This window comes from Dipteris shenzhenensis, chromosome 27 (assembly GCF_047967505.1).
Source record: "Dipteris shenzhenensis isolate YYH24624 ecotype China chromosome 27, Dip_SZ_1.0, whole genome shotgun sequence".
NCBI lineage: Eukaryota > Viridiplantae > Streptophyta > Polypodiopsida > Gleicheniales > Dipteridaceae > Dipteris > Dipteris shenzhenensis.
Genome location: NC_141622.1, coordinates 35497246 through 35569334, shown reverse-complemented (window position 1 = coordinate 35569334; position 72089 = coordinate 35497246). Strand labels below are relative to the sequence as shown.

The window sequence follows — 72089 nt, the reverse complement described above, 5'->3', positions numbered from 1 at the left end:
TTGAGAGGCGTTAGTATTCCATGATTGGGGTATAGATAGGATCGCAACTAGAGGAGGGATACTACTATGAAAATAAATCTGGGAATTGGGGAAATCAAGTCCACTATATCAAGAAATATTGATGACACATCTTCCACCACAGCGACCAGTCACGCATCACTTTTAGCATGGAAAGAAATCAAATCCACAAAAGGTGATAGCCAAAGTGACATTAACAATTGGATGTTGGCTTTGGACATAATTGACAACACATCCAATGTTTGCCAGATGTGGATGCAAAATGACATAGTTAGAACCATCAATTTGGGATGAAGAATCCAAAGTGGTGGATTTACCTATCTTCATGGCACGTATAAAATGGGATAACGATTCTGAAGAGGACATCATTGAAGACTATGATGCAAAATTTGATTGGGATATAGAAAGAGAAGCAGAGAATGCCACATAACGACTTGGGCATCCTTCATGCATTAATGGTAGTAGAGCATCCCAAACTAGACCCTCTGGTAGAAACAAATAACAGACGGTTAAGGAAGAAGAAAAAGGGTGTGCAATGCTAAAAAGCTAAGGTGGGGCACTTTAATGAGTTTGAAAGGGTGCAAGCCCGAGTGGTGGAACTATATTTATCCAAGCCCACCCAAGCTCCAGAACCACCAAAATTACAATGGAATCCAAAGGTCCTTGAAGGTACATGCACGGCAAAGGAACCACTCTTTAAAAACAAGATGCCCATTGAGAATCTAGTGCCAGTCTCCCAAAGAAAAATTTTTACACTTCAAACCCAATGTGTGAATGAAGATTGGATTGGATAGTATACACAAAAAAGAAAAGCAATTGGGCATTGATTCAATGGATCAAGGCTCTTCCACAACAATTAGTAGCATGAATAGTCAAGCAAGCACCTCATAATGCTATGAAAGCCTTAGGGAAGTACATGATTATTTCCAAAATCATACAAGGGGGAATGCAACAATAGCAAGGACTAGACCAATTGACAAAATATGAAGAGGGGAGAGGAGAAGATTGGAGATGAGGAGAGAGGGCATAGCTAGAGAGCACACCACAAATGACTAGCTGTACACTAGATTTAGTTGAAAATGTAGATTATATACAAACCCATTTAGGGTTAGGGTTAGGGCATCTAACCCTTTCCTTTATAGCACTCTATATGTGTTAGTGACATTAGTGCTATGCACATGTAATCACATGATGTTTAGCTGATCTCTCAACACCTTCCCTCAAGATCAACATCATGAAGTAGGCCTTCACTCAAGATGATGATTCTGGGGAATTGAAGAAGGACTGAGCATTACATTCCATCACACCCCTTTAATGGGAATGTCCTTCCTCTGCGTCAAACCAAGAGCTTACCGGTGCTTCTTCGAAAGCTCTTTACCAAGTGGTTTGGTAAAGATGTCTGCAACATTCTCTTTGCTATATCACAATGCTATAGTGTGATATCACCAAGTAACACTCTTTCTCTGATGAAGTGCTCTCTAAAATCAATGTGCTTTGTTTTGGAGTGATATAATGGATTCTTTGCCAATGCTTGAGTCGATTGATTATCACAGTATATTGTTGTTAGCTTTGATTCATCAAAGTAATATGTTTATGACAATAGTCTTCTGAGCCATATAGCCTCACATGCACTTGTAGTGAGTGCTCTATATTCTACTTCAATCAAAGACAAAGGAACAGTTGGTGGTTGTTTGTTTGACAACCATGATATAGCACCTTGACCAAGGAAAAATTCATATCCCTATGTCAATCTCCTGGTCTCATGATCTCTGGCATAGTCACTATCACAGTATCCATGCAACCTTGGATGACTTCCTCTGTATTCTATCCCAACCTGTCTTATACCTTTGATGTATCTCAAGACTCTTTTGGCTACATTCCAGTGAGAGTGCTAGTGAGCTTAGTCCATAACAAATCTATGGCTGTGTGATAGTCAGATACATAAGAGATTCGATGAGTTGCCTGTAGTACCTCTCATCGACGGTAGGCTTTTATGAATCTTTTGTAAGTTTCAAACTATGTTCCATGTGAGTGGCTACAATCTTGAAATCTAACATATGAAACTTCTTTAGGAGACTGTCAACATATTTTAGCTGACTCATGAAGGTGTTGTCTGAATCTCTGCAGAACTCAATACCAAGACAATAGTGCATAAGTCCAAGATATTTCATGTCAAACTCTACAGCAGATAAGTCTTGTTTTACCTTTTTGATGAAGCTATCCTTGCTTCCAGTCACAATCAGATCATCTACATACAAAAGTGCAAGGCATTTCCCATGGAGTTGTAGTACATATCATGCTAATCAGGGATAAATCCAAGCCTAAGGTGTGGACCGTACAGGAAAAATCCAAAGTATGGCACCCATATCTATGAGGAACTTGAGAATTTATTGGATGGCGGTTTCATTTATGAGATATAGCACACCAACTGAGTGTCACCAATTGTGATTGTCCCAAACAAAAACAAAAAGATCACAATATGTGTGAATCTCAAAAGCATCAATGCAACAACAATCAGAGATCACTAACCCCCACCATTGACAAAGATAGTTTTGGAATGGGTAGCTGGGTCAAAAGTATCTAGGTTCTTAGATGGATTTATTGGGTACAACCAAGTACAAAGTGCTCCTCAAGATCAGGCAAAGACATTCTTTGCCACAAAATGGAAAATGTTTGCATACAGAGTCATGCCATTTATATTATGCAATATCCTAGCCACTTTTCAAAGGGTCATGTACACTACCTTCAAGGAATTTCTCAACAAATTTCTACAATCTTTTCTCCATGACTTGTGCATACACTCAGGCAAGAAGGATCACTTGAAATTCCTTGAAGATGTACTAAAAAAATCTAGGGAGTATGAAATCTCCTTGAACCCTCTCAAATGCCAATTCTTAGTCACACATTGAAAAGTCTTGGGACACATAGTTTCTCAACATGGGATTGCTACCGACATGGAAAAAATCAAGAGTGTTATGAACATTCCCCCCCAAAAAACGCTAAGGGTGTCCAGGTATTCATGGGCCATACTAAATACTATAGAAGATTCATACTTTGGTATGCCATGAAGAACACGAGCAAGCATTCAAAACTCTCAAGTGGAGATTGATCACAGCTCCTATACTAATGGCTCAGACTTGGGACATTGAGCTATGTATGCATACAGATGGTTCCAAATATGCAATAGGGAGTGTGTTATGTCAACCTAGCAAATATAGCAAAGACTATGCAATCTACTTTGCAGTACGTAGTTGAATGACGTTGAGGTTAATTATACTACCACCATTGAAAAAGAAGCCCTATCAATGGTCTACAGTGTGAAGAGATTTTGACATTTTTTATTGGTGGCCAATGACTTTGTATTTTACATTGATCATCAAGACCTATTGTACCACCGATCAAATCACCAGATGGCTTCTACTACTCCAAGAATTCAATTTCAAGATAGTGGTAAAGGAAGGGAGATCAACACTACATTGCAAATAATATGTCATAATCAATGATAGGATAAGAGACAAAAGGAATAGAAGATGGCTTGCTAGATGCTGATTTGTTCCAAGTTGATTCTATTCCTAAATGATGTGCAGACATCATTAGGTATTAATAACACCACCCCCTAAACTAAGACCAATGGAGTGAAGGAAATTAATTCTAAAATCTACCTATCTACTAATTGTAGGTTAGCTATACAAGATGGGAAATGATCATATCTCTAGAAGGTTTGTTATGCCTCACAAAATCATGTTGATCATAAGAGAAGTGCATGAAGGCATAGCAAGAGGACGTAACATGAGGACACTTTGTAGGGGAATCAATAGCAAGAAAAATCCTCTTGGTAAGATATTGGTGGCCAACCCTTTGGGCAGATGTAGATTCTTATGACTATGTAAAACAATGTGATGTATGCCAATGAACAATTAAGCCCCAACATAAAGACTTCAACCCCTAACAATAGTTGTAGCACAACAACCATTTGAAAAATGAGGGATTGATTTCATGGGACCCATACATCCAGCTACAAAGGGAAAATAGGCATACTACCTCATTGTGGTCATGGACTACTTCACAAAGTGGGCTGAAGCTAAAGCAGTAAGAAAAGTAGATGCCAAAAGCACATCACTGTTCTTGTATGAAAATGTGATCAGACGGTTTGGATGCTCCCATTGAAATTGTGTCAGATAGAAGCACACATTTTGTCAATGAGGTGATCAAGGAACTTTTGTTTGGCTTTATGGTTGTCCAAGGGAGGTGACCTAGTTCTACTATATAATGCTAAGGTCCACAAGGTCAAGCTAAAATATCTAGCTAAAATATCTAGGTCAAGGGACATGTAGAGTCAAAAATATGAATCCAATGGGAGTTGTGCTGTTAAAAACAATGGACAGAGTCCAATTCACCACATCAATCAATGAGAACCAACTCACAAGCCCTCCTCAACAATAACAAAGATTTGGGAGCACCAAATCTTCCTAGATTGTATCATGAGCACTCACTTTCATATGTACATTTTTGCACATATAGGTAGATTCAATAGATTTCAACCTAGGGCTAGAGGTGATGGGGCTGACTCTTAGCTGTCCTATGAGATCATTAGCAATTTAAGCATATAGGAGAAATTTCAGCCTCACTAGTCATGCATAGAGCAGTCACACATTTCAAATGCCACAAATAGATTGTGCAAATAAAAAGCCCCAAGAGAAACTTTCTTTTGTCCACACTCATGGCACCTCATCATAGAAAGAGTAAAATGCATCAACCACTCACAAAAGGCACATGGCACTCTTGACGCATGGCACAAGACACTGTCAAATTGGGACCTAATTCATGTATGCAAATGTCATCTAGGAGAAGCCCAATAGGAGGGGAAAAAGAGCTACATGTCCATTGACAAAGTGACACCACACCAAATGGCCCAAACCTCTACATCAACAACCCTCCCCAAATCACCAGCTTGAAGAAGGAAAAGATCCAGAATCACCAACCCACACCCAAAACAACCATGGATGTTAGACTTAGACAGTGGCAGTGTGATGAGGAGATTAATGTAACATGCGAAAGAGAGACGTTGCAATCCTTGGAGACCCTGGAGTTAAGAGAATTGGAGGTAGAGTCATCGATTATCTAGGATGCAGACCCAGATGAGTCTGATGCCCTAGTCAACAAGGAGCTAACAAAAGAGAGAACAATATAGCTTGTATGGTCAAGAGTCTCAACATTCAACATGTAGCCGGTGCATGCAACTTCTTGCGATCCAAGGGCCTAGGAAATGTTTTTGAGAAACTATAATCCTTCTTACCAACACCTGCTATGACAAAATATATCATTCCATTCATACCATCACATCAAAGTAGAGAGTTGGAGAAGGATAAGTATGGCACAATGAGGCATAGTCAAAAGCATAAACAAGTCTACCTTAGGAGATCAACAATATAGGAAGATTTCTTATCTCCAAAGTCACAAGAAGAATGTTCAATGAAAAATCGGATGCAAGATTCTAAGAAATTCAAGATCGGTTCCCATTTGGCACAAAGTCAACGTGAGGGAATACACCATGATATGATTCTAGACCCAATATGCCAAGAAGTAGCCAAGTTTGTGGCTGAAATTTTCATTCATACGGGAGCGAGAAAACATTTCATGTTAGTAAAATATCTTACACTCCTTGGTAGGGAAAAAATATTAGGATTGGGATCAACACGTATCCTTATTGCTAACAAAGTATGTAGCCACCACCCATAATGGCAAGAGCTACATTGCCACATCTACTGGCCATTATCATTGGGTTTGAAATACAACAAAGGAAGCCTCTACACCCCTCTCAACACAAGAAATGAAGGACTTTGATGCATTGATATGATCTCCTAAATGGGAGCTAGAGTCCCCACCCACTCTCAATGCGGATGACATGGACAGCCAACAATTAGAGCAAATTATTGAGGTTGACAATGTGGAACTCTGCCCAAAAAAACTTGCAACTCAATTCAAAATTGCTTCCACAATAGCTAACTCAAGTTGAGTCAAGGAAAGAAATCCATGAGGGACACATCATCATCGCCTTGATTCAAGAGTTTAATTTCCAATTTGGCAATGATTACCCTTTTGGTTTTACAGCTATGTGCATTTTTCTTTATACTTACCAAGTGTTGAGGTGTAGGCAAGATTTAGACTGTTGAATTGTTGAGCTGCTTTTGGTTGTTCTAGCATTTGATCATTAAGAACATGGAGTTGGATTATCTCTTGGGGTATCAAATTCTATATTGGCATCCATAATTTTCTCCTTTGATGTTTTACATTCCTAGTTCGAACTTAATGTTTGCAATCCCTGAGACTTTTCTGCAACTCAATTTTGTGGGACATCAATATTACTCTGGAGGTTGCACAAGCATAGGAAGAATTACTTGGTAATGTGGGAGCTAGGAGAGTGGTTGGCTTAATGGGGCTAATCACACTTAGAAGCTCTCTTTTCATTGGGCACCTCCATGAGAATGTCAACAATGAGCATGGTTCAAATATGAAGGTGGTCCCTCTTTATACAACATCATTTATAATTAATACTATTTCATTACACATTGTGAGATCAAAAGAGCGAAACCTTAACATGATTACTATTTTTGGAAGAACAAGGCTATATCTTGTGTGGACAAGACTCATTTGTAGCTTTTTTGAGAAATGTGGAGAGCTTGATTGCATATGGTATTCAAATGTGGTGATCTACTCATTTCCTCATTGCTTAAAAGGATTCCAAAAAGATCCCATTTTTTAATATTTGTAAATGTACATGGCATTAGGTTAATCTTTCAATAATATTTAGTATCGTAGTCTCATTTTCATAATAGTGAATTGTTGAGAACTCATGTAATGCATGAAGCTATAGGTTAACTTGATGTTGAAAATCATGTTAAAGTATAAACTGTTAGTTGAATCTTTGACTCAATGTTGAACATCAAGTTGAAGCTTAACCTTGGTCTCCAACATCTAGTTATGGGATTAAAGATAAGCCATATAGCAAGTCAACACTTGAACTTGATGTTTGACATCGAGGTAAAGCTTCAACTTGATGTGTTTGACATTGAGTTAAAGCTTTAAGTTGGTGTTGGACATCGATTTAAAACTTTAACTTAAATTTAACATCATGTTAGCCTCAACACGATGTCCAACATCGAGTTCAAGACTCAACGGCTTCAACTCGATGTCAAACATCGAGTTGACATTGGGTTGAAGCTTGAACTTGGTGTCGAATATCGAGTTCAACCCTCAACTCGATGTTCGACATCAGTTGAGGCTTGAAAGCAATGTTTAACATTGAGTTGAACGCCAAGGGGAATTTTATGCCTATTCTTTAAATTGACTAAAAACTAGAGGATGAAGAATGGGGGGCCTAGGGATGTCCTTAAGTTAGGTTTTGGTATGACAATTCTTTAATTTTCACTTTTGCATCAAGCTTATCCTCCAACTTGATGTTTTGCATAGAGTTGGGGCTTAAAAGTATGAAATATTTGTAGGTGTTTTAATGCTATTTCATGCCATCGATTGTTTGTGGCCTATTCTTTCATCTCTTTCCTGCCATTGAATCCTTACTATGTTTGCCTACTTTGACGTTTAAGCAAGTCTTCACTAAAGCTCCTACAAATTACACCATTTTAATCACCTTGATAATCTTTCGCAAATATTGGTGTTCCTATCAATTGTCTTTGGATGTCTTCGACATAGGAGATTTCCATCTTCTTTTTGCATGCTTATATTTCCATGCATGGTCATACAACACGTTGCCTTGTTTGCATGACCCTTTTACAGCATCAATCACAATTAAGAAATAAAAAATCTGATGCATACAATGGGATGCATAAGCGTGCTTGAAGTAAGTGGGTATTTGAGATTCATGTGCCTAGCACGAATTCACAGTTATGGTTGGGCTCTTACTTTACACCAAAAGCAGCTACTCATGTTTATGATACTGCTATGGTATACCTATGAGGATTGTCTAATCGACTCAATTTTCCCCATTTACCTCTACAAATTGCATTCCAAGAATGTTCGATGTCTGTACACTAGGTGAAGATAAATCTTACAAAAAAAAATTCAGCAAACTACAATAAGAAGAACTTCTACATCCATGCTTCTTTTCGTAGGTGCAATTGATTGAAGGCTCATAGACCTCTATGTATAGGTCACATCAAATGTAGATTCTTCTTTAATTTGCTCTAGATGTTTGTTAGAATTTGATGCTGCTATGAAATTTTGCAAGATGACCTTGATGTAGCCTTTGCTATGAATTTGCAAGATGACTTTGACATAGATAAGCTATGCTACTTTCTCCACATTAACTATTGTGACTGTTGTTGTTTTTTTGCTATCGCTGGTCATCAATGTTCCACTTTAAGACTGTATCAATGATGCACTAATTGTAGTGGATGGGAGGTCAAGATTGGAGCCATTGCTATCGAGGGGCTAATGGATATTGCTCACCTTTTCTTTGATGATAATGGGAGAGCTTATAGGGAAGCCATTGTTGAGTGCAGTGGAGAAGGTGTGCCATAGCCTTGGTGAACAACGATTACATGAGGTCGGCCATAGACTATTGAAATGAGCTCAACCATCATAGGCTACAATGTTGTTGATCACCATATGTCAAGGCTTTCCTTCCACACCATCGATTTTTGATGGGGGGAGCTAATGCACTCGGGCCCTGCAACTCTTCTTGAACATGAGGTGGTCTTGTTTCTCTCTCACGACAAGGGGAAAAAAGAGCTTCAACATGCTCTTAAGACTTTCTCTAGTGGCTACGAAGAAATTTGAATAGATCTTGCAACTAGAGCTGTGAAATAGCTAAACTTCACTTAGTTTGAATAGATCTTGCAATCAGAGAATGACCTTTCAATCCCATTTGGTTACCTTTGCTCGCAATTAGTCTAATATAAGAATTTGAATATATGCTCTAATATTTTCATTAACAAGCAGTTCGTTTGATTTCATCCATAATGTTCATTTTGTTGAGTAGTGAATTATGAGTTTAGATGATGCAAAGGTACCCGGGTGGCCTAGCAATCTTGTGAGAGAGTATGAATTGAATAATTATCGAATGATGAGTAATGTCTCCTCCAAAGTTCTATACTAGTCCTCACTAAGCATTTCAATATATGGTATCCATTGAACTCAAAAGGATATTTTTATTTTTGGAGGTCGATCAACTATCTTTTTTTAGCCATCTAACCTTCTTCATTTCTCTTTTCCCTAATGTCTTTCATTTGGTTTCAAGGAAGAGTAGAAATAGAGAGATCATAAAAGACTTTCTGCTCATTTGATTTTCTCCCACCTCAAATTCATTGCATATTGCAAGCCTCTCTTTTGAAGTATGGAGAACATTGTTGGTGTCATTGCCAATCCAAAAGTAGCAATGTTAGTTGGCACAAAGGAAGCTTCCACTAAGAAGTCTTCCCCTTGGGACTGCAACCATTCCTCTAGCACAAGATTATTTCTTGGGTCTTGTTTAAGCTATGAAGAAACCATAAAATGAGGGTGACGAGCCTCCGATCCTGTTAATCTACTCAAGGCTTCTAAGAAATTATTGGAATCCCTAGAAACCATAAAACAAGGGTGACGAGCCTTCGATCTTGTCGATCTGATCAAGGTTTCTAAGAAATTATTTGGAATACCTATTAATAAGGTACGCTTGAACTGATCCATAGTTTTCTAATTCATCTTGCATCTCATCTTACAAAAATGAACTAGAAATAAGGACATGTACTTAGAGATGTAGTATGAATAGTTCTTATTTGAAACTTTTGAGTAAACTTCTCCTCTAATTCGATGTCTTGCATCAAGTTGGAGGTTAAGATTATTGAAAAGTTTTAATTTTGTGTAAGCTTAACCTTCAACTTTATGTGCTGCATCGAGTTGAAGGCTCTGTCTGATGCGTTTTGTTAGGCTTGTAGAATTTCATTTGAGTTCGATGACCTCATGCTTTTCAAAGCCTTCATCAAGAGCTCAAATCATGAGTTATTATTGCTTTACATCACTTTCCAACACCCTTCTATGTCATGCATTAAAGCATTTTGAACATAGGATCAATGCCACAAGGCATTTTTCTCAAGAATAAGTGAAAAATACTATTTTTATTGAATTCTCTTAATTGCTAAAATCCAAAAGTAGTGAACTTCTTTAGAATGCATTTCCTACATCTAAGATTGAGATGTTTTAGTGGCTAATTTTAGAGTCTTTTTTATTATTTTTTGTGATCTTTTCTTTACCAAATTGAAAAGCTGTGAAAACAAGCATTTTTTAGAAAAGATAATGTTAATTTTTTGGATTTTTTGAAAAATAACAAAATTTTTCAAAATCTTCAAGGGAATCTTTAAGGAGAAACATTTGCAATTACCCAAACAATGTGCAATAGTGTTTGTCTACTTGCAATGCATGGTCTTAACTTGTCTACCATAGCTCAACTTGCCATCTCTCAACTGCCTTCTTGACTCATCTAGTAGTAGGCTATCAAAATCTTGCACAATCGAGTTTGCTTATAAGCATCTTGGGAAAAAATTTTGATGATTCCCCCAACTACTTCTCAAATAATCCATAACCATAGAGGTACAAATATAAGGCTTCTATGATTGATGGAGAACTATTTGAAGGAGATACAAAGCTTGAATAACTATTGAGGAACCATTTGATCTAAAATTAGTTTCACTCCATCAACATGAATGATAGGCTAGATTCTCCAATTTGTTGTGATACTAGCGTTACCATAAAGTAAATGAAAGTCATCCATAAGTTTTCCACCCAGTCTTCAGTCCTAGTCCTCCGCTCTCATCCTTCTCTTTCTCATTTCTTCCCTCATATCCTCTTGAGGGTTGTGGAGCTCTCTCTAGAACCCACCCTTATAACTAACACTTGCTATTTGGCTGGAGCCATGTGTCCCACAATGGAATATCCATAAAATCCGTCTCATGAGTGTCCTTTGCATCACTTTAGTAATGCCTAAGCCTAGGAATGACCCTACGTCCAAGCCCTCTAATCCTCAATAATGCAAAGCATTACTGAGCTCTCTTGGTCTCCACCTTATCATAATTGATCCTTAAGATTCCAAATTATAGTTGATGTACCACAAGGCCCTAGGACTTTTCATGAGAACACAATTTGATTAGAGAGCCTTGGAGCATGACTCGAGATGATTAAGCATCCACTTGAGATAGCATTGCTACTAATACTTGCAATGGTTTACATCCCATGCTCCTTCGCATGCACACTTGGGAACAAATGAAACAAGGCTTTAAGTGCTTCATGTGGCTAAAACTCTATAGGACTTTACATCTCTCTACCACCTCACCCATGCATGAACTTGACTCACCATGGGAGATAGAAGAGTAGTGATTGAAGTGATTCTCCCCTCAATCTCGATTAATAGGGAAACCACTTAGAGAATTTATTAAAAGGAAGCATCAACACTCATCTATGCATAGGTTGAGATTCTTTGCTTTATCTTTTATAGAGCCATGGCTCAAAATATGGTTTGATAAACAAGGTAAATGGCACACTTGGTGCCTCTTGGTCCTTCATTAGGAAACTCTTGAGAAAAGTGTGATAGATGAGACCCCCACTTTAGTATGGCATCGATTTCCCCCTTAAAGATTGGTAGGTTGGTTGATCAAGTTCTTAAACCATGGCACTTGATCATTCATCGCGATGAAGAATGACCTCTCGATGGAGGGAGGATTCATTTAATGTGGTCATGGATATTCTAAGGAGTTGTAGCCATTGAGCAAAAGCCACCTTTTCATTTCTTTATGTGGACTATAAGATTTAATCCTTTGGATGATCACTATGTGTTAGCATCTCTTAGAGTTTGGTTATACTTAAAAACAATTAATTGAGCATATCTTTTACCCCTCGACTCAAATTACATTGATCTAAAAAGGGAGTTTTCTTAGCTCAGAAAGCTCTATGCAGCCATGCTAACATAGAAAAGAAATAACAAAGAGATGACACTTTTACATGTGTGAAACCACTATAGGGTGATCTCTTTACATAGAAACATAAATTTAGAGGCTTGATTTAACCTTCAAATGGCATTCAAACCCAAGATGCATCATGACAGTGCTTTGAAAGACATGGCCATGAAGTCATTTGGTGGCATTCTTTTATTTTATTCATTGGATAGCATTCCACAATTTATTTAGTTAGAAGATATTTGCCAATTCACACTTCTAATTTCCATAGTTATTGTGATCTAATTTGTTGTTTAGGTCCAAGAAAACAATGCCATCACTTGACATATAATTCAGATAAATGATGATCAAAATATCTTTAAAAATAATGAAAATAGTACCAAATTCTTTGGAGTCACTTGTAAATATTTGTGTTGATATGTTGAAGAGGCTAGTAAAGACAACGCTCAATTTTGATACAATTTGATCAAGTTATGCTTATTTTTCTTCAAAATATACTTGGAATGGAAATTATGTCCAAACATAGGACTGATGGGGTGGAAACTTTGCAAAAGTTGGTCTTTCATTGTGTGGAAGTTTGTCTTTGCCTTCAATTGGGAAAGATATATGGCCTTCTAAAGTTTGAATGCAAATACAGCAAAAGTGACCCATTTTGTCTTTAAGGACATGTGTGAACTTGAAACTATTTTAAGTGACCAGTTTGGTCTTTGAGGACATGTGTGAAATATTTTAAGGAATGTTATTGAGCATATTCTCTCGGTGATGTGGCATTTAATCTTAAGTAGGTTTAGCCTAGGCAAGTGCATCTCAGCCATTGTTGAAGAAGACCTTCTTGACAACTCTATCGATTGGTTGCACACTCACGCACTTGGTGGCTTCCTACTTGGTGCTTGACCAATTGCTTCTATCCTTGAAGCTTGGGTAAGGAATAACTGGGTCAAAAAAGGACTTATCGTTACTAATGTGAGACTTTCACTTAAAGGTTCTTTCATTTTCCTTTTTAAGAAGGCTAACATGGCATCTAGAGTCCTACAGGGCTCTAGACTGCAATCAACCCCTCTATCTGGAGATGTAGACACATTAATTCAAGCCAAATGATCAATGGTCTACAAAACTTTTGGTTTGGGTTGAACTCCCCAACCTTTCTCTTTCACATTATAACCAAGCCGCCTCTTATGTGCTGATCTAGAAGAGCTTGCCAACATGGAAAGGAATAGTTTATCAACCCTAGGAGGAATCCACAAGTGTGCGTCCAACTTGACTTACCTGAAGAGCTCCCATGTACTCCAGTTATACTTAATTAAAGGGGAGAAATTTTTAGAGAGTAATAGCTTGTGTATAAAAACCTTCCAAATTCTTGCTTTCTATGTGGAATCTGTAGCCACACTATCAAGAATTTTCCTCAAAAGAGATAATCCTCCTACTACCACTAAAGGACAATGGATTCCTAAAGCTCTTGAACCTAATAGGGCTATTGATTCTCCCAAAAACTAGGATATTAATCGAATTAAGCGCATAAAATAGAGGCATGCAATATGGACCGATTCTTATTCCGAAAGAGGCGGGATCGGACGACTGAGATGAGATCTCAGCCCCCTTAAGTCGGAAAAAGGACGTGAGAAATGGGGCTCTAATGAAGCCTACTTGGAGTTTAAGTGAGGATGCAATCATGTGTGCGAGATGTCCACGTGGGCTGGAATGTGATTGGGTGTAAAACACCAAAAGGGCCGGCCCTTAAAATGCAGCAGAGCACAACAATACATTTTGGGCAGTAGTTACTCTTTGCCTCTGTATACCATGCGAGGTGGGATGACCGAAGAAGATGTGAAATCAGAGGCCCTTCGTTTGCTCAATGCAGTCAATATCCTCCCTCGCCTTGTTGTCTTCGACCTCGACTATACTCTCTGGCCCTTCTATTGGTTCGTCGCCTGGCTTTTGCCTCTTCTGCCCATCACAAAATTTCCCAACGTTCCTCGGTGCCTGATAATGTTCTGCCCTCTCTATTTTCAGTGAATGCCGTTCGAAAAGTGACAGCCCTCGCCTGTATCCTGAGGCCAAAGGTATTCTGAATGCTCTGAAAGAAAGGGAAGTCAAGATGGCTGTTGCTTCCAGAACACCCACCCCGGACATTGCCAGAGTTTATCTCAACAAGCTGGATCTCAGTTCTCTTTTTGTGGATATGGTAAGTGCTTTGTTTTTTTTTTTTTGAATTGGAAAGACCAAGTTTGAGCAGCATATTTACTCATTGTGAAGGACATGGCCCCCAGGACTGGGGGGTTGGTGGTTGACCGTTTCGAGGGCGAGTGAATTAATTGAGAGATGTGCATGGGTCTTCCTAATAAGCCGCTCCTCTTGGCTTATAGAGCTCTTTGCATATGTGGCAGATGATCTGCAAGTTAAGAGCCTTGTAAGGCTTAGCCCCATTGTTGTGAGTGTACAAAGGGCAATGCTTGAAGATGAAGGAAGCACATTAGAATGATTTGTTTTTCCAATTCTTCTTCTTCATCCATCATCATCATCATCATCATCGCTTCTCTCCCTCTCTCTCTCTCAACTCTTCCGCCAAACCTTCATTGATTTTCTTAATCTAGCCATTACTTTTCTCATTCTGACCATTGCCGTGCATCTCTCTCTCTCTCTAAAATCTTTCACCAAGCTTTCATTCCTTTTTTCAATCTATGCCGCTGTTGAGGTAGTGCCCACAGGCATTCATGCTTCCTTGTTTCAATTTCTCTTATCTTTTTGCTTGCCCCTCTTCTCTTGTTTCTCTTTTTTTTTGGTTTTCTTGTCTTCTTTTGTTTTGCTGGAGTAGCTTTCCTACATGGTAGGAGGTTTCCAATGGAAGGAGGTTGGTCTCTTTCCTTCACAGTGAGTCTGCGTTAATGTTTCTGCAAACCCTCTTGCTTTGATCAGGAGTTGGAGTTGTGACCCTCTAGTTCAGAAACCAGAGAGTGCTGTAAGCTTATCTAGTCCTAGAGTACAATCACATTTTGATGTTGTTACTTTAAGCTGCATCTCACCGCCCCAGATCATGGTGCCACTCTTTTAGGCAAGCAGCTCCACCCAGCAGATCTGGCCCTAGGAAGCAACAGGACCGATGGGGGCCTGCAGCAACTTATATCTGGTCCAGATCTGGTCAATTATATCACAGAACAGGTCGGGTCTGTTCGGCCAGCAGCAGCGGCAAGGTTGGCCAGAACAAGGTTAGCCTGCTCCTCAGTTGGCTAGCTCCAGGAGGGACTTTTGCAGGCTATAAAAGGCTCCCATTCTTCATTCTCCATCGTCTCCAACCTTCAGCATCAGCCTCGTCATTCCAGCAGTATCTTTTGCAGGCTATAAAAGTCTCCCATTCTTCATTCTCCATCGTCTCCAACCTTCAGCTTCAGCCTCGTCATTCCAGCAGTATCCACAGTCCATGCTCCAGCCCTCCTGAAGGATCCAAGCCTCTCTAGTCGCCATAGCTAGTCATAGCCGCCTACAGTCAGCCGTAGCCCCTTAGCCAGGCCTGATCCACCACACACTTTTTTTGGGGGGTAATACTGTGTATTCCTGTGGGAAACCTCTAAAAGAGGTAAAAAGGTACAAAAGCACACTTATCTAAAAGGTAGTATGTCAAGAAAAAAGACGGGACAAGGTGGAAATTACATGCTAGCAGGTGGTGACATAAGGACAATATCCTCCTAAGTGATCCCCTGTTTTGCCAAAAAACCATTGAGTGAATCAGTGGTGCCATCAATAAGATGCAATTTCTTTTGACCCTTGTGTCACATGCACCAGGGTCAAGCCCACGGTGGCAGTGACAATTGGCTGCCTTGTCAGCCAATTGCAGCTCCCTACACAGCATATATATGGCAGGTTTTGGGGCCTCCAAAGGGCAGCAACAAGCATCAAAAGTGGGCTGGGTGAGGCGCCTTTTATAGGCTTAACCCACTCCAGGTCGGCCCCTAGGGCTGAGCAAACAGCCTGATCAGCCCAGCCAACCAGCCGACTGGCTGGTCGGCCAGTTAGGGCTGGTTGGGTTGGCCAGAACAGGCCCTTCCAGCCCCTATATTAGGAGGGCTGCTATGCTTGATGGAGTTTACGGTTTTCAACCTTATGAGTGACTACCATGAGATTGAAATTGCAGTATGTTGTGTTTTTAGAGGATGAGTTCGGGCATGTTCCTGGACTCATCTAGATATATGCTTTTGCCATATTAATGGACATGCAAATTTCACCTTGTGAAGTTTTCGTCCATGTTGCGGCCTGTTGGTATTGCGATAATTCTTTCTATCTCAAGTGGTGCGTTGCCCTATCAGCTAGATTTAGATGCTCGTCTGAGAGAGACTAAAATGAAATCGTTTATTCGTCACAAAAAGTTGTAGCTTGAAAGAAGAAATTTTGGACCACCTTTGGATTAGCTTCTCCTTTAGTGCTAGCCTTCGTCATGGCTGAGTCTGCCCTTCACTTCCGGAGTGCTGACAGAAACTCAGCACGAAGACTTTGTATAAATGGATGCTCAAGTATGTGTGGGTTCGTAGATTTGTATGTGTGAGAGCAATATGTTTATACTATGCTCTACACCCACTATTGGGCGCTGATGACGTCACTTGGGATGCCATAGTAGCTAGTCCTGTGATGGAGTTTATGGTTTTCAACCTTATCAGTGACTATCTTGAGAACGAAACTGCACTTTGTTGTGGTTTTTAGAGGATGAGTTTGGGCATGTTCGTGGACTCATCTAGATATAGTAGGCGTGGCCCCTCATTTCTGCACTCAGCTCCTAGCCTCCAAGAGCGCCTTTCAGCCAACATATGGGCGAGGTTGAGTATCCTGTTTCAGCAGCGTAGCTCCATCAGCAATTTTGTATGCCGATTGGGCAATCATTTACAACAGTAGTTAGGTCATTTATGCCATCAATATAAATAAAGAAGTGTACTATAGTTAGGTAGATCTCTGGTGTCTTTTATGCTTGAGTTCTTCCTTGTATGTTCATCTAATTTTTCCATAGCTAGTCCCCGCATGCTACATTGGTATCAGATTAGTATGGTTCCTTCTGATCTGAAATAGGTTGGAGGGAGTCCTGGTAGCAAAGCTCAGTAATGTGAACTCAGTTAGCAGAGGAGGAAGCATGCTTGGGATATTATCTAATTTCGTATTTTGTCCCTACCCTGGACTATTGGTAGCACCATACTCCATTAGCCTCTTCCTCCCTTCATCGCGCATCGGGCCAACTTCCGTCTTCACCCGTTTGCGTTTACAACTTGTGGGGCAAGGTAAGGGGGGATTCCCCCCCCTCTTGCAGTCGTTGTTGCAGTAGTTGATGGGTCTACCAGTCTTCCATCATGGACCCGTCCAGTATAGTAGCTCTCAGGCAAGTGTTCATGGAGCAGGCTGATCTCCGTGAGCATTATCGGCTCTTTTTAGAGCTCGTCCATGCATGGAAAGAAGACAAAGGAGGATGCAGTGACATTGGACTGTTTTTGGCTTTTGATGGAACAAGAATGCCTTGAGGCGGCCTTGCATTGATCCAGACATCATGCCAACTTGGCCGCATATGAGGTCCAGCGTAGGTGAGACGATGAGCAGATGCTTTTACAGCATCAACAATTTCTAACGACTTACTCACAGTTCCTCTCCTCACCATTAGCTACCGGTGTGAGTTCATCATCAGCTCAGGGATCTTCCACCCTAGAGCACAGTATGTTGGACTATCCTTCTGCAGTACCCACAGACAGTTCTTCATCAGCAAATAGTCCTTTATTTGCTTAGGAGTCTTCCATCTCCGAGCACAGTTCAATGGGACTGTTTTGCAGTAGCTCAGGAGTGGCCTCCCTTGGGTCTACCAGCCTAGGGGGGTAGTGCAGCCATGTCCACAGCCAGCTCTCAGGGAGCTTCCATCCCTATGGCTAGCTTAGCTCAGTCAGCATGCCCAGATGATGAGCCTCGTAACCAAATAAACTCTCAAGGCGATCCCATGTCTCCTTGGCAGTGGACTTGAAATCCACATGAGGCCAAGCAAAGACCAATGAGAGCAATGGCTCTTGCGTTTTGCTGCTTCCATATTTTGCCTTGTTGACATCACAAGCTCGCAGCACGAGGTAAATAACCAGCAAATATGTCGGCTGCTCTAGGGCTCCAAATAGTAGCAGCAAGCTCCATGTGTGCAAGGCGGCTAATGTAGATGCTCCTGTAAGCGTTGTAGCAGCTGGCTGATGTCTGCAGGTGCCCCAAAATGCAAACACAGGTCTCAAAATGTGCAAGGCGGCTATCCAAGGCACTCTGAAATGCTGCAGCAGGTCACTAATGTGAAAGTCGGCTAGTATAGGTGTGATGGAGGCCTTGAAACAGCTCAGAGGTGGCTGGAAATGCAGCTCTAAGGTGATTTAGGGCTTCAAAATGCTGGAGTAGATGAGTAAAACACCCGAAATGGAGCTCTGATGTAGGCGGATATGCAGCAACAGCACCAAAACTCTGATTTTGATGATGGAAAGCTCCATAATGACCCCAGGGAACCACACGTACAGGCGCGTCTTGAGAGATGTGCCGACCAGCAAAACAAGAGGCTGTTAAGCGCAGCTAGAGCTCCGAGATAGCTCGAATGGAAGCGGAGGCAATGGACGCACAAAACAAATGCAAACGGCTGACAAAGGAGAGGCGACTAGAGGCGAAATGAGCTGACTAGGAGGAGACAGCATAGGAGAGGTTTGAGCAAAATTAGGCTTAGTGTAGATGACGATGGCAGGACAGAATAGACTGGTCATTTTGGGATCTCGATCACTAACAATGGACTTAGGCATACCATGATGTTTAAAAATCTGTATTATGAAAAGCTTAGCCATATGATCTGCCTTTATGGTTTTGCGAACCGGAATGAAATGAGCTTGATTGCTGAATCTATTAATGATAGTCCAAATCCCATCATTCCCTGACTTTGATCTTGGCAAATCAAAAATAAAGTCCATTGTAATACTTTCCCATGGTGCCTGAGGCACGGGAAGAGGCATAAGTAGGCCAGGTGCCTTCCGTCTATCATACTTCACTTTCTGACACGTAAGGCATTCAGTAACAAACTGATGTATATCTTTCCGCATCCCTGGCCAAAAGAAATACCTCTCTAGTGCTAGAGTTGTTGCTGTAATTCCTCTGTGTCCAGCATAGGGAGGTGCATGGCATTCCTCCAAAATCTTTTTCCTCATCTCCTGGGTGATGCATAGGCAATCATCTTTCATTAGATACCCATCTTTCAGGGAATAGTGACTGGTGGATTGCCCCTCTTGCATTTGCTGTAAAATTTCACCAAAATGTCTGATAAACCTTCTGTAGTAAGAACACAGGCCTAGGAAACTTCGAACTTCATACACAGTTTTCAGCTCTGGCCATTCCTGAATGGCACGGATCTTTGTTGGATCCATTTTTATCCCATTCTTGGATATTATATGCCCTAGATAATGGATTTCTTCCAAGAAGAATTCACTTTTCTTGCTGTTTGCGTAGAGCTGATGATTTCTCAGCTCTTGAAACACTATAGCAAGATGTTCCCTGTGCTCTTCTTCTGTCTTAGAAAAGACTAAGTATCATCAAAGAAAGTACCCGTGAAATGCCTGTACTTTCGGAAGATGTGATCCATCATTCTATTGAATGTGGCTGGAGCATTTGTCAACCCAAAAGGCATCACTAAGTATTCATACAACCCAAATGTAGTGCGGAATGCTGTCTTGTGCACATCCTGAGGCTGTATCCTCACTTGGTGATAGCCACTCTTTAAGTCTATCCTGCTGAAAACTGAAGCTCCATTTAACTGATCCAGCACATCATCAATGCGCGGAATAGGGAATCTATTCTTGATGGTCATTTTGTTCAGTGCGCGATAATCGACGCACATACGGAATGAACCATCTTTCTTCCGTACTAGCAGTACAGGGGAACAAAAAGGAGACGAGCTGGGCTGAATCAACCCTTTGGACAGCAAGTCCTGTACCTGAGCCATAATCTCCTCTCTCTGAGTCGCACTGACTCTATAAGGTGGTTTGTTTGGTGGCTCACTACCAGGCATTAATTGTATTTGATGATCTTCTGGTCTCTCTGGGGGTAACTCCCCTGGCAAAGCATCAGAAAAGCAATCTTTAAAGTTTACAAGAAGCTGAAACTTATCTTTGTCTGCATCATTCATTTCAGCATGCATATCATTCTCTTTTACAAAAACCATGTACGCAGAAATTGCAGACTTTATTGCTTTACCACATGTAACATCAGATACAATGGGGATAGTGTCCCCTTTATTCCTGGCAACTAAACGCTGATTTTTCCCCCATGCACAAACTCCAGCACTCTTTTAGGAAGAGTCAACTTCACTGCCTTGCGATGAAACCAAGGCATTCCCAAGACTACATCATGATGTTTCAGTGGAGAAATGAAGAAGTCTTCTTGATCCACATAACTCTGAACATGAAGACGGAGCTTCCCTATCAAGGGAGTGACTGGCACAGGATTCCCACAGAACATCTGATCGGCATCCAAAGCCCTGCCCAACTCCTCCGTCTTTATTCCCAGCCTCAGGGCTAGATCCTCTGATATGAAATTATCAGTAGCCCCTGGATCAAATAAAATTAGCGCTTGCTGGTCTCTGACTTTGCCCCATGATAGCAGCAATTCTCGTTCTTCTGGGTTTGAAACATGACCCAGTATGTCAGGAATTCCTCCTGCCATTGGCTTTTGCGGTCCTCGTGGCTTCTCTGCCTCTTTTTTCTTCGAAATTGAAGGCTTTTCTGGGCACTGGGCAGCCACATGCCCCTCTTTGTTGCACTCGAAGCATTTCCCATCTCTACGGAATTCAGCTATCTGTTCAGGGGTGAATAGAGATTTGCCTTTATAAACCTTTGAAAACTGAGTACCCCTCGGCTTCTGAGGCTGAAACCCTTTCTTTTCAGCCTTGGGGTACTCTTTCTTTTCTGATTTTGAAAAATCAGTTTTCTTTCTATCAGCACGTCCTGCATGCAAGGATAGCACTGTAGATGGATCTTGTAACGGCACAAGACTAGCTACTGAAGCTGAATGCATAAGGTCTTGAATGTTTTGCCCCCAAAGCATTCACTACTGCCTGAATTCTTGGAGTGACACCTGCTCTGTACTTTCTCATTTGGGTCCCTTTGGAGATCTTTTTGAAAGGTGCAACCTGCAAATAAGCATCCCAAAACTTTTGGTTGTACACATCCACTGTATCTCCTGCATCCATATGCAAACTGTCCCAATCTTGAAGAACATGGTCTCTAAACTGTTTAGGCATAAACTGCTGGTAGAAGGCTTTCTTGAAGTCCTTTTACTTTCTTGGGGCTGACCCATCTGTGGTCTGTGCACTCCACCATGCACTAGTTGTTGCTGTCAAGTGCAAACTGACCATTCTTAACTTGGAGGATTCTGAAAACTTTTCTGTGCCGAATGCAGCATCAAACTGCCTGATGAACTGCAATGCTTTGTCTGTATGACGTCCATTGTAGGTCATAAACTTGACAGATTTACCTCCCTCTTTAAATTCCTTGGTCTCTCTCGAAGACTTTCTCTTCCTAGACTTCTTGTGTTTCCTTCTTTTCTTGGATGGTTTATCTGATAAGGAAGAAGAAGATACAGAAGTCGAACTCGGGGTAGAGATAGGAGATCGGTGATGATGCCTCGATCTCTTCCTGCTATGAGACCATCCCCTATGAGATCTCTCTTTCTCAGGCTGTACATGAGAGTGCGCCTCTGGCATTGGCACGTCATATGCTATATTAGGCATAGCTTCTGCTTGAAACAAATGCTGAGCCCTTGGATCTTTTCTGAAATTTTCCATCTCTTGCATACGAGCACGTACCATCTGTTCAAATTCTTGTTGAGTTTGCTGCACACTTCTCTGTCTTGGATGTACATCCCTATCTTGTGAATCCCACTGAATAGGTGATTGATCCATATTCTGAGATCTGCAAATTTTTCACATAGCGTGTAGGTAACTGATGCACAACTACCTTTGCTTTTCCGACAGAGAAATACCTCAACAAGAGGTGTCTTGCATTCACAACTTGTGCCAGTAATTGGGCTATCAGTTCAAAGCATAAACCCACAAAATTGCTAAAGCATCAACAATTGTAGTGCCCCTTTTCTGGCTACTGCAAATGACTTCAAAATGCATCTGTTTTCCCCTCTTTTCTCTGCTCAAAGGCATGCATATTCTTTTTCTGCAAATCTCTGATTTCTCTGCTTTTCTCTGCTTTTTTGCTGCTTTTCTGACAGTAAAAGTCTGCTTTCTCTGTTTTTCTATGTTTTCTCTGCTTTTCTGACAGTAAAAGTCTTACAGGCAGGTGAAATCTGCTAGCAGAAACAGTCTCTGCAACTGTCCTTTTTTTTTTTTTGGGTGGTGAAAGAACAGTAACCAGATGGAGTAACTGGCTAGTTACTCTAACCAGACTGACTGGTTTTGGTCTGGTTAGTCTGCAACTAGACTAACTGGACTGGTCACAGTCTAGTTACAGTAACCAGACTGGTCTGGTTGAGTCAACTAATTGGACCTCTAACCAGTCCACTAACCAAGGTTAGGCTAGATAAACCCAGGGTCTGCCACATCAGCTACCTGATCTGGATGCCACATGTACTGCCACGTCAGCTGGTGCCTTGCCTGCCACGTCACCTTGGTTGCCACGTTGGCTTCCACATCAGCCTAAGGTTGAACCTTGGCTGAGAAAATACGCGCAAACGACGGAATTCTCAAGAGTTTCGCACATCGCGCCTTCACGTCCGACGAGAAAAGAAAGAAGAAAGCTTCCATCAGCACTCAATGTAACCAGCGCAACTAATCTCCATTATGAAACTTATGTCGAGCCACGGGCCTGCTCCATATATGCCTTCATGGAAGCCTCGCCAATCGTTGCGCAATATATAACGGGATCACCCACGCAATGAAACCATCTGCTCAACAATTCGCCATAGCATAGCCTCCTCGAGCGTTATCGTCTTCACCAGGGTATGCAAAATGACACAGGAAGCCAAAAATCACTTCCAGCGTTCACGCGATACCCAGCAACTACTTTGCTCGTTGGCAATTTGATCGCTTCATTCGCTTTGACTCTCCGTTAGAGGCGTCCTTACGCCGTCATAGGCATGAGGCCCCGGGCCTACTAGCCAGCACCCCTTGTGCCCACGCCATCACCAACGTATCTTGCCTCGGGTCACCGTACGCTTTGCCATCATTCACACTTGCGTATAGTCTAGCTGTCTTCCTTTTGCTTTTCATAAAAGTTTTTGTTTACCTCTTTTTTCTTCTCTTTCATTTTCTCTTTTATTTTCTTTGTAGATTTTTGATCTTTAGAACAACAATTTTTCTAAATTTGTATGATTGGACTTATTCTAGTCTTACAAAGGTATATATAAGTCCTATTACATGCCACTAAGGGCCACTCTGGAGTCTTCAAAGCACTTGGTCACACGAACCGCCTCCTAGATGCTTGTTAGGCTCCCGTAGCGCTTAGGAAAAATAACTCTTCCTAGTACCTACAACAATTAATTAAAGCACACCACCATGGCACCCATTAATTGTTAGCGCTTTGCATGCAAATAACACACTGTGGACTAATTCTAGTCACGGTGGGCGTCCCCACTGAACACATGTGCACACCTTAACAAATATAAATATATATATTTATTCTCTGGTTGACCGGAGTCAACACTCTTGATTATAATTAAGGAGCTTTGACCAAGGGTCGAGGCGCCTTAATTATAGCCAAGTCTCCCCAACCGAAGTTGGCACATCTTGGTTAACCGGGGTTAACCCTCTTGGCGCATGCCAAGTCTTGTTGACCGAAGTCAACACTCTCTGACCGTAGTCAGCTCTGTAGTTCTCTGGTTAACCGCAGTTAACCCTCTTGGTAATAAACCAAGTCTCCTTTACCGAAATCAGGTTTACTTGACTAGAGTCAAGCATCTTTGACCATAGTCAATCCCTTGACCATTAAAAGAACTCTTTGACCATAATTAACACATATAAAACACTTTAATTATGATCAAATAAATGGTCAACTGTACTTTGACTTAGGATATTTACATTGTGGTGACAACCCCATTCAATAGATTCATTAGAGGGGTGCCCAGCTGCTCCTCTTTCATAGTAGCTAATCCTTGCTATGCGTGATGGAGTTTATGGTTTTCAACCTTATGAGTGACTGTCATGAGATTGAAACTGCACTATGTTGTGTTTTAGAGGATGAGTTTGGGAATGTTCCTGGATTCATCTAGGTATATGCCTATCGTATTAGCGGACATGCAAATTTCAACTTGTGAAGTTTTCGTCCATGTTGCGGCCTGCTGATATTGCGATAATTCTTTCTGTCTTAAATGGTGCGTTGCAATATCAACTAGATTTAGATTCTCGTTTGGGAGAGACTAAAATGAAATCTTTTAGACTTCACAAGCAGTTGTAGCTTGAATGAAGAAATTTGGACTACTTTTTGATTAGCCTTCAGCCTTCTCCTTTAGTGCTAGCCTTCGTCATGGTTGAGTCTGTCCTTCACCTCCGGAGTGCCGACAAAAACTCAGTACGAAGACTTTGTATAAATGGATGCTCAAGTATGTGTGGGTGTGGATTTGTATGTGTGAGAGCATATTTTTATACTATGGTCTACACCCATTGTTGGGCGTTGATGACGTCAGTGGGGATGTCATAGTAGCTAGTCCCTACTATGCGTGATGGAGTTTATGGTTTTCAACCTTATGAGTGACTATCATGAGATTGAAACTGCACTATGTTGTGTTTTTAGAGGATGAGTTTGGGAATGTTCCTGGATTCATCTAGGTATATGCTTCTGTCGTATTAGCGGACATGCAAATTTCACCTTGTGATTCTCGTTTGGGAGAGACTAAAATGAAATCATTTAGACTTCACAAGTAGTTGTAGCTTGCAGATTTGGATGTCCCAGCTTGAAACCAGAAAATCACGCTTGGGTAGATGTAGCACTCTCCCTAACAGAGCTGCAATAGAGGAAAGATGGTAGAGCAAAGGTATTGGCAAACCTTCAGAGTGACCCAGACATTACAGAAATGCATGAGATTCTTGATTGGGTCAAAAAGGGGATCCCAGGGCATAGCATATTGCAAAGAACCTTGCACCATGTACCCCGGTTTTATTGACTAACTGATAAATCAGCGCATTGTGCGTAATAAAAACCTTTGCCAAGAAACACAAAGGAATTGATTTTGTGAACTCTTATTGCTGCTGATGACCATGCATGTAATGAAGACAAACTCATTATCCTTCCCTTCGAGATGTTGTGCTTGAGTAATACTATCGAGAAAAGACTTCGAAGGGAGATCCCTACACATCAACGAACTTGGATCTGCAGCCGCAAACTCAGAATCCTCACACGCCCGGTTGCTCACTTGCCGGGATCATCATCAGGATTCTTCTTTATGCAGATGACGTGGCACTCTTGTCGTTTCTTTCTTTCTTTCTTTCACACAAATGGCGTAGGAGATCCCTTGTAGCAACGGAGAAGGAAAACTTGAGAAGTCCAATTTGAGTGTCTTGACAGGCGGAAGAGAATTCGAGAGTTTGACATCCCGTTTTTTCCTAGCATAAGTTGATAGGGAGGCAACCGGAGCTCCAGCCACCTATAAATGGAGAGAGAGAGAGCAAACCTTACACACATTACACTGAGAGGGAGAGAGAAACAAGAGAATTGCAAGTGATCTCAAGCAAAAGCTCCTCTACACCTTGGGGAAAACCTTTGCACAACAGGCTGCTCAGGAGCTCCATAAGACTGATCAACAGCCACCAAGCTGAGATGCACAACATGGCTAGATGAATTGCTCCAACAGATGGAAGAACTGCTCCACCAAGATGGTTGGAAGGACTGCCCCAGTGAATGAGAAATGAGAGCTGAGGAGGGGCCTATAAATAGCCCTCAGCCCCTCCCTAGTTGGCTGGTAGGTTAGGGCCGCGACCCCAACAGACTAGGGGCCGACTCTATGTCACGATCTGTGACGTATTCCTTTCTCTTTCTAGACTTATGGATGGTTTGATGAATGGACACTTGTGGAAGGGTATGCCCTTTCGACGGGACACTTCCTAAGAGGCACAACTCTTGCCCTTTCGAGGGGATACTTCTTAATGAGGCACAACCCTTCACAAGAGACATTCCTATTGTAATGTACCCTCTCATCAAGGGTCACACCCTTCACAAGGGGTACACACCTCTTCATGCACATACCCTTTGGAGTACACACCTTTTCATGTGTGACTCTTCACTCTCTATATAAGAGAGGCCCAATTGTATGGATGACACAATCACATCCACCCTACAGATATTCAAGCAATACAATTATTCCTTGTTCTCTGCTATCTCAGTCTCCTTTCTGTTCCTTAGCACATTTCTAAATATAGTAAATCTAGGATTTCTTACAGTGGTATCAGAGCAAAATTCGCTCCTGCCTGTAGGAAATGCGCTGATCTGATACATTTTTGCCGCTAGAAGAACATCCGTGCACATTGTGCATGGAAGAGATGGAGAGGATGAGCGTAAAATTTTTTTACGCCTACCCGGCCTAAAGTCATCCTGGCCTCTCCATCTCCCTCACATCACAAGTTGATGTGAATGGACACGACCAAAATCGTGTCTTTTCAGGTGCTTGGGCTGTCCCAAAACCAAGGGACGCACCTTTTCCACCATGGGACACACCTTTTGGTGACGAGTCTCGACTCCTCACTCATGGGACATACCCCATCGTGGGCAAAGGGACATACCTATTCATGTAGGGTCACACCCCTTTTAACAATAGGGACATATCCCCTCATGAACAGGTGCACCTATTCCAAGGGTCACACCCCTTCGAATAGGCACACCTCCTAGGGCCCAAGTACCTACAAAAGGGTACCTAGAGGAGTAAAAAGGGACAAAAATTAAACCCATCCCCTACCCCTAGGTTTACCCTATCTACCCTAGGGTTAAACTAAACCCCCAAATTAATTTTTGGGCAATTAACCCATTGGGCAGCCCCAACGAAAAGAGGCGAACCTCTTTAATGCACCGTACGGATCTCGAGACACCCTGCGCAGCCAGCCGTACAGCCTGCGAAGCCAACCGTACAACCAGCCGTACGGCCAGCCACCAGCCTGCGCCATTCCTCGCCGTACATTCCGTACGGTACTTGCGCCATTACTCGCCACCAGCCTGTGAAATTTCGACTGTACAGTCCGTACGGTACTCCAGCCAGTCTGCCGTACAGGCCGCCAGTCTGTACCGTACAGCCGTATGGTCAGCACCGCTCTTCATCAGCCTGCGCTGCCAGTCCCTGTTCCCTGCGCTGACAGTCCCTGATTACTGCCAGCCCTTGCCTCGCCATTTTCGCTGACAGTCCACTCACTATTTGCAGCCCTGGATACCACTTTCCTGACAGCCTGCTGCCCTTTCCTTGTTTCGCCATTTTTACCCTGCCATTTCAGCACCAGTTGCCACTATTCGCGCGATGAAGACAGCCCGTTGACAGCCCGGACCAGACAAGCCTCGAGCACTCCTCGCAAAACACTGCAACATGGACCTCCGGACAACGATTTGCAGCTTTCTTCTACGCAATCACTTGGCAGATTAAAGTATTGCCAGGTGGAGTCTTTCCAATCTGCTTTTTACGGATTCTCTTTAACAAATTACAGCAAATGAAAGAATCCACATTAAAGCATGGAAACCCCTGGTAATTCACCCGGCCATTCAAGGACACCTCAGGCACCTACTACTACACAATATCGTGTTCAAATTGCACAGCCAGCCCATTTTGGAGCCTTTGCATCTTGGGTCTTCTGTGTCACATGCCCTCCGAGTGACTTGGATCACATCCTCTACCTTCTGCGTGAGGCACCTCAGTTACATTATTTCCTCAGCACAGTACAGGTTGTGTTCCACGAGACACGAAGATATCCGGAAGACGATATTCCTCAGGAGTTTGCTGTTCATTTTTGGAGAGAGTTTTACCCTTCACCTTCGGCATCTCCAGGGTACTCTCCACCTCCTTCAGCTCCCAGATATCCTCCTCTACATACGATTATGATCCATCAATCAGCTTTCGCAGCCATACTATCCAGTTTGTCCACCAGGGAAAACTTATTGAGCTAACTGGTTCTAGGGACTCTCCTTCAACCCCAGTTGCCTCTGCCCTACAAGTAAAGAAGTGGGTTCGTAAACGCCAAGTAAAGACTTCACTTCTGTTGGTTACGGCAGTAGAGGAGACACCAGCTAAGGATCCTCCTGCATACCTCAACCAACCTTTTTTCCAGCCTTACCTGGACCTTTTTCCACAGGAATTGCCAAAGCAGTTACCACCTCGACGACCAGTGGATCACCCAATCGAACTTATTCTCGGCAGTAATCCACCGTCGAAACCTCCTTATCGGGTTTCTTACACTCAAAATGAAGAAATCCAAAGACAGGTCACCAAACTACTCGACAAAGGTCACATTCGGCCCAGTCGCAGCCCTTTCGGATCTCCTGTACTACTTGTGGAAAAAAAGAACAAGTCTATGCGCCTCTGCATCGACTACCGAGCCCTCAACAAGCTCACTATAAAAAACAAGTATCCATTGCCTCGCATTGATGACCTCTTCGATCAACTTCTACATGCAACACAATTCTCCAAGATTGATCTTCGTTCAGGTTATCATCAAATTCGCATACGAGAAGGTGATGAATACAAGACAGCTTTTCGGACAAAGTATGGACACTATGAATGTTTGGTCATGCCCTTTGGGTTAAACAATGCCCCGGCCACATTCATGACATTAATGAACGACATCTTCAGGCCTTTCCTCGATAAGTTCGTCATTGTTTACCTCGATGACATCCTCGTTTTCAGCAGATCCCTACTTGAGCACAAACAACATCTTCACCAAGTTTTTGAAGTTCTTCGCGCAAATTCTCTCTACATCAACATTGAGAAGAGTGAGTTCTTCAAGACCCAACTTGAATATTTGGGACATGTTATTTCAGCTCAAGGTATCTCTGTGGATCCCAAGAAGGTCGAGGTAATCCGAAACTGGCCTACTCCTAAGAATGTTCATGATGTCCGCTCTTTTCTCGGATTGGCAAACTTCTACCATACAAAGGTCTATCAGTTTTCCGAAATCGCAGCTCCTATGTCCGAATTATTGAAAAGCACAGCAATTTTTCAGTGGCTTCCCGAAACAGAGTATAGTTTCCAACAACTCAAGCAAGCACTCACTACCACACCAGTTATGGCTATTGCTGACCCAAACCTTCCATTTGAGGTCATGACCGACGCTTCCGACATCGCCACTGGAGCAGTCTTGATGCAAGAAGGCAGAGTTATTGCTTTTGACAGCCATAAACATTATGATATCCAAACCCGATATCCGGTCTATGATAAGGAGTTTCTTGCTGTTGTACATGCTTATCGCTCTTGGAAACATTATCTCATGGGTGCCGACTCTGTGGTCAAAACGGACCATCACTCTTTAAAGTACATCTTTACTCAGCCAGTCATGAACGCTCGACAAGCACGTTGGGTTGAGTTTTTGGCCAACTTTCACATGACGATTGAGTACATACCAGGACTACGCAATGTTGGAATTACCACCATTATGGGGTAAAATCCATCCAACATTTCATATTTCTTGGCTAAAGACGTACATTCCAGGCGATGAAGCAGTTCCTCCTGCAGGTGATTATGTCCCAGAAATCGAAGACGATTATGTTGTACTTATTCCTGAGCGTATTCTGGACCATCGACAGCGAGAGACTCGACATCGACTTATCACGGAATTCCTTGTTCTTTGGCGAGATCTGGACGACTCCGACGCTACTTGGCAGTCTGATGAAGACTTACAGCAGTACCCTGATCTTTTACAGCAGTATTTTCAGCATCTACCATGATATTTTCTACATCAGTTCATTATCTCCACCAGGGTCTTCTTTTGAGTGGGAGGGGATGTCACGATCTGTGACGTATTCCTTTCTCTTTCTAGACTTATGGATGGTTTGATGAATGGACACTTGTGGAAGGGTATGCCCTTTCGACGGGACACTTCCTAAGAGGCACAACTCTTGCCCTTTCGAGGGGACACTTCTTAATGAGGCACAACCCTTCACAAGAGACATTCCTATTGTAATGTACCCTCTCATCAAGGGTCACACCCTTCACAAGGGGTACACACCTCTTCATGCACATACCCTTTGGAGTACACACCTTTTCATGTGTGACTCTTCACTCTCTATATAAGAGAGGCCCAATTGTATGGATGACACAATCACATCCACCCTACAGATATTCAAGCAATACAATTATTCCTTGTTCTCTGCTATCTCAGTCTCCTTTCTGTTCCTTAGCACATTTCTAAATATAGTAAATCTAGGATTTCTTACACTCTAGGCTCCTAGGGGGTCGACGCCTTGCCCTATAAGTAGGGCTCCACATGGCCCTATATGAGGATTGCACCCCTGCTCACCTCCCCCTATATGAGGGCTGAAGACAAGCCCTGTAGGGCCGACTGGCAGGCGTCCAAGGGAACCAATTGGCTGCTCTCCTCCACGTCCTATAAGGGCTGCCCACATAGCCATGAGGAGGTGAGCTCCTGTCCTAACTGGGCTGCTCCACCTACCGACTCCACTTGCCCTATGCGCCTCACAATGGGGCTGGTGCTTGGTAGCGAGTGGGCTCGGAAAGACCTCTCTCCTACTCTACCCTCACGGGGGGCAGGCACACCCACAACTAGGCTCTCTTTAGACTAGCCTAACCTCATGGTGGGTGGGCACACCCACAAGCACTGGCCCTCTTTCACTAAGGTGACATCAGGAGATGTTGACCTTGAATACCCCCTCTCAGCTCCCGGACAGAACACAAACGCCAGGGAGCAATTGGAGGAATCCGTCGTGTGCTACTCCATCGCTGAAGATCGCCATAGGTACTATCGAAGAAGCCCCGTCTTGGCGTGATGCCTCAGCACGATCATTGGAAACTTGGAACTGTTGCTCCTAGGCCACAGGTGTTAGGTACACTCCTTTGGTCTGGTATTGATACAATGAATCATCTGGTACAACAATCCAACTGCTGGTACTGGTACATCACTTCAACAGAAGGTATTGGATCAATAATCCAACTGATATAGCCACCGGTGCAAGGTCTGCTTTCTTGCATGGGCACCTGTATCTCAGAGCTAGATAGCCCCCTTTGAAGCCCCCTCTCAAGTTCAAATTGGTACACTGCTGCTAGATCGATGAGCTTTAGTGCTCAAATGACAACATGTTTTGAACAGCTCACAAGAATCAATCAGCTATGTTTGGATTCCCCGATGGCAATCAACTGACTCATCCGGATCTCCAACAGTTCATTAGACAAATAGGTGTAGCAGAACACTAGGAGACCCCCTCTGGATCTGCCAGGTCATAACGTCGAAACAAAATACATACTGATAACATATTGCCACTTGAGTGAGCTGAAACAACTCCTCGTGGCTCGAGGTCCTTCCTGAAAACCTGCCTGAGTGAAAGACTCTCTTCCTATTGCACCTGATTGGTAGGTACCGCTGCCACAAACAAGCAAGCAATCCTCCATCTGGATCCGGAAAGTCTGCTAGCAGCGTATCTTGCCTCGTGCTACTAGAAGGTTGGAGTATACGTTGTTGCGGCGGTAACACTGTCTAACTGGTTATTGGTCACCTTACCATTCCTTGGGGACACTGCCCTTTTGGCCATATTGGTTATACATACGAGACACCTTGAGTGCTTCTTGTTCCTTAACTGTGTCAACTGCTTTCTGCCTTTCTGCTCAGTTGCCAAAGCCTCAGGCTGACTCTCATAAGTACTATTTACAAATCACTTCTCCTAGACAAGCACCGTTGGGACCAGTTCCTAGGTCAACGCATTCATCCTTCCACTTGTTATCAAGGATGAATAGGAGGCCCCATATTGAGAGGATAATTGGGATAGGAGAGGTATGGCCATGTCCTTGGACGATATCTACTTCCCTTCCTGGAGGATCTCTTGCTGAAGTTCCTGTAACTTGTTGATGTGCTCCCGCATCGATGACGACTACTTGGGATCCAACACTCGCATTTGGACTTCCAGGGAAACCCTCTCCATGGGAGAGGTTCGATTATACAAGGACGCCAACTGCTGCCAGATACTCTTGGCCACCGTCATGTGCTTCAGGTGATTATCACCGAAGGAGTACAGTTAAGGAAAATAACTGACCTTACCCTTGCATTGACATGGTCCTAGAGCTGAGACAGGGACTTGGCCTCCTGCTCCGAGATGCCAAGATTGGGTCCAGCAAGGGGATCGGGTTTGGCAACTCCTATCAATATGAAATCTGCAAGGTCACATGACTGCAACACATACTGCATCACCACCTACCAGACTCCGTAATTGAGCCCATCCAATTGACGCTCAATTGGGAACGTGGGTAGAATTGGGATTTTTGTCTTGTTCTATGTCGGAGTGAAGAGAGAGCTGAAACTGAAAGAAGAGAGTGGATGGGATAGAAGGGGACAGAAGATTTGAAGAAAGGAGAGGGCTAGATAAGAGGATGAAGGGGCTGGCAGCCCAATGTACCTTCACTCCTCCCTGTCCGTCCCTCAGGAACACTTCCTCTCTGATATGAAAACACCCTTCAAAGTCACCCCTTACTGGGCACTTGAACAGTCCACTCCTCGCACATGCTTCTCCTCAAAGATACCTTTGAACAGCACCCTAAACCTCCTCTTTGTATGCTGGGGTCTCTAGCCAACCGTGGCTCTGATAGCAAGGATAGACAAGAGCACATTAAGCATGTGAAGCAAGTGCTGGAAATTTTGAGGATGCATCAGCTTTATGCAAAAGCCAACAAATGCACCCTTATGGCAAAGGAGGTTGAGTACCTGGGGTAGACATGGCATTTGGGTGGATCCTAAAAAGGTGAAATGCATCAAAGATTAGACACAGCCACAAAATCCCACCCAGTTGAGAGGATTTTTAGGTCTTGCTTCCTTCTACAGGCGCTTTATTCGCAAATTTTCCAAGAGGGCAGCTCCTCTTACTGACCTCTTGAAGAAGGATGCTTTTGGGTGGTCAAGGGAAGCACAACGCAGCTTTGAAGACCTGAAATTTGCTCTCACCCATGCACCTGTCTTGGTATGCCTTGATTTCTCGCGTCCTTTCATTGTGGAGGCAGATGCCAGTGGCAAAGGATCGGGGGCTGTTCTGAGGTAGGAACACGGGGTAATAGCCTTTGAAAGGAGGAAGTTTGATGCCAAAGAACTCAATTTCCATGTTTATGATCAAGAGATGCTGGCTATCTTGCATGCTTTCAAGAAATGACACCACTATCTGTACGGAAGTAAAACTAAGGTGAAAACAGATCATAGGACACTCAGATTCTTCCTCACCCAGCCAAATTTGTCATATAAGCAGAAGAGGTGGTTGGCTGCTGTCCAATCCTATGATTTTGACATTGAGTACAGAAAAGGGAAGGAAAATGTGGTTGCAGATGCCTTGTCCAAGATGTGGGATTGCAATTTGTGTGCTATCTCTACCATATATCAGGAGTGGATTCATGGCATTCAGGAAGAGTATATGCAGAATTCTAAGGCAGCTCTCATATTTTCAGATTTGCAGAAGCCTTCTAGTCAGGGTCATCCGGATTTCAAATTGCATAATGGGCTGTTGTGGTGCCAAGATAGGATTTATTTAGTGCCAGACTCAAAATACCGCCAGCTGGTTTTGCAAGAAATGCACTCCTCTCCCATGGCTGGACATTTAGGTATCACTAAAACATATGAAATAATCAAGCAGAGCTTTCCTAGGAGGGCATGTGGAGAGATGTGGTTAAATACGTGGCTGAATGCTTGCCTTGCCAACAAAATAAAGTGGACAGCAAGTTACCCGCAGGCCTCTTGCAGCCATTACCCATTCCAGAGGGCAAATGGATGCACATAGCAATGGATTTTATCACAGGATTGCCTTCTACAGAGAGGGGATGGGACGACATCTTTGTTGTGGTGGATAGAATGACAAAACAGGCCCATTTCATACCCACTAAGACCCGGTATTCAGCATCGCAGGTTGCTTGGCATATCATTGAACATGTCTTTAAGCATCATGGTTTCCCTCAGGAAATTGTCAGTGACAGAGATGCAAAGTTAATGGGTCACTTTTGGCGAGATATTTACAGCAGTGGGTACTTTACTCACACCTAGCACTGCTTATGACTGATGGACAGTCTCAGAAGTCTTGGGATAAATGGTTGTCAATGGCTGAATTTTGCTACAACAATACCAAGCATCTCTCCATTGGCATGAACCCGTTTGAGGCAATGTACGGATGCAAGGTCGGGATGCCTTCTTCAATTGGTGACATGGCTGTGAAAAATCAACAAGCACTAAATGACTTGGAGAGGATGGATGCCCTCCTGCAGTTGGCAAAAAGGAATATGCAGGATGCCCAAGTCAAGCATAAGAAATATGCGGATGAACGCAGGAGTTATTTTTCTTTCAAAGAGGGAGATTATGTGCATTTGCGTCTCCATAAGAACCGTTATGCCTTGCTGAAAGGTAATACCAACACAAAGCTTGCTCATAGGTATTACGGTCCAGGATCATCTGCAAGGTTGGAGAGGTAGCCTATCAGTTGGAGCTACCCAGTACCTCCAAGATCCATGATGTTGTCCATGTGTCTTTGCTGAAACCACATGTTGGACAGCATGTCCATGTTCTTCCAGAGTTGCCACCTATGGATGAAGAGGGCCACATCCTCTTTGTTTTGGAGCACGTCGTGGGTTTTAGAGACCATTTACTCCGGAACAAGGCCTATGTAGAGTATCTTATCAAGTGGCGGGGACTCCTTGAGGAGGAAAATTCACGGCAGCCAGAAAGCGTTGTCCAGGGCCACCCCTATCTCCTACCGGATTGATTAGTTGCTGTTTGCTGCACTTTTGGACAGCCATGCTATGAAATTTTGAGGGCAAAATTCTATGGGAAGGGATGGCTGTAATGAAGGGGAAAAAAAGGGGGCCAAGTTAGAGGTCCTTTAGGTGGAAAATGTGGAGGGACTATATAAGTCCCCATCCACCCCCTACTTTGTACTTTTTGATGTGACATCTAATCCTATCTACTCTCCCTTCCTCCTTCCTGCCTACGCTCACTCATTCTCTCTCTCTTTCTCTCTTTCCTATCTCATCCTCTCTCTCCTATCCCTTCTCCTCCCTTCTCCCCCTGTCTCTCTCCCCTTCTGCTAGTCTATCCCCCTTCTCCAAATCTTCCCCTACCCCCTTTTCTACAGACATAATGATAATGAACCTCAATGTGCTTCGTGCGAGCATGAAACACATGATTCTTTGCCACTACTATAGCACTCTGACTATCAGTGAGAATTCGAGAAGGACCTTCCAATAAGAGATGAAGATCAGCAAACAAACGACGCAGCCAAACACATTCAAATGTCGCTATGAAAGCTGCCCTGTACTCAGCTTCACATGAGGAAGTAGCCACTGTAGATTGCTTCTTGCTCAGCCAAGAAATGCAAGCTTTGCCCAAAAAGAAACAATTATCACTAGTGGATTGGCTGGTATCATAGTCTCTGAATCACTGTAAGCATTCATCTGCAAGTCACCCCCCTTGGGAAACATCAAGCCATAAGACTTATGCCTTGCAAATAACGAAAGATGCGTTTTACAGCCTACCAATGTGTAGTCTTTGGGCTGTTCATATACTTGCTCACTTGAGATACTGCATACTGAATATTGGGCCTTGTATTGCATAAATCCAACAGCCTGGCTGTAAAGTGTGACATCCATTGATTCACCTGCATCATACATAGTAAGCTTCAGCCCCAGCTCCATGGGAGTGGCTGTAGGCTTACAATCATGCATGTTGAACCTATCCAAGAGCTTTTGCACATACTTGTCTTGTATGAGTTGGATCCCCATATAAAAATTTAACATGACCAAATCTGTCATGTCAAATTCAGCTTTCAACTCAGCTTTGAAATCTGCAATTATTTCCTCATTTGACCCTGTGAGCAGCATGTCATCTACATAAAGAATGATGACCAAAATATCCCCCCCATCTTTCTTGATGTAGAGGGTGCTTTCCGTGGGACTATTATGTAAGACCCTTACTTGCCAGGAATGCATCAATCTTGGCATACCATGCACGTGGGGCTTGTTTCAGCCCATATAAAGCTTTATTCAGCTTGCAAACTTGAAGTGCATTGCCAGAAAGTTCAAATCCAGGAGGTTGCTCGACATAAACCTCTTCCTGTAAGTCTCCATTAAGGAAAGCTGTATTTATTTCCAACTGATGGACATTCCAAACAAAATTTGCAGCCATGGCAATAACTAACCTTATGGTGGTCATCCGGGATGTAGGAGCAAAAGTCTCCTCATAATCTATGCCCTTCTTTTGTGCATAGCCTTTGGCAACCAGCCTTGCCTTGTACCTATCAATGGACCCATCTGGTTTCCGTTTCACTTTGAAAACCCATTTGGTACCAATGGCATGCTTTCCTGGTAGCAAATCCGCAACATCCCAAGTCTGATTTTTATCAAGGGACAATTCATTGTGCATGACATGCATCCAATGCACATTATCCTTTGCTTCTTTAAAAGATTTAGGTTCTTCTTCATCAAGAAGAGTACTTGCATAAGCTGTGTCAACAGAAAGAGCCCCTCTTGCGTGCCTTACTGCACTATGAGTCGTGCCAGGCAAAGGTGCCTCAAGCCTACTCTCCTTGAGAGTCTATAGGAACCAACTCGGAACTGTTTTGGCTGCATGTATCTCTTGAATCTCTTGCCTGACAACTTCATTCACACCTTGTGGAGGTACAAAATCAGCATGTGGTTGAATCGGGGCATGTGGATTAGGAGGTGGTTGCTGTAAATTTTGATTTTCAGCATGAACCTCAGCAGGGGAACCGAAAGCTATAGGAAGCGTCCCCTTAAAAACATCAATTTGAAGAAGCTGGAATAGTAAATTTGGCATGTGTATGTGCTGAATTCTCTGAAAATATAACAGCTCTACTCACAAAAATCTTGCAAGAAGGAGGATTGTAGAGACGATAAGCCTTTGCTTTGTGCACTATACTCAACAAAAATACACTTAAGTGCCTTATCTGACAACTTATGTCGAAACTCCATAGGCACGTGGGCATATGCAACACAACCAAAAACTCTGAAGTGATCCATTGGAGGATTTCTCCCATGCCATGCCTCATAGGGAGTGATTGTTTTCAAAGCCTTTGTGGGAGCCCGATTCAAAACATAATTGGCACACATAAGAACTTCGAGCCAAAACCTGTGAGGCAACTTCTTACTAGTAAGCATGCATCTATCCATCTCCATAAGAGTGCGATTTTGCGCTCAGCTTTGCCATTTTGCTGAGGTGTAAGCGTCACTGTAAGCTGATGCGTGATGCCTTTCTTCTTCAAGAATGCCTCAAACTCATGAGACATACTCCCCCCTCTATTTGTGCGAAGTGTCTGTACCTTGAGTCCTGTCTCATTTTCAACCATAGGCATAAAGTGTTTGAAATGCATAAACACTTTTGATTTTGCCTTAAGACCATAAACCCTGTATAATTGGTAAAGTCATTGTTAGTGCAAGCAAACTCTAGGTTGGTCAATATTAGAGCATGGTTGAAAGGAGGGACTGGATCAGCCACTTATCACTTGCATGGCTGGCTGCATGGAGTACCTTGAGAGAGAGATTAAGAGCCGTAGTCTCTCCTGTGATCACGGGTTGCTGGTGGCGCAGTTGTCTCTGGAGTTGGTGCACTTGATTGTGCCTTGGAAGCCGATCGTGATGAGCGTGGTGACAGTCTCCCATATAGTTCATGGCTCGGTGCCTCTGTCAATTAGTCGTTGTAGCTAAGTGTGTGTGAGATGTAACTCCAACAAGCTCGGTTGAGCTGAGGAGATGAATAAAGCTGTCGCCTATGAATAAACGAGATTGTTTTTCATATCTTTCACTATTATTTCATGCACTAGTTGCTCAACTCTTGGAATAGATAGCGATCTCCCTTTTTCTTACTGCATGCAATAGTTTTATACGAGCTGAGATCCATCAGTGGTATCAGAGCCAGAGAAGATGGAGAATAAATCTGAACATGCGGTGAAGCTGGTTACTTACAATGGCACTAACTTCCCGATTTGGCAGCTCGCGCTTCGATTGTATTTGATGGAGAAGGGCTTTTGGTCGATAGTCTCAGGTACTGAGAAGAAGCTGACCGGGAAAAAGGCACATGACTCCCCTGAATTGGTGGATCGATGGGAAGAAAGGAATGAGAAGGCTCTAGGAATTCTCGGGCGAGCACTTGGTGGAAGGTATAGCCACCATCTTGATCTCTCCAAGACGGCATGCGAGAACTGGACTGCAGTAGAGACTTTGTTTGGATTGAGGCTTCGAAACTCAAAGGTATTACTGAAGCAACAATTTTTTGGTTTGAAGATGACGGAAAATTAGACGCTTGGAGAGCATCTAAATCGAATGAGCACTATCCTTGGGCAGCTTACTGATCTTGGTGTTCGTATGGAAGATGATGATTCTAAGGCTGTACTTCTTTCCAATCTTATACTAGCTTATGACGATCTTGTCAAGATCCTAAGAGTTAACAATGATGCAAGTTTCTCAGAAATGATTTCGATGCTATTGGATGAAGAAAGGCGCAAGGTACTGACCATTGATCAGGAACAAGCATTCGTAAGCAAGTTATCTAAAGCAAAGAACAAGGACGGGCAGAAATGTGGATATTGTGGCAAGCTTGGACATAGAGAAGAATATTGCTTTAAAAAGTGAGATGATATTGCTCAGAAGAATAAAGGAGAAAGTGCACATGTAGCAGAGGAGGTCGCGGGACTGTGTGTTGCAAGTTCAAGCGACGGAGATGAATGGGCATTCTGAATTCCGTGTTCATACGTAGTTGACAGCGTAGATTAGATTCTTGATTTGCATAATAATAATACCTAAGTTTGTCTTGTCCAAAGGCATGATGATCAGAGTTCTCTCTTGCTTTGAGAAGATGTTTACTTTCCGTTCTCTTGTTGTGTGGATGATTAAAAAAAAACTTCTTGCTATCCCTGACTTGCTGTGTTGGGAAGCATTCTCTGATGTACATTGCCCTCCCTTTTGCTTGAGGGGGGTGTTGGTGTAAGCAAACTCTAGGTTGGTCAATATTAGAGCATGGTTTATGGGAGGGACTGGATCAGCCACTTGTCACTTGCATGGCTGGCTGCATGGAGTACCTTGAGAGAGAGATTAAGGGCCGTAGTCTCTCCTGTGATCACGGGTTGCTGGTGGCGCAGTTGTCTCTGGAGTTGGTGCACTTGATTGTGCTTTGAAAGCCGATCGTGATGAGCGTGGCGACAGTCTCCCATATAGTTCATGGCTCGGTGCCTTTGTCAATTAGTCGTTGTAGCTAAGTGTGTGTGAGATGTAACTCCAACAAGCTCGGTTGAGCTGACGAGATGAATAAAGCTGTCGCCTATGAATAAACGAGACTGTTTTTCATATCTTTCACTATTATTTCATGCACTAGTTGCTCAGCTCTTGGAATAGATAGCGATTCCCTTTTTCTTACTGCATGCAATAGTTTTATACGAGCTGAGACCCATCAGTCATCTATGAATGTGCACCATCCTGTTGAAAAGGAAATCTATATGCACCATCCTTTTGAAAAGGAAATCTATGCATCCTGCCAAGGATGCAGCCGTCACATGCATGAGGAGGAGGTGACTCCAAAGGAGGCAATGCATCAATCATAGCATGCTTCTGAAGTGTCATCAAGCTGCCATAGCTCATGTGCCCATATCTGGCATGCCATAACTCCACATTTTGGATCGCAGCAGTGGGAGTGCTCTCTGAAAGTGCAAGATCGGATCTTTTCTCATAAATGTTAAGCTGAAAAAGACCCCAATACAAAGTGGCAGACAACATCAAAGCGTAGTCATTCTCTTTGTCTCGGACTGCACACTTAGCATCATCAAATATGACCTGAAATCCTCCTCGATTGAGAGAGGGCATTGAATGCAAATTCTTCTTTATACCTGACACATAACATCTCTAATTCTGAAATCTGTGCCATGCGTGAATGTGAGTATGATGTCTCCCACTCCACACACTGAATAAGAAGAATTATTTGCACGTCACCTTCTTTTTAGTAGATGGTGGATGCAGAGATGCAAAAAGGCTCTTCTTAAAAGTGATGTGCTTAGAAGTACCATTATCAAAATACCAAGTGTTCAGTATCTCATTGACACTGAAAGAGCATGCATCCTTTGAAGGGTCATAATTGCAAGTCAAGAAAGCATATGGGTCATCCTCAAGAGTGGCTGTAGTATCTGGACTATCCATTGAAAGATCTGGAATGCAAGACAAAGTTGGCTGTAACATCTCCTCCATCATGTGCATTAGGAGTTGATGCATCTGAGACAGCAATACATGAATCCCTTTTCTTTTCTTTAGCTATGCGCTTCTTGCATTCACCAATGTAATGACGTGGCTTCTTTTAGTAGTGACAAATGCCCTTCTTCTTAGGCTTATTTGCATCTCTTTAGCCTTATAAGAGGGCTCTCCTGAATCAGCTTTATGTTGATCTGCGGCCTGATTGGCATGTTGCTTTTGCTGTCCTTTTCCTTTGGGCTTGAACTTAGAAACATAGTCACAATGAAATGCGTTTCATTGAATTTGAAACGTTTCGAAACGTGCAACACGTTTCGAAACGTTTCATGTTCAATGAAACGTGGCTAGGGTACTGTAATCCTAAGCTTAGATAAAAGTTTGCAAGGCGAAATCTCCCGTACGGCGGCGACACGGCGTGCATGTGCAAGTGACAGCCTTGCTCTTCGTCGTTCGATTACCTGCAAATCCAAGCCCACGAGCCTCGGCCCTCGACTAGGCCATCCCTTGCGCACAACTGTCAACAACTAGCCATGCAGGGTCTAGGGGCTTTTTGACGACACCTGCAGGCTGCGCCGCTAGCTAGCCGCTATCTCCAAGCGCCTTGGCCCCTACGCAAGGCTCAAGCGCCCTAGCCCCTGCGCCGCTAACTTGCAAGGCTCAAGCGCCCTGGCCCCTACGCAATACGTGCACATTGCAAGCTAGCAAGCAAGTACCACGGTCCACGAGCAGCAATCGATATCTACTCCAACGCCTTTGAACGATGAACAGGAGCGCCCAAGTGCATTGTGGACGCAGGTTCGTTAGCTGTACATGCATGACGATAGTAGGCTGTAGCCCCTTTTGTTCGTTGCGTTGGAGCGTGGCAAGTAGATTGCTGCATGCATGATGCTGCTAATTGCCAGCTAGCTAGCTATTAGCTAGATGCTGTGAGCAATGAGCATTGGAAGCAGTTGGCTGGTCATGTTCATTAGTATATACTATACGTAATACGTATTACTAACTACTACATTCACGATTCACAATACAAAATTTATTGTAATTTGTCTTGCAAGCTTGAAGCAACAAATAATCAAAGGGATTATTGGTTGTCTCGCAGGTCAAAGACTCGCAGTGTCAGAGGGCTACAGAGTAACCTGTAACCAGTTCCAACTTCCAAGGACTTAGGATAGTATAGCTTAGAGATGGGGCGAGCAAAGGACATTGTTTGGGAGCAAGTGCATGTGGAGCAACAGTATGGTGCTTCGGGTTCGAAACAATGGAAGTGTAAGCATTGTGGTGGCTCATTTTGTGGTAGTGCACCTCGTGTAAGGGCACATCTTCTTGGTATCACTGGAAAGGGTGTCAATCCATGTGTAGGAGAAGTTCCAGATGATGTAATTCTTTCCTTGGGAGGCACACCAAGTGGCCCGTCAAAGAGGGCACGAGTTGAGGCCTCATCAACACTAGTACGTCCTGGATCTCCTCCCAGGAGTCCCGTTCTATCTGTGACATCTGGACCCCCTCCTCCACTTTCACCACCTACACAAGGGGCTTCTTTTTCTATTGGTAGTGCTTCCACTAGACGGGCATCAGTGCGAGTTGTGAAGCCTCCAAGGTTTCCAAATTCAACCAGGTTACCACCCAGGCCAGGGACTTTACGAGCCAGTTGGGTCACAACTTTGCTTGCATCTGCTCGTCGGGCAACTTGCAAGCTCTTTTATGAGTGTGACCTTTCCTTTAACCTTGCTTGTACTCCAGCTTTTCAGGAGTTCGTTCAGGAAGTGGCCGAGGCTGGCCCTTCATTTAGGGCTCCATCTTCAAAGACTTTACGCACTCGGGAGCTGAAAGCAGAGGTCTTGCAAGTTGAGAAGGAGCTGCAGCCTATTAAGGCATCTTGGGCTAGATACGGGTGCTCCATTTTGTGTGATGGGTGGTCAGATACCAGGAGGCGCCCGCTCATTAACATTCTTGTATCATCTTGCGTGGGTACTATGTTTTTGAGATCCATAGATGCATCAAATGAATCTCATACAGGTGAGTACATTTACAGCCACATTAAGAAGGCAGTAGAGGATGTGGGGCCTCAGAATGTAGTACAGGTGGTTACAGATAATGCAAGTAACTGTCAGCGCATGGGTGCGCTACTTGAGAGTGACTATCCGCATATCTTTTGGACTCCCTGTGCTGCACACGGTTTGGATCTTCTTATAGAGGACATAGGGAAGCTTCCTTGGATTTCCTCGGTGGTTGACAAGGCACGGAGCATGGTGACTTTCTTGACAAGGAAGCATAGAGCCCTTGCAATTTTTTGGCAACATAGCTCCCATAAGATTCTGAAGCCCTCAAAGACCCGCTTTGCCTATCTCTGTATAGTCTTGTCACGCTTGGTAAAGGTGAAGCCTAACTTAAGGCACATGGTAGTCAGTGAGGAATGGTTGAGCTGGGATAAGTCCAGCAAACCAAAGGCACGTGCCTTTGAGGACATTGTGTTTGATGGTGATTTTTGGCATGCAGCTGAGGAGATTGTGGGGATTGTGCAGCCCCTTTTCAGTACCCTTCGACTTGTTGATAGAGAAGGATGCACAATTGGACTCGTGTATGAGTTCATGGAGAAGGTTGGAGAGGCATTGAAAGGGTGCACATGGCTTGATGCAACAAGGTAAATGCAAATCAGGAATCTTGACTTTTCAATTCACTGTTGGCTGCAATTAATTTTCTTATTTGCAGCTTTAAGGAATTGCATGTATGATGTTACATTTGTATTTAGAATCTAGAATCTAGATTCTAGGTTTGCAGCAACCTAAATATATTTCATTTGCACCCTACAGAGAGCAAGAGATTATGGCCTTGTGGGAAAAAAGATGGACATGGTTCCATAGGCCTATTCATGCAATAGCACACATTTTGCATCCTCTATGGAGGAGGGAGGACCAATCGGATGATGCTGAGTTGACTGCAGGGTGGACAGGTTTCCTTGAACGTGCATATCAAGATGCAATATTGCAAGATGCTTTGGAGGACCAACTCCTCTCATTTAGGAACTCCTTTGGGGAGTTTGGATCAGCTCGTGCATGTCTCCGTGATGGTCAGTTGAGGCCTGTTACCTGGTGGGAGAAGTATGGTCGGGGCACGCCGGAGTTGAAGCGCATTGCCCTCCGAGTCCTTTCACAAGATTGCTCATCTAGCGCCTGTGAAAGGAATTGGAGTGTGTTCTCACTTATACACACTAAAAATAGGCACTGGACAACTTGACAGGTAATTCATAATTTTGTGTGTGAGCACTCCGGCCTCGGCATATCTATTTTCTTTTATATGCACTCAGCACACAGCTCATTATTAGCATTTGAATTATAGTTATGCTACAACCTACATGTATTTACTGTTAATTCATTTGGTGTATGGTAGGCTTGTATATGTCCATGCCAATCTACGACTTATTCGACGAATGAAGACCATTGAAGGTCCACAGGAGGTGGATCCTGATAAGATACGTGTGCAAGTCCCTGAGGATGAAATGCTTCATCCTATGCATGAGGATGATGATGCATATGCATTCATTGCTGAGGAGCGGGCATCGTTGGCACGTGCCACACGATCTCAGGCAGGCAGACGAGCAAGGAGAACAGAACCAACTTTAATAGCAGCCGCTCCAGAAGAACAGGAGACCTCCTCATCATCAGAAGAGGATTCATCCACTTCTGCAGATTCTGATAGTGATGATGGGGAGGAGGAGGAGGAGGGGGCTGAGGGCCAGGGAGAAGATGCCCAAGCACCTACAGATCTTGATTCTTGCTGATTAACTTGCTACTTTCTTTCAGATGTCAGTAGAGTTTGAACTTTAGTTTTGTTTGAAATTTAAAGTTGATGCCTTCACTCTTGACTCTTGAGTTATGTAATCTAGGTTCTAGTCTATAGACTAGCAGACTATTTACAAGAGTGAAACTGAGAACTTGATTTATGTCCAGACTCCATGGTTGTGATTCCTGAACTTGTGAAAACTGAAATATGATAAAGTTTAAGGCTTGAGCTTGTAAATTGTAATCTGAAATCTGATTTTTTGCGACCTATCTAGATTCTAGTATCTACTCAACTGAAATCTAATTTCTAAAATTTAAAGGCTTAATTGAGCTTTGTAATCTACACTCTATTCTAATTTCTAGCATTGGCCATTATAGGCTTGTTGATAAAGTTGAAGGCTTGATTGAGCTTTCTAATCTGGAGTCTATAATCTATTCTACCATTGGCCATTATAGGCTTTCTGTCAAGTCTTGACTCTTTTTCTATGTTTTTAGCTAGTTTTGCACAGTTTTGGCATACCAAATGTATGCATGCATAAAATTTATATTTTTTGGACCCAAAAAATACAATTTGGTTTTTTGAAACTTCACCTATTATTTTGAAACGTTTTGAAACGTTTCAAAACGTTTCACGTTTCAATGTTCTGAAACGTTTCATTGAACTATGCTTAGAAAGCATGGCATCCTCGTGAGCCCGTGTTGCCATATTTCTTCTTGTCTGCTCTTCCTGCAACAAAAATCCTACCAACTCATGAAAAGAGAGAGGATTGCTGCCCCCCCTCAATGACAAATTCAACGAGGTGTGGAAACCAAGATAAGACTAAGGAAGAGAATTCAAAGTGGTGGTAATCATCTGTGAATCCGGAATAACGTCATCCTTATTCAGCAATTGTTGCCTCATCCATATGTGTATGAGATAGCTCTCTCTTCAGGAAGGAAAATTTGGCATCTTTTCTTGCTGCAAACATGCTCTCTAAAATCTCCCAAGCTGCCTTTGAGGTCTTGCATGACCGAATGTGAGGAATAATGAACCTCTTGACAGAAAGAGCTTGTGCATCCCTAGAATCTGTACATGAGGTCACACGTTGTACATTAATACATTGTCATTGTAAGGGAGGTTGTTGGGTGGGGGCACTTTTTTCTTATCTCAAGTTTCTCCCCCTAATCACAATTAGTGGTTGAGTTTCAGCATGTGGATTCTAATCCTAGTTTGGGTTGCCCTAGGGTTTTGTCATACTGACAACCCTTGCTTTCTCCCTCACTCATTCATTCTTGCATCTTCAGTTAGTGGATTCTCACGTTTTGCTCTGTCCACATTGTGTTCTCTGTCCCCATCTCCATTAGTAATTAGGATGAAAGGCGATATCTAGGAGAAAAGTCGTGAAATTTTTATTGATTTGGAAAGTACCTCTTGTTTTGTGTCTTTTAGAGTAGCAAATGATGTGGAATTGAAGCTTTTAAAATCCCCAAAGAGGCATATTAAATGTCAGTAGTGCTAGAAGGAAATCTATGAGAGGGGGGTGGTAGAAAATCTTGGTTTCATTTAGGGGAAGTTTCTAGTGAAAACGAATTTCAAAATTCGGATTAGGTTTGTATGGTGTGATTATTGGGATGGATTGGATTAGCAATTCAAGCTATAATTGATTGTGGAAACTTAGTTATAAAAGTGAAAGGTTATGAGGAAATAGAAAAGAATATTTGTGGAGATGAAGTTCCTTGTGAGCCTGAAGAAATTTCTTAAATCCCACTAAACAAAGTTGCCCAAATAGGAGCTCAAATACATCTTGTATTTTGCTCTACTTTATAGAGGAAGACAAGATTCAGTATATAAAGAAACTTTAGATCCAGTTTGCAGATGTCATTCAAGAAGATCTCTATGGAATGTCTCCTTGGGCATCCTACAGATTCACACAACAAGAGAATGGAATGTCCTTCCAAGCATTCTATAGATTTATACCGCAAGAGAAAACATAGTTGAAACTCCATTTAGGTGACTTGCTAAGGAAAGGCCACGTTTAGAACTTACATGAACAATGTGAATGTAGTGTTTATCCTTTTAGACGACTAATGTCCCAGCTACATCAATATTTTTCATGAATACTAAGATCATTTTGTTCTTTTGTACAAGGAGGACATTGATTTTTTCCAAATAGAAGAAGAACATCATCTCAAGAAAACGCTCAAAAATTAAGGGAAAAGTCTTTGACTGGAAAAATGACTAGTTGCTTAAAAACTAATTTGGTTTTCTTAGACAATGTGATAAGATCATGCCTTTAAGAAATTCAGTACAGGTGTTTATTTTTTTGCTCGAGTGAGAACATTTTGAATCTAATATAAGTCCATTGATTGATGCACATTGATGGTGTTAAATTTGTTTACGGAATGAAATATGTACACATAAGTACTTTATTTAAAAGCTTCTTATCTTGTAGATGACATTGATAGGGATGAAGATAGTTACATTGTTCTGCTTGGTGCAGGAGATTTTTCCTAGTCAAACTCATAAGACTGAACATTTCAAAAATATTCAGCAGAGAACGAACATTCCTTACAAGTCCATGCTGTTTTTTGATGACGAAGATCGAAACATACAAACTGTATCCTCTCTTCCAAAATCTTATTTTTGATTATATCATGCTGGCTAGTATATGATCTTTAATTTATGCTTGGGATGTACATGTACTTTGTGAATTACATGAGTGAAGATTATGCTGAAGGCTTCACAACGGGCATACATTGCATGATTAACCATGGGCAATCATGCTAAACTTCAAGATGGAGGGTCTTTCTTTTTAAGTTCTTTTCAAAGCTTAGTGGCATAAAAGGATTTATAAGCTGTACTTTAATATGATTCTTGTGAGGAGCAATGTGTAGACATCTACAACAAGCGGAAGCAAAAAGTAAAGCCAATTGTTCACACATGTATGTTAGTGAGGCCGAGAGAAGATTGTAGGTTTGTATTGATGCTGTCCAAAATAGGCTGAAATGGAAGCCACCACATTCCCAAACAATCGACCTCAATATCATCTACTAGATGTTGGTAGCCTAAACACCCTTGGGATGGGAGATGTGGAGATTTAAGTGCTACAAATGATGAGCACAAGACTTTCTCCTTGCCTTCTACTCACTTTGATGGAGCAGTGAAGGCCTTGAGATCTTTAATTTATGCTTGGGATGTACATGTACTTTGTGAATTACATGAGTGAAGATTATGCTGAAGGCTTCACAACGGGCATACATTGCATGATTAACCATGGGCAATCATGCTAAACTTCAAGATGGAGGGTCTTTCTTTTTAAGTTCTTTTCAAAGCTTAGTGGCATAAAAGGATTTATAAGCTGTACTTTAATATGATTCTTGTGAGGAGCAATGTGTAGACATCTACAACAAGCGGAAGCAAAAAGTAAAGCCAATTGTTCACACATGTATGTTAGTGAGGCCGAGAGAAGATTGTAGGTTTGTATTGATGCTGTCCAAAATAGGCTGAAATGGAAGCCACCACATTCCCAAACAATCGACCTCAATATCATCTACTAGATGTTGGTAGCCTAAACACCCTTGGGATGGGAGATGTGGAGATTTAAGTGCTACAAATGATGAGCACAAGACTTTCTCCTTGCCTTCTACTCACTTTGATGGAGCAGTGAAGGCCTTGAGATGTGGTGTGGAGAGGAGGGCATGGCCCTCCCTTATATAGGCCACAATGTGTTGAGAATAGATGATCATAGCATCCAACACCATTGGGGCTATGTCTACCTAAGTGGAGTGGGCTGTCTAAGGTTCTAGTTGAATGCTAGGACTGTGACAACCAATTGGAATCACCTCCTTGCATGTAGGACACTTGGAGGTGGTGTGTAGTGCATGGTATCATAGCAATCTTCCATTTAGGGAGAGCTTGAGAGAGAGAGAGAGAGAGAGAGAGAGAGAGAGAGAGAGAAATTATTAAAGTCTTCGAAAACCATGGTCTATGAGATTGAAAGAAACATGATACACTAAGTTGAAAGGTCGAGCCACTAAATGAGCATAATCACCCATGCTAAGTGCTAAGTACTACATAGTAATAGCATCATCACCATCACCATCACCATCGTATGAATCTAACATCAAGTATGGTTAGATACATCAGATACATGAATGGGATATCATGGTGGGCCCGATGATGGGCGGGGTTGTACTGGCATGAAGCCATAGATAGAGCGCTAGCGGCTATTTATGGATGTGGTTTGTCGTGGCATCCTAGCGATGGCTTTGTGTCTAACAAGAGTCACGGTAACCCCTGTTGGTCGTGCCCCTGTCTTGAACATGGATGGGATGTTGCCAAGCATGATGTGTGCATCTATCCTCTGTCGAGTGTGTTGTCTTGCTGACTCTTGATCTCTACCTTGCCGACCACCCGTGGTCTGATGGTCTGTGTGATCTGAGTGGAAGATTTCCGTAATCATACTTTAACGTGAGTTTGACCGTGTGCCGTGCCCTTGTCTCTGCAATCTGAGTAGATGCCTCTGTGCCTAACTACCTCATGGGTGAAGGCAGCCATGCATCGCTGATATATCTGGGTAGGAGAGGAATTTGGAGAGGGACTTGAAACCATATCTAAAGAGACAATGATAGCGGCCTCAGATCTCATAGTATAGAAGGCATCTGAAGGTAGGAATGTTGGGAGTCATGACAACCAAACTAGAGGGAGAGAAATATGGATAGGGACTTGAAACCACCCCTAAAGAGACAGTGATAGCAGCCTCATATCTCTTAGTATACAGGGCTCCATTGATTCAATCTCCTGTAGATCACGCAAGGTGCAGATGCGACTCTTCTTGGATACCTCCTCTTCTTGTCCGCTCCTAATGTGGAGTCGGTGTGATGAAACCCGGAATTCTCCAATAGAGATCCTCAATGATGTGGGAGGTGGATCTAGGTATACCCGGGTGGATCAGTGAAGCCCTCGCCAGATATGTGCAAGCATTGATCCGTGTTGAAGCTGAGCTTCACCGGGTGCCAACCAAGTTTTGAATGTGTGTAGTTGTAGAAGGTTCTTCCGGATGACTTGGTTGACCTCATGATATCTGAGTGGGATAGATGGAGCCTCTATGGTGTACAGAAATGGGGTAATCCATGTGGAGCCCCAATCTGTCAAACCACCTGCATGTGTGCGCATACCAACATCTCCGATCACCCTCAGCTATTAGGGCCATAGAGGAGGTAGTGCTAGCCACGGTAGTCTATATCATCTTGAGGCACAGGAGCATACAAGGAGAACTCAAGCATGAGAGATACAAGAGATCTACCTAACTATAGTACATTGCTTTATTTGTACATGGTTGCCAAATCGGCATACAAAGCTGTGCTGAGAACAGTCCCCTAACTACGACATGCGGGAGATGGAACTATGCTGCGGAACAAGGACACCCATACCTCGCTCATAAGCTGGCTGGAAGCGCTGCTGGTGGCTAGAAGCCGAGTCCTGAACTGAGAAAGGCTGCTTGGTGAAAAGGGGGCTGAAGGCCTCTTATATAGGGCTGGGAACCAGCCAACCTTGGGCCAGCACAACCGCCGACTGGCCCTTGCCTATAAAACCAGGCCCTTTTGGGCCATTTCAGGAAGGCCTTGGGGGCTAACTATGCAGGTACCCCTCTTGCCCTCCGTCCACACTGTGTGCTTCCCTTGGGAACCCCCAAAGCTTGCCAGATATGCTGCGATTCGCTGATTTGGCAGCCAGTTGTCATTGCCACCTGGGCTTGACCTTGGTGCATGTGACAACATATAACGATCTTAAGCAACGAACCGACAAGAGGACATCCAGCTCCCCCTAATGTCTCTATAAAATTTTGAGCTCGTCTGTGTAGAGGCCAAACAAGGGTGGTGAAAATAGGCAATGTTGTTTGACCGTAGTAGTGCTCATGACCTCCTCTATCCATCTTGCTCCTGTTTGGACTCTACTTGTTGAGACCCTCTCGTATAGTGCCATAACAGCCCATATAATCTCTTGGTCGTAACCTAGCTCATATAGTCGTCTGATAAGGGGGGATCTCGGTACCGCATGAAAGGCTTTGTGGATTTCCACAAAGCGATAATAGACCCTCTGCCTCCATGTCTTGGCCTCCTGTATGACACTCCTGAGTGTGACTCCGTGGTCCCATGGTCGCGTCGGAATCCGGCCTGCCCCTCTGCCCTGAGTCCTTGCATCTCTGTGAATCGGTTGACTACTGTGTCAAGTAATGATACTTATATCGTGGACATGACATGTCCGGTCATGATGTTCCTATAGTGTTCCGGGCTCATGGGGTCCCCTGTCTTATGAATGGGTGTTGTGTTGAGAGTCTAGGTGTGTGGAAAGCCAAGACATACTGCATCATTGAAGAGCTTTGCTAAGATTGGGGATAGAATGTTTATACCATTGTAATAAACTTGGTGCATAGTCCCTCATGATCTTTCGCTCAGGCCATTATAAAGCTTCAATGCTGCGTCCTTGACACGGCCCCTGGTGAAAAGAGTGCGAGGTGCGACGAGGTGAGTGCAAGAGGTCAAGGGCAGGTTGGTGTCGGATGCCATACAACATGCATGCATAGGTGTGCTAGATCTTGGTCTTTGTGAGGGGTGATGGGATCGCCGCTCAAGGAACTTCTACCAAAAGTCCTTGGAGTTGTTGCTAAACAAAATGTTTATTGACTCCTCGTTTTGACGGACAAAGGCCTACTTGTTTCGGTCTACTGATCGACGATACTCACACATCATCTCTAGTTCACTCAAAAGGCTATGCTTGGTCTCGAATCTGAGTTGGAAACTGAGTTGTTGGTGAGGAGCCTTGCACTCACCATCGTATCAGCTATTGCAAGGCATCGAACCAAGGGGTGGAGGGCAATTGAAGCAGGTTTTGTAGAAGAAGGCATGGAGAGCAGCCTCCTGAAGTGACCCAGTGATCAGAGTAGCACGGACCTCTAGTAGTGGTATGTGTTATAGAATTATTATCATATTCTAGGCAGTGGTTAAGTAGGTTAGGGGCTCTTTTCCCTCTATGAGGTTTTCCCCCCTAACCACAGTCTAATCCCTAACTACGGTCACTTAGACAAAACCCCTCACTTCTCTTTTGTACTTACTTCATTTCAGTCCTCTATTCAGTATACTTATGTTCAACTCACACTCTCTCTCACTCTTGCTCTCCTTTTGTTCACGTTTGGTATCAGAGCCTCACCAAGCTCCTACGCCTCACCAAGCTCCCAGCTCCTAGCTTCCTGGTCACAACCTGCACGTGCGATGCCGCCGTCCGTACAGTTGAGTCCGTACACCAGCAGATCATACAGCTGAGTCCGTACACCAACAGATCGTTCGTACGACTTGCTAGATCGATGTACGGCTATCCGTACCAGCATGTTGTACGGCCATCTGTACATAGTGCGCAGGTCCCATCCGTACGTTGTTGCCTCGATCTCTTGTCTGAAGGTGGTTGTCGTACATCTGTAGCTGTCTGTACCTGTGCCATCCGTACAGCTGTGGCTTCAGTCTGATAGTTCCAGCGCTCCCGCTCGTACATCGTACGTTTGCTGTCGTTCGTACAGCTATACGTCGCGCCATTGCGCATGTCAGTCCGTACATCGTACGGTATCAGTACCGTACATGTTGCAGGTTGTCCGTACAGTTGTGTACATGTTGCCGTACAGACACATACCTGCTGCCCTCACATGTGTCGTCCGTACTACAGCCTGGAAGTCTTTGCGGGTGACCTTTTGCAGGTGACAGGCACTTGGGCATTTTATTCTTTTGCAGACATTGCAATCGGTTTGCAAAATCCACTCCAAAATTTGGGGCTTTGTGGTTTTGCTTGCAATTTTTGCAGAGAAATTGGGGCTTTTGCAGGCAGAGTGCAATTTTCGCAACATTTGAGGCTTTTCAGTCTATTTGCCCTCTTTTGTATGCAATTTCCCACAAGAAATTGGGGCTTTTGTCTTTGGGTTGCAATTTTGCAGTGAAAAAGCAATTTGGGAGTTTTGCAGGCTTTTTTGGGCTTAGTTTGAGTCACATTGTAGACATTTGGGAAGTTTTGCAGAGATTTCTTGCAGATTTTTGGGCATTTGCAGAGCATTGTGGTGCATGTCAAGCCTTTGATAGGCTGTGACAATATTTGTCACTGTGGACAGATTTTCTTTGGCAGATTCTGGTTGTGCATTTTACATCCTAGGAAGGGATTTTACTTGTTCAGTTTGCTGTGTTTTTGAGCTTATCTGGCAAAAATGGCTTAGAACAACCCCAATGAGGTGTTTGGAGTCCTCACACAGGAGGATAAGTTGGATGGCACCAACTACTCCTTGTGGAGTTTTATGGTTTGCAACATCTTGGTTGGCAGACATCTTTGGGATTATGTCAATGGAGATGAAGCAAGGCCAGATTCTGTGGCTACACCTGTCACTCCTACAGCTGGAGGTAGGGGTAGAGGTCAAAATGCAGTTCAAATAATTGGAGCAGCTGTTGCTCTAGTGGCTCCCACAACAAAGCAGAAAAGATGGGATTCTAGGGATGTACAAGCTCATTCTGTGATTTCTCTTTCTGTCAAGAGGTTCATTATTCCTCACATTCGGTCATGCAAGACCTCAAAGGCAGTTTGGGAGATATAAGAGAGTATGTTTCCAGCAAGAAATGATGCCAGAGTCTCCTTCCTGAAGAGAGAGCTATCTCATACGCATATGGATGAGAGAGATTCCATGAATACTCATCTCACAAAGCTTCAGGATTTGAGGGAGTAGTTGCTAAATAACTACTGAATATTGATGAAGTTATTCCGGATTCATAGATGATTACTACCACTTTGAATTCTCTCCCTGAGTCCTATCTTGGTTTCCACACCTCTTTGAATTTGTCATTGAGGGGTGGCAGCAATCCTCTCTCTTTTCATGAGTTGGTAGGACTTCTGTTGCAGGAAGAGCAAACACGAAGTAATATGGCAACACGGTTGGCGAGCATGCCATGCTTTCTAAGTTTAAGCCCAAGGGAAAAGGGCAGCAAAAGCAACGTGCCAATCAGGTCGCACATCAGCATAAAGTTGATTCAGGATAGTCCTCTTATAAGGCTAAGGGTGATGCAGATAAGCCTAAAAAGAAGGGCATTTGTCACTACTGCAAGAAGCCAAGTCATTATATTGGTGAATGCAAGAAGCGCATAGCTAAAGAAAAGAAAAGGAATTCAGGTATGGCTGTGTCAGATGCATCAGCTCCTCATGCACATTATGGGGGAGATGTTATAGCCAACTTTGTGGAAGAGCACTATGCCTTTTTTTTCTTGCATTTTAGATTCTTCAGTGGGTATTTCAAATACTACAACCACTATCGATGATGATCCATATGCTTTTTTGACTTGTAGTTATGATCCTTTAAAGGATGCATGCTCTCTTAGTGTCAATGAGACACTGAATACTTGGTATTTTGATAGTGTTGCTTCCAAGCACATCTCTTCTAAGAAGAGCCTTTTTGCATCTCTGCATCCTCCACCTACTAAAAAGAAGGTGACTTGTGCAAATAATTCTTCTTATTCAGTGTGTGGAGTGGGGGACATCATCCTCACATCCACTAATGGCACATATTTCAGAATATTAGATGTTCTCTATGTGCCAGGTATAAAGAGGAATTTGCTTTCAATATCCTCTCTCAATAGAGGAGGATCTCAGGTTATATTCGATGATGCTAAGTATGCAGTCAGAGACAAAGAGAATGACTATGCTTTGATGTTGTCTGCCACTTTGTATCGAGGTCTTTTTCAGCTTGATATATATGAGAAAAGATCTGATCTTGCACTTTCAGTGAGCACTCCCACTATTGCGATGCAGAATGCGGAGTTATGGCATGCCAGGTATGGGCACATGAGCTATGGCAGTTGAGTGACACTTCAGAAGCATGCTATGGTTGATGCATTGCCTCCTTTGGAGTCACCTCCTCCTCATGCATGTGAGGGCTGCATCCTTGGCAAGATGCATAGATTTCCTTTTAAGAAGGATGGTGCAGTAAGGGCTACACGTAAATTACAGCTCATACACAGTGATGTCTACGGTCCCATGAGGACACCTGCTTTTGGTAGTTATCTCTATTATGTTACATTCATAGATGACTTCACCAATTACACTTGGGTCTATGGTCTTAAGGCAAAATCATAAGTGTTTATGCATTTCAAACACTTTGTGGCTATGGTTAAGAATGAGACAAGACTCAAGGTGCAGACACTTTGCACAGATAGACGGGGGGAGTATATGTCTCATGAGTTTGAGGCATTCTTGAAGGAGAAGGCATCACGCATCAGCTTACAGTGAGGCTTACTCCTCAGCAAAATGGCAAAACTGAGTGCAAGAATCGCACTCTTATGGAGATGGATAGATGCATGCTTACTAGTAAAAAGTTGCCTCACAGGTTTTGGCTCGAAGGCCTCATGTGTGTAAACTATGTTTTGAATCGGGCTCCCACAAAGGCTTTGAAGACAATCACTTCCTATGAGGAATGGCATGGGAGAAAGCCTTCAGTGGATCACTTCAGAGTTTTTGGTTGTGTCGCATATGCCATCGTGTCTGTGGAGTTTCGACATAAGTTGTCAGATAAGGCAGTTAAATTCATTTTTGTTGGGTACAGTGCACAAAGCAAAGGCTATCGTCTCTACAATCTTGCTTCTCGTAAGATTTTGTGAGTAGAGATGTTATATTTTCAGAGAATTCAGCACATACACATGCTGAATTTACTATTCTAGCTTCTTCAGATGATGTTTTTGAGGGGATGCTTCCAATAGCATTTGGTTCCCCACTTGAGGCTCATCCTGAAAATCAGAATTTACAGCAACCTCCTCCTCATCCACATGCCCTGATTCAGCCACAGGCTGGTTTTGAACCTCCGCAGGGTGTGGATGAAGTTGTCAGGCAGTAGATTCAAGAGATACACGCAGCCAAAACAGTCCCGAATTGGTTGCTAGAGACTCTCAGGGAGAGTAGGATTGAGGCCCCATTGCTTGGCAGGACTCGTAGTGCAGCAAGGCACGCAAGGGGGGCTCTTTCAGTTGAGACAGCTTATGCAGGTACTCTTCTTGAAGAAGAACCACTTGACTCTTTTGAAGAAGCAAAGGATAATGTGCATTGGATGCATGCCATGCACAATGAATTGCAGTCCATTGAGAAAAATCATACTTGGAATGTTGTGGCTTTGTCACTAGGTAAGCATGCCATTGGTACCAAGTGGGTTTTTAAAGTGAAAAGGAAGCCAGATGGGTCTATTGACAGGTACAAGGCAAGGCTGGTTGCCAAAGGCTATGCACAAGGGCATAGATTATGAGGAGACTTTTGCTCCTACCTGTCGGATGACCACCATAAGGTTAGTTATTGCCATGGCTGCAAATTTTGTTTGGAATGTCCATCAGTTGGACACAAAAACATCTTTCCTTAATGGGGACTTGCAGGAAGAGGTTTATGTTAAACAACCTCCTGGATTTGAACTTTCTGGCAATGCACTTCAGGTTTGCAAGCTAAACAAAGCTTTATTGGGCTGAAACAAGCTCCACGTGCATGGTATGCCAAGATTGATGCATTCTTGGCAAGTAAGGGGTTACATAATAGTCCCATGGAAAGCATCCTCTACATCAAGAAGGATGGGGGGGATATTTTGGACATCATTCTTTATGTAGATGACATGCTGCTCACAGGGTCAAATGAGGAAATAATTGCAGATTTCAAAGCTGAGTTGAAATCTGAATTTGACATGACAGATTTGGGCATGTTAAATTTTTATTTGGGGATCCAGTTTATACAAGACAAGCATGGCATCGTTATGTCTCAATCCAAGTATGTGCAGAAGCTCTTAGATAGGTTCAACATGCATGATTGTAAGCCTATAGCAACCCCCATAGAGCCGGGGCTGAAGCTTACTATGTATGATGCAGGTGAATCAGTGGATGTCACACTTTACAGCCAGGCTGTTGGATGCCTTATCTATTTGTGCAATACACGGCTTGATATTCAGAATGCAGTATCTGAGGTGAGCAGATATATGCACAGCCCAAAGACAACACATTGGCAGGCTGTAAAACGCATCTTCCGTTATTTGCATCTTCACCAAAGCACTTCGACGTGAGAAGTTTGAGGTATTTCGCTGTGCCCTAAACTTATGTCCTTTTGGTGATTGATCACTACCTTGTACACCACATTGGCACCACAGGGGGGTGTTAGAATTATTATCGTATTCTAGGCAGTGGCCAATGTATTGCAATAAGTAGGTTAGGGGCACTTTTTCCTCTGAGGTTTTTCCCCCTAATCACAGTCTAATCCCTAACTATGGTTAGTGGATAAGATAGGGTTTTGTCACTTAGACAAAACCCCTCACTTCTCTTTTGTACTTACTTTATTTCAGTCCACTATTCTATACACTTACGTTCAGCTCACTCTCTCTCTCACTCTTGGTCTCCTTTTGTTCAGAATGTGATCAATGTATGTGAGCAGTGTGTATAGGCGTGCATAATATTTGGGTGAGAGATTATGGTTAAAGTGTATGTCATGGTAAGTGGTATGAGTGATCGGTGGTGTTGGAGGTGTCGTGAAACGGGGTGGAGATGCTGCGTGCTGGCTGATTTGGGATATGATAGAGCGTGCGTGCATAATCAGAGCACACCTAAGTGTTAGTGAGTGGTGGGGGGACCGTCCCTCTAGAAATCTCCGCCAGAAGTCCTTAGAGTTGTTACTGGACAGAATGTTCAGTAGCTCCTCCTCATTCCGATGTACGAAGTCAAGTTTCTTCCTGCGTACCAGACGGCGGTACTCGTGTAGCGTCTCTGGTTTGCTCGGAAGGCTGTTTTTTGTTTCGAATTTGAGCTGACGGCGTAAAGCCTTACACTCATCATCATACCAGCTGTTACAAGGTATGATCCCAGGAGGTGGTGGGCGGGTGGAGCGGGTGGTGTGGCGAAAGGCGTGAAGAGTGGCCTCGTGTAGTGAGCAAGTGACTAGGGTAGCACGGTCTTCTAGTAAGGGTATAGAGTCAATGTATGCAAGAAGTATGTAAGGTAGGTGTGATTTGCTCCGAGAGGGGGTGATGAAATAGAGAAGTCGGTGATATGTGATATGAAGGCAGGGGATCCCATGATATAGTCAACTACACTGTAGCCTCATCCATTTGAGAAACAGGTGAAACCACCTGAAGAGGGCCATCCACTGAGACAATAGTAAATGATAAGATCTTGCATCCTACCCATATCCAAAATGGATTCCTTATGTTGTGATTGAGGCGTGTTTGTCAGCTGAGACTCATGTCATACCTACATCAGCAAGATCAATGTCTAGTAGCAAGATAGCATCGTTACAAAAATTCCAAAAGTGATACCCGACGTGCGCATGTCCTCGTGTTGAAGTCCTCAATGCTTGAGGAGTCTATAATGTTCGAATGGAGGGCTGCATATGGTGACGTCTTGGCCTCCTCACGTACATCTCCGGCAAAGTGGGTCATCTCAGGTGGAAAGTAGCATAGTGCAATGAAAAGGTCCTGGCTGGCTATGCCTTGGGTCGGAATCCATAGGAATCTACAGTGTGTCGATTGCCCCGATTAGGGATGATTTGTAAAGCACCGCCACCCTCCCGATCCTCGTACTCTGCGTGTATCCCTCGTCTCATTGCTGTATGCAGTCTCCCATGTGTATCTGCTAACCACCGGTAGTGGGGCCTCTAGACTCTAGTGAGTCTCTGTGTAGAAGACTATGTCTCGTCCTGCATAGGACTCCGAAAAGTTTTGTGGCTCTGACCATAAGATATCATTGCAGTTCCATATGGTACAGGACAAAGTCTCGGTATCTTGAGTCCATAGACCCGCCCCCCTATGTAAGAGAGCGAGTAGGTGCTCTACGGGGGCGGGTGAGGAGTCGTCCATCTCATTCTCCTACCCACTTCCCCTCCTTGCGGGCCATGTCCCGCTGCTGTATCAGAATGCGTCTCTCCTCAACTTGTAGGGTTGTCAGGTCCTCATCCATGGATATCGAGGTATTGTCCCGCAGGATCGATCTATGACGTAGTGTTGCTAGTTGGCTTGAGTGTCACAGAAGCATATGACAAGGGGCTGCTCTTGGTTGGGGTCTCTTCTCACGCACCAAGCCCCCTTGATCGCATGCTTTGAGACCCCTAGGGTGGTAGCCATGAAGGCGTTCGCTTCGTCCATCGGTGTGGCAACTCTATGAGAAATCCCTTGAACTCTGATATTGAGAGCCTTATTGGGGCCCTTTATTGTTGCTCGGAGAGGGTGGCTCAGACAGTTGCCTTTGCAGGTTCTCATTCCACAAAGACCTGAAATGTTTTCAAACTTTTTCCAAACCTGTTTCCAGATGCCTGGCAAAGGAACATCAGGTTTTCTGAATCACATTAAAAGTTGCTTCTATCAATGGGCCAAATTGGCCCCTGTTGCTCTTTGTAATGAAGAGTTGGACACATGGCATGTTTGGAATCACATGTAAGATGACATATAAGTTTTTAACCCCATTATGTATGCAAACATTAAAAGAATGGGAAATGCACATAATTGAATTAGCTGGAATGGAGGCAAAGGGGTTAGAATTGGTCCCCTTTTCTGTGTCAGTGCAGGTTTCTCATGTGTGCGTGTAACCGATTGTTGTCAAGAACTTCATGTTCTTTATTAGAAACTACATCACACCATTTCTCTTTTTATTTTTGTAGAAGTATCTATGAACTTCTTCTAACAGTGGAATTCCAATTGATGGTTCTGCTGCTGCTTGCAGCAATTGAAGTTGGAATCAACCGTGTTGGAAAGAACCAAGTAATTAGTTTTTATGATTACTGTTGGTTGTTTTCTTATGAATGTGCAGGTTTCCAGGATGGGTGTGAGCAGTGTCTTGGTAGACAATGGTCTTAATATTGAAGCTCTGAAAGAAGGTCTAGTAAGCTGTGCAAGCAGCTCAGCAAAACTGAGCTGATCCATTCTATTGCAATCCTCTATTTTTACAGAACGTGTAATTATTAATTGATCAATTTTATTGCAATTACTTCTGTTGACCATCTGTTGCTACAGACTGTACAATTATCCATGCATCGATTCTACAGCGTCTTAGATTGATTTGTATAGAAGGCATATTTATTTTGAAGTCATGTTATATTGGTTATTTTACAGAAGTTATATGTGCATTAATATGGCTGCTTTAGGAGACTGGTTTTTTCAGAAGAAACATAAATATGCTCAAATATGAAATCATTAAATTTGTAAATTTAGCTTGTAGCATGATAAGAATCCCTGGATATAACTACTGATCACACATTGTTATGTCTGCTAGTAATGCAAGAACAGCTGAGACCCATGGTCAGTCTTGAAAGCAACCACTGACATTTTTCCTTAACCCCTGCTTCATGGTTTTTAAATGCGTATGACAATATGCAGGGGGCATCACAAACCCTGCATTTGCCAGTTCATTGAATGTGTAGAAATTGACCACTAGTTTCCCCTTAGTGTTTGGCTGTTGCAGTGCCTCTTGAAGAGGTAGTGTGGTCCGTTACCTGCATGTAAAATTTTACTTTTGATTATGACAAGGAGGGGATGCAATTTAATATGAGATTTAGTTGATGTTAGTGCTGTTTGGGTTTGATGTGCCAGAATTACATGGAATTTGAGCTATTGCAGTCTTGATCTAGTGTAGAAATGTTCTTGTTAAAAAAATGTATCACATTTCAAAACATTATGTTTAAGTAGAAACAGTCACATCTTATTTCACCTACTCACAATACGTGTGCTTGTGCATGCAGGCAGTAACCTATCCAGCAGTAATGTAATATGTCACTTGTCTATCATGTTTTTGATCGCCAGAATACACATAATTCTGTGATAGAAAATGGCTTGTTATGACTTCTTGCATACCTAATAAAGCTGTGCACTAAATACAAACAGCTGCATCTTGTTCTGCACTCATGCTTGATTCATTTTGTTGGAAACATGATGGAAAATGACGACCATGTTCGAGTGGAAAGGCATTTATGTAGCTTCTCATTCATTTAAAACAGAAGTAACTTTTTGTCAATGGTATATGGTTTTTGATGACGCTATGAATTTGGGAAATTATGTTGTATGAAAGGTCGCCAGAGAGTTTCCCTTACTTCGACGATGTGGAGGCATGTTCAAGGCTTGACTAGAGACCATCCTGCATAAGCATCACATGCTATTTTTCTTTCAATAGAATCATTAAACGATCCCATCTTTACTCTCTAAAAAGTGTGCTTATGTTTTTGGTTCTCACATGTGGGTTAAACTTATTGTAGACAGAGGAGACAAGATAGAGGCATTCAAGAGTCTTGTGGTATAGTGCATGGTAGTTAAGGAATAATTGATTTTAAGACAGCCTTACCATATCCGAGTGAGTTTCTCAAGATGAAAATAAAGTTTAACCAAAATGAATGTAGCTTTTTTCCAACCAAAAAATGTACATTGTGCAGATACACAAAGTGGAGGATCCCATGGACATTGGGAACTACCAGACTCTCATGATTGGTCATTCTTTGGTCAAGATTTATGGTCAGTATTAGAGAGAGGGATCAGGGGCTACACAGAGACACACGGGCAGGGGGCTCTAGGATAGGCAAGATTTTGGAGACAACACTCCACTCTATATCATATCTTCAAACATGCACTCTATCATTGAGGAGGCGAGGTCGAGATCCCGAAAAGCCTATGCTTGCTTTGTAGACTTATGGAAGTGTCTTGGACATTGTCTCATGGTCTTGTATGATTAGGAGACCTTAGGAGATGTACATTCTAGAGGTCATTATTTGGGAGATGATGAGCCTATATGAATCCATTAGACGAAGAGTTCGTGTCCAAGGAGGCCTATCAGATTGGGTTGAGAGCATGATCGGAGTGAAGCAGGGATGCCCTCTTTCACTGACTCTCTCTCTCCATTGACGAGATCTCTTCCTTTATTGATAGCCTAGGAGGTGAGGGATCACTGTTGGATGACTTGATGATATAGATATTGCTACATGCAGACGACATACCTCATATCGTCTTCAATAGAGGGATTGAAGAGACATTTGAAGTGAGGTGAGTCATTGGACACAGCTTCACTTACTACTGAGGTGAGCCATTGGACACATACTTGGGAGCAATCTTCACAGGGTTAATTTTCATGATGACACATACAACCAGGGCATGACTCACACGAGGATAGGGAACTTTGGTCTGACTAGAGAGGCAGTGCTTGAAGGTGCACTTTTAAGATCTGTCGACGAAGGGTTGGCTTTTCGACACCCTAGTGAGCTTGACTGCCAGGTATGCAGCTCCTTTTCGGGGGCGATAGAATGTAGGAGATTTGAGAAGCTATAGATAATCATGGGGTCTAGGATGATTTGGAGTAAGTCCTTGTTCTCTCATTAGATAGAACAACTAGAGTTTGCCATGACACTAGGGTCAAATTTATATAATTTTCCAGACATACATTCCTCCACAGAATTTGGGCCGTGCTCCATTGGAGACTGCTGAGGTTGGCACTAGAGTCATCGAGATGGCTAGCAAAGAGCGGGTCCATACAGTATGATATGCATGTGTATACACATGGTTTGTCAGTAAGGATGTTCAGATGGATTAACTTTTCCTCTTTTCGTGCATCATGGATGCATTGCTCGAGTTGACCCAACGAGATGAAAAATTCATCCTAATTAAGAAGTATTGTCATTTTATTTAAAACTAAAAAAAATAGCTTGAAAATTTGGTGTTAGATTGACCTTAAAACTTTAGGTAGAACTCAAAATAATAGATGAAATTTGCAATCCATAATAATTATAAGGTTTTAAACCATATAAGTTATAATGGAAAATAATCACAACTCCAAAATACCTTGTCAATGCCTTTGAATAATTCTAAGAAGTGGCTAACTTAACAGGACATAATAGTGTCCCAGGTCATTTTTATGACCTTTTGCTAAACTAGTGTTAAGAGTACATTATTTTAGCATTTGGCATACTTGGATGTATGATGTTTGATTGTCCATATGAGTAATTGAATCTATACTCTCTATGGGCAAATGGAAAGAGGTAATGGTACCTTGTATGGCAGTTTGGGAAAGTTGGCTTCCAGTAACAAGAGAGATTGGTATAAACTTTTGGTACATGCTGTATGGACTTACAACACTATGAACAAAGTCACCACCAAGTATTTCTATTCTAGTTAGTGTATTGTATAGATGTTATTATGCACTTAGAGTATGAGATCCCTAGCCTAAAGTAGTCACAGGTCCTTCAAGCCACTAAGGTAGACTTATATTCTATAACTATATACATGAATTGGATGAAGACTAGAACATGCTAGGTGACATGATGAGGCACAAGAGATGAAACAAAAAGTGGCCTATATAAGGCCTTGAAGACTATAGGACCTCACTGAAAAGTGAAATTTGATGCTCGCATTGATAAGGGTTTTGATAAAACCTGATCATCACAATAAGATGTACCTAAAGAATGACATCCCTTATTGATGAAAAGCTTTGGTAGTAGACCTTGGCCATTATGCAATGAGTTTTGCAAAAGAGTAGAGGATGATAATATAACCACAAATCTTTTTTTAGTAAGGAGAAGGCAAAGCTATTGGCTTTTAATAATTAACAATGATACTGACTATCATAAGTCCATGACATGGATTAAACAAGTATGTTTTTATGATAGCAAATTTAGTTGCAAATCTCAAAGAGGATTGATCTACCATTAGTCTAGATTTTTTTTGGTTTTACTAAAAGAGATAGGATTTACTATATCTCTAAATGATCACTTAAGACCAAGGGACAACTTGAGAGTGTGATGGACTGTTCTAGGTTGCCTTTGTCATGGATAAGTTGTGATCGCATTGATGCTATTTTTTCAAAGTTTGAGAACTTACAAGTGAAAGGGAAAAGGAAGATCATAGCTCAAGGAAATAAAATTACAACCATCCTTTGAAGGCCTTACTTGATGATATTCAAACCTTATCATGCAAGAGTATACAAGGTAGAATAGTAAAGCACTATGGAGTTGTAGTAGGACATCTCTCTCAAGAAATGGTCATAGTTTGGCTATGTAAATCTCTCTTTTTTCCTCATGAGGATTTCAAACAATAAAATTTAGTACCTATACTCTTTGTTTCAAAAGAATTTGCTTTGAGAAAATATATTGTTTTATATGTGTTTAAATGTAAGCATAAAGTATACATGAGAATGTAAGCATGCATGATTTGACAATTGAACATGCTAGATTGGAATGTAGTCCTTGGGAGGAGTACCCTGAGAGGTAAGAGTAGAAAAATGGAGAGCCCTCTGAGAGTAGAAAAATGGAGAGCCTTGCTCTATATTTAAATATTTTCAAAAGCATAGTAAGTCAAATCAGGTGTACAAACATCCATGGTATTCCTCTTTTACAATGCAAGATTTGTATTACCAAAAATTACAAAACTAATGTTGTGACAACAATCTTTAGAGCTGTGTCAAGAAGATTGATGAGACCATCATTATGCCTACAAGCTTTAAGAAAATTATTGATCAAATTATTAATGAAAAAGAGCATAGGACATGACAACAAGTAGTCTTTCTTATTGATGAGTTGCTAGAGTTCGAAGAGGGAGAAACTCATCAACTTCCTATCATGTGATAAAAAATGATTGTAATTAATTGGCAAAAGGTAGTGCCAAAAAATGAGTTACCATGAACTTATACTTGTTTGGGTGGCTAGGATAGACCCCCTTAGGTGTTCTATGATTTGGCGCTCCCAAAAAATAGAGGAGGATTTTTTAGTGCTCTTTTCCAAAGGTCTTACAATGCAAGCAATGGTTCTAGCTCCAGTAAGAAAGAAATCGGGAACAAAGAAGCCAGTCTAATACACACATATTGCTCAAGAACGTAATGGAAAACAACCTAAGATAGGTGATCTTGTAAAGAGAGAAGAGAAAAAATCACAAGCCAGCTTTGGAGGCATTCTTGGATGGGCTCTCAAAAGTGCACAAGAAGATACATGTGTTTTATTGGCCCAAATCATGCACCTAAATCATCGGAGGCTGTTGATTCCCCAAGTATTTATATTATTATGTTTCTTGATGAAGACTTGCATGTAGACTCTGTTGCCTGGATGAGAACACATGCCATTGTTGGTTTTTTGCTCAGGTTATGCCCTCTAGCCACATTCCCATAGATGTAGGTCATAGAAAATTTGGTGAAAAGTTGTCACATGAATGCATGTTTCCTAAGAAAGGGGTATTTTTTCTATCAATTTGAGAGGTTTGATATGGCCTCTAAGGTGTTTTAGTAGTGCCTGCTATTCTAGAGCAATTAGGTTGCAAGAAGATTCATAAAGGGAAGGCTTTTAGATTTGTTGGCATTCCTATGGGGTTTGAAATATTTACAAAGGATAGATACGAGTGGTTCCACTTGATAAGTTCAAAAAGGAACTAGAAAATTGGGGAGGGCACCAAGCCAACCTTACTAGAAGGAGGCTAGTCCTCAATCGTTGTCTATATCTAGTTGATGTCTTCTATCTCTCTAGCTAGACACCCTCTAGAGAAAGTATTGACAAACTTATCAGTTTGTCTAGATCTTTTTGTGGGGAGGAGTTGGGAGAATATCCAAGATTAAATGGTCTTTCTACACTAGACCAAAGGATACGGTGGTCTAGGAGTAGTTGATATTGAACTATCTAACTATAATGGTGCAGCAGTATGGATTATTAAGGTAGTTCTAAATCAAGGGTTAGAGTGGTCACAAATCTTACTCAAAAGTTTCAAACATGCTAGTCCTCTAAGAGATTGCAAGTGGAAGAATTATCCACAATGCCTGGGGGGGGTCAATATGTATAAATCTGATACATCACATAAGTTCAAGGCCTAGTTGTAAAACCCCTTGTCTATAAGTTTAAAACACACCCTTTTTCTATTCCATCTGTGAATATCCCCTTTATATGATACCATTTTGTATATGCAAAATGTGTAAAAGGAGGGGTTAGAAAACCCCTTTAGTTGAACCCACATGATATGCTTACATATTTATGAGTGACTTCCCTGAGTTCTAACCTAAAGCTCTAATGTGTAACCTTGATTTACAAAAGATAGTCCTTTGTGGAAATATTTTGAAGTTATCAAAAGTCAATTAGTTTTCATTGGTAAAGGATCTTTAATGAACCTAGAAATTCTATTTGATTCTTTGTGATCCTCAAGGGAAATCCTCTAAAGATTAGAGAGATGATCTAGGCTAGAATCTTTTTTAAAAAGGTGTGCAATGCTTGGGCCAGTTGTGGCACAAAGAGAACATGAGGTGGAAGTCTGGGCTAGAGTTCAGAAGGGAATTACGACTCTCAAGCCAGAGGATGACTTAGTTATGACTAGGCTAGCTCTTTGGAATAGAAGGGAGGGTCCAACGTGCTATACCATAAACAATTGAATTGGGTAGGTTCTTCACAATATGTCTTTACACTTTGAAATCTGGGTAACACATGAAAAAGTTACATTAATTTGAAAGGAGATAGGTTTTCATATTTTAGTGTATGTTTTGTTTTACCCCCCCCCCCCCCCCAAAAAATCCAAACCCCCCCCCCCCCCCCCCTTGTACACATATTATGAAAAATATGTACAAACCTTATATTTTGTGGGAGGGGGGACATGAAATTTTCATATTTCTCCCTTGCATTTTTTATTTTAAAAAAGGAAATCCATGCATATTATTTATGGACCTTGTCCCCCCATATCATGGATTTTGGATAAGAGTAGTAACATATTACATATTGAGTTGGTGTCCCAGGGTACTCCTACCACTCCTCTAGATCTCGATGGGTACAGTAGGGTGACAGGATGACCAGGTAGTTCTTTCAGGCCACTGGCCCTAGATCAGCTGGTGCACAGTTGCAAAGACTCAGAGACTCTAGTGGGCAGATGCACTTGGATCTGCAGAAGATCTTGGAGTTGACCTCGGATTTCTATTGGTTCCAGGCCGAGGAGGGGTCCTTGTAGGTTTTGGCAGCCTAAGATTCATTTTGGGCACACATTCTAGAGAGGTGGTCTATCGGAGTGTGAGTAGCCAGTTAGATGCGCCTTTTTCGAATGCAGAGCTTTGGGAGGCCCTTCGGGCTTTTCCATCCCACAAGTGCCCCGAGGAGAATGGGTTGCCCTCAACTTTCTTAGGTGCTTCTGGGAGTGCATTCATACCCCCCTCCTCTTGGCATTTCAAGAGATCTTCGACTCAGGCTCTCTCCCTTCGACCCTGAGTTGTGGTTGGATATGCTCGATCCCGAAGGGGGGGGATCGATCGGACTTGAGATAGTGGAGACCGATCACTCTCCTTGACACTACGTACAAGATCTTGGCCAGGAGCGTAGCATCATCTTTACTTTCTGGGAGGCATTGGATTGGGCCAGAGAGGAGTCTCAGCCTCTCACGATTTTGCTTTTGGATTTCGAGAAGGCCTATGACAGAGTGGAGTGGTCTTTCTTGGAGGGCACCATGTAGAGGCTTGGCTTTTTGGATCGCTGGATCATGGGTGTCTCAGCCCTTTAGTAAGGGGCCTCGTTCCAGGTATAGAGCCCTAGAAGCTTCTTCTGCAGCGTGGTCTCCTTTGGAACACCCCCCGCACGGGTGGTCACTGGCAATAGTCACATAGATGGCTCTTTTGGGAGGCCCCCCTTATAGGGAAGGGCTCTCCCTTGATGCAGAGTCTCTTCAGAGTTTGGCAATGACGATTGACAGGGGGTCTTATCTGAGCTAGTCCTCAGTTTTCTTAGGAGTTTGCACGACAACTGGCAATTGGAGGTTCGGGATCAGGATGGTCGCATGATGGGACAAAGGTTACACATTGGTTGGGCTCAGTAGGACAGTGGCCCAGCTTGAGCATGCTATTGACGGGTTTGATGTTGTATATTATGAAATGTAATGACCTTTGGCATGCTTATGAACCATATAGCAAGCAAGTGCATGGAAAAAATAACAAATCAAAATTGCAAATAGTGTTGGATTTATTAAAAGATCTTTGCACGTGCACAAATTGCACATTTTTAAATTCTTCCATTCTAGGGTGAATCTAGATACCAATATCAACAACAACTATCAATGTTTTAAGACCACCATACATTAGTTCTACTAGTTTGGATTCCAAATTTTCCATCCGTTTTGGTTTTCAACAAATCAAAAAAATGTTATGGAGCGTGGCCTCAAATGGGTGTGCTTAATTTTAGCACAACATTGGAGGCCCATTAACCCATACCTAATGTTCTCATTTAGGTGTGTTCTTAGGTTAAGGAGAAGCTCACGTAGTGTGCTTTTGAATGATTACTTGGTTGCATGTATGTACATAACAAAATTTTGATGTTTTTGAATAAATTGATATATCCTATACTCTTAATTAGGATGCATGCTTCACATGCAAAATAGCACTTAAAGACCCTCTCACATCTTCGGGGTGGGGGCCCAAGGATGGCAAAGATTGAGGCAGTTATCCTAGAGTCTTGGTGGGCGGGCCTTCAGATTTTCACACCAGCACAGTGGTTGGGCCACTTCTCAAGGACAGGGGTGCCTCTTCGGATTCAGATATGCCCCCTTCCTCCCATTCTCAGCCGAGCTTGGTTCTACAGTGTGGGTCTAGGTGGACTCTTGCACTCTCTAACAGATGGAGATCCGTGGAGCCTTGGATTAGTTAGGGTGGCAAAGGGTCAAAGTAGTGGGCCGTCTGGGCAAGGAGTGGTCGATCAACCCCTCTTGCATCTTAGATCTGGATGCATCTCGCTGGTGCTTATGGTTATCGGAGGGTCATCCCCTCAGTGAGGTATAATAGGACCCAGGCGAGTGTTTCTGGCCATCTAGAGGAGGTCAGTAAGAGAGAGTGGAGGAGGTGCCTTTCTTCTCTTATACTACACACATAGGATGCCGCATGTAGTTGGAGGCGGTAGCCTGGACTCCATCAAGAGAGAGTCATTGGGCATCATAGCAGGTACCTCAAGAGGTGAGATCCAGGTTCTGGACACACCTCTAGTCCAGTCTTCGACTGCGAAAGATATCCTACTTTTTCTAGATGATAGCACACGGAGGTCTTCCTGTTGGCCCTTGGTTGGAGCAGATGCGGGTGGATGGAAGCTGCCATAGATGCACGATTGGGACTTTGGAGATGATCCCCCACTACCTTTGGAGCTGCCCAATAGCACAGAGGATAAGGCGAGGAGCGCTTCGAATTGTGGCGAGGCTTCAAGGCACACAGAGGGACCACGTGGGGCATGGCTGCTTGGTTATCAGAGGGTGGCCATGCCTTTTCCATTGACATGGTCTCTCCAGCATACAAGATACGAAGCTTGTGCATTCATAGCATTGAGTTTCATGAGTCATCTCAAAGCTTGAACTCCAATTGCTAGTGCAAAACAATGAGGCAATGGAAGACACCACCAATGAAGTCCCACTACAGTGCACAACAGTGGTGTACCAAGAGGTTGTGGCTGCCCTACAAGCAGAAGATCACCTCAAAGCACGAGTGCTCCAATAGAAGCAACTCCAACTCAAGATCATATTCGCTCATCCAAACATCAAATGGAAACGTTCCATAGGCTTGACCGAAGATGAAAAAAATATATTTTGCTTATCTACACATGCCGGGTTTATAGTACTCAGGATGGATGCTTTCATCACATATGTATGCCTCATGGGTAGTCCTCCCCTCAGGGTTATTGCTGGTTTGTTTCCATTGCTACAAAAGCCATCACTATTATTTACAAGGCATGAAATAACCAACATCCCACCCTTGCAGAGCTGATGATCCCATCACACCAACAAAAAAAACTATTAGAGGATCATAGGGCCTATCTCACATCTAACTTCCCATATCTAACCACTCTCTATGCCAATCTCATAACCTCACTTACCCTTGCTACTCTACCACCCTCTTAACCTTCCCTGAGCTACAGCCTAACATATACTCCCTTCATTATCTCTTTACTCATGCCTTCCCCCCTCTCAACTAACCCAATAATCACAAACTTACGATCCCCTCACACCTAACTTCTTCCCTTCCCTTGCTAATCCTACCCTCGAGTATTACCAAGCTACTCAAACCATTTGCCCAATTCTTCCCTCCCTCCCCTTTGATTCCCCTCCCACCACTAACATTCTTTCATATTTCTCCCCCATGTCCCCAAATTCTCTCCCTACCCTGCCATCACCTCCGACACTACTTATGCTGCCATTAGCAAAAAATGAATGATCTGAGCACTTCAACTACATGAGAAAATAATGTGCGACAACACTGACCGCATCCTTCGCCAAAGTGCTATCTTCTACAAAACATTGGAATACATTCTGGAGGTCCCCAACCACATCAACCACCATTTGCCTCCACTCAGTTTCAATCCCAATGAATGGATTGATGCTCAGAATACAAGTCGACTCTATCAAAGAGTCATTTTCTTAGAAGCACACCACATATCTCTGTTCAAACAAATGGTGGATACATGCTTCCTAGAAATGGAACAAAAATTGTATGGCGCTAAGGCTTTATAGCAGGATGATTGACTGGCATGCCATAAGTTCCACAGCCACTGGGTTACATGCATGGCATCCCAACTCTTTGATCACAATAAGCCATAACCCCAGGACGGCTAATAAAATGGATCCGGGATTATGTTGTCTCTGTGCCAACATGGACTTAGGTAGTACAGAATGTGTGTGTAGAGTAGCGGCAAAGCTCCACTTGTACTTCCATAAGGCTAGGAATAATCTCTCTTAGAATCCTCAACATGCATATCCAACATGCAAGTTCCACTTGCAACTCCTACATGCATGTTATACATGCAAATCCTATAGGCGATTCCTACATGCATGTTCTACATGTGAGTTCTATATGCAACTCCTATATGCAACATGCAAATCCTACATGCAACATGCACTCCTACGTGCAACATGAAACTCCTACATGCAACTTGCAACTCCTACATGAAACTTCTAGATGCAAGTTCTAATGTAGAGAGAGAATGTCATAAAATTCCTACATGCAGAGAGAGAAGCTCTCCAACTTGTATAAATACCCCATAATGGAATGAAGCCCACACTCTTTGGGGCATTGTGTTGAGTTCTAATTTGGTATTCCAAGCAATTGTCTCCAAGTGTCCATGCTTCCTTGCACTCCATGTCCAAAAGCATGTCTTAACCTTGCAACTCCTCCTCCACGTCAAAAATCATGTCCTAACCTTGCAACTCCTCCTCCCCTCTCCTCCAAGCTTGCAACCCATCCTCTCCCTCTCCTCCTCCCTCCTTCTCCCTCCTCCTCCCTCCTTCCTCCTCCTCCCTTCTCCTCCCTTCTCCTACCTCCTCCTCCTCCTCCTCCTTTCTCCTCCCTCCTCCTCGTCCCTTCTCCTCCCTCCTCCTCTTCCTCCTCCTCCTTTCTACTCCTCCTCTCTACTCTTACACCTTCTTTCTCTCCCACTCCTATACTCCCGTTAAACCCTTAGTCCCTCAACCCTTGACCTCCATGATCTACGAGGGAGACGAGTTCTCCGCCATGTACTCTACTCTGAACCTTGAATCCTCCTTCTGAACCCTGAAACTCTTCTTAACCCTAGAACTCCTTCTAAATCTTGGAACCTCCTTCTAAACCTTGAACCTCCCTCCAACCCTCAAACTCCTCCGAAACCCTTCATTACCCCAATCATGATGATGCATGTCCCTTTCACACATGCATGCACTATGTTTGCTTATCATACTTAAGCCTACGTCTCTCACCAGAATATGACCCGAGGTGCTAAGCTACACTTATACTACAAATGACGACACTGATATATCTGTAGGTGACAAAAAGCCTCGGAACCCTGCATATTGAGAATACCCTGCTCTTCCCACGGAAGCCGTGGGAAAGAGCCAACAACCTCATGGCCAAAAAGGTTGTTGAAGCACTAAGGATCAAAGTAACTAGATATTATTAATCTCCAATCATTAGGCACAAAGATGGACCCCGAGCATCATGTCTCTTTATCTCTAGAGTATGTGGGGGACAAAAATTCTTACAAAGGATGTTTGTCTCATTTTGATATATAATTTTGTGATTATCAAGTCTAAATTAATACTCTTAGGGAGCATTTATTGTTGCCAACTGCATTTCTTCTCTGATGAGCCGCACGGTCCACTCCTATTCTGATTCTTGACATTAGATGAAGATGTCCTTAATGAATACCTTGATAACCAAATTATGAGTCTTATCAGGCAAATCATCATCCATCGCTTTCCATTTGTAGGGTTTTCCATCTAAACCTTCTATATGTAAAAGACCTACAAAGATTTTGTGTTCCAATGAAATGCCTACAAAAATTAAAATCTATCAATAATAGTATTCTGTAAACTTGTCTTTTCTATACAAAAAATAATTGTTAAATTACTAAAATGTCATATTGGAAGTGTTGAATTGACATTGTACAAAGTCTTGACTATGGATCATTCTTGTTGTCCATCCATTGTCAAATAATTCACACAGCAAGTATATCTTATCTATGGTATTCTCAATTGTTTACAATTAGCAAAGAATTAATAGAGCATGGGAGTTGAAGAAGCCAAATCATCCTAGGATTTCTTCCACTAGTAGTTGGCTTGACATCATTGGACATTCTCTTTCTATATGATTCTTTCATCTCTATGCATGAAGGCGTCCACTCTAGAAGAGATTGTAATCTTCAATACTAGACTTCTTGATCTGACACAATGAACATTGAGTAACAAAAGAAGGTCCCACCCTTCTTCAACTCTAATGGCTTGAAGACTACCAATCTTAGCATGGAGGACATGCAACACCACAGTTATTCATGATATAGGCTCCCACTTCTTGTATTTATATGGATACAAATCTATCAAAAAAATTCAAGGATAAGAAATTTTGTTAGTGTCCCAAAAACCTAAATCAAAATACCTTAAAGCATGACCCTAATATGCAATTAAGTACTTACAATTGTGCCTACAATGTGGAAGGCCTACATCTAGATGCACATAGATGTAGATGGGTAAAGACATGTTGAATATATATGTGAGTGACT

At 42.7% G+C, this 72089-nt stretch overlaps 2 protein-coding genes across 3 annotated transcripts; both read left to right on the top strand.

Annotated features, from left to right (window-relative positions):
- The first annotated feature begins 13644 nt into the window (after positions 1 to 13644).
- On the top strand, positions 13645 to 59202 carry LOC147884221 (Haloacid dehalogenase-like hydrolase (HAD) superfamily protein). Of its 2 annotated transcripts, XM_087398636.1 has the most exons (5): positions 13645 to 13879; positions 13971 to 14142; positions 46588 to 46704; positions 58922 to 59025; positions 59064 to 59198. In XM_087398636.1, exons 1-5 carry the CDS (start codon positions 13758 to 13760, stop codon positions 59074 to 59076), a joined length of 528 nt encoding a protein of 175 aa, XP_087254762.1. In that variant the 5' UTR covers positions 13645 to 13757; the 3' UTR covers positions 59077 to 59198. The 2 variants fall into 2 exon arrangements, with proteins under 2 accessions (XP_087254762.1, XP_087254763.1); XM_087398637.1 differs by having other exon boundaries at positions 13648 to 13879; positions 58922 to 59202.
- Positions 41513 to 44106, top strand: LOC147884222 (uncharacterized). The gene is made up of 3 exons (XM_087398824.1): positions 41513 to 42969; positions 43139 to 43552; positions 43686 to 44106. Exons 1-3 carry the CDS (start codon positions 41513 to 41515, stop codon positions 44104 to 44106), a joined length of 2292 nt encoding a protein of 763 aa, XP_087254950.1.
- Positions 59203 to 72089: the final 12887 nt, after the last annotated feature.

What these genes read in the sequence shown, in the direction of transcription:
- LOC147884221 (XM_087398636.1), top strand. Translation starts at nt 13,758, where the DNA reads ATGCGAGGTGGGATGACCGAAGAAGATGTGAAATCAGAGGCCCTTCGT. An exon ending in GTTCTCTTTTTGTGGATATG is followed by an intron (nt 14,143 to 46,587) that starts GTAAGTGCTTTG and finishes TGCTTGGTGCAG; the next exon opens with GAGATTTTTCCTAGTCAAAC. An exon ending in AAGATCGAAACATACAAACT is followed by an intron (nt 46,705 to 58,921) that starts GTATCCTCTCTT and finishes ATGAATGTGCAG; the next exon opens with GTTTCCAGGATGGGTGTGAG.
- LOC147884222 (XM_087398824.1), top strand. Translation starts at nt 41,513, where the DNA reads ATGGGGCGAGCAAAGGACATTGTTTGGGAGCAAGTGCATGTGGAGCAA. An exon ending in ACATGGCTTGATGCAACAAG is followed by an intron (nt 42,970 to 43,138) that starts GTAAATGCAAAT and finishes TGCACCCTACAG; the next exon opens with AGAGCAAGAGATTATGGCCT. An exon ending in CACACTAAAAATAGGCACTG is followed by an intron (nt 43,553 to 43,685) that starts GACAACTTGACA and finishes AACCTACATGTA; the next exon opens with TTTACTGTTAATTCATTTGG.